We start from the raw sequence: 55,515 nt of genomic DNA, 5'->3' as shown, positions 1-55,515 counted from the left end.
GGCCCAACATATCCCAGACTTCATAGCGCGACGGTGGGTGTGGTTAATTTTGCCGAAAAAAAAAAACGGCGGACGGCTGAAGCGGAGCAGCGAAAGAGTAAACTCTTAAAAGTAAGTCCTGAATATTATGTCACTTATTTATGTGCGAATGTTTAATAATAAGAAACAAGAAAACATTACTGTTGGCCACATGTCGGCAAAGTTATGTGACATTAGTGATGTTTGTACTTTCAGCTTTTATTTGGTTTTAAAGCCTTTACTTTGAAATATACGCCATTCAGTAGTTGACCTTAACCCTACAGAGAATGTAGGGCTGCCACAAACGATTATTTTGATAGTCGACTAGTCACCGATTATTTTTTGATTAGTCGACTAATTAAATCATGTCCATTGGACGTAAAACTTACAGCTTATTGCATCAACACGCATCTGCGCTTATATAACTATCATTAGCTTACAGCTTGAAGTGTTTAAGGTATATGCTAGCTAAAAATAAAGACAAGATGATAGTTTGTTAAACTTTTAATGAATTTTGCAGATTATCTCAGTAGAGTTTACTAAACTCAGCCATCTGCTCCTTGCCATCTAAAACATAACAGGACACTGGAGTAAATTCTCTACCATCTCAAACTTCTGTTTAATCGGTTTTCTGTTTGACGTTTATTCACCTGTGTGAAAACTGAAACTTTAATCTCAGCCAAACCAATTTACTCAGGAACAAATAAAACACTGAAAAAAGCCAAACAATAACAGTTTTAAGTTATCTAAGTGACTAATATATCATGTTTAACCTGAGTAGCGAAAGACCGCGGGGGTTTGAAAACGATGTGCCGGCAGTCCGCTGTTCTCGCCAGCTCTAGTGAGCCATGAACCCCAGCTAGCTATTGAGCTGGTGGGTAACTATTGTCTCCAAAAACGTTGGAGCACTTTTGAAAATGTGGTGTCTTGATAAACCAAGCAGATATTTGAGGTTTATACAGTTACATTCTCGCCTGAAAACATGTTAAACGTTTATTTTGTGACCCAGAAAGAATAATAAGAGTAATATTAAAACTAAAAAACTGCGCTATGAATTCTGGGACAGAGCTTCTTCTTCTTCAGGGTTTAACGACAGCTGGCATCCTTGTACATGCAGTGCTGCCATCTTCTGTTTCAGTCCGTTATTACACTCTTAAATCCTACTACTTATTCCTGCGTCTTTTGTGATCTTACAAAGCTTCAAACGACGCGTCGACTATTAAATCAGTCGTCGACGATTTTGATAGTTGACGTAATCGTGAATAGTCGACTAATCATGGCAGCCCTACCTCAGATACTCATTAAATCACACAAAGCTCAATATGAACAAAATATGTTCTCCTTCATTTCTGTCAAACAAAGCTGTATATTGTTTTATGTATTTTAATAATAAGGGCCTGTATAAAGGAGGGTCAGCTTTGACTCACAAACCAAATGCTCAGCCAGACTAAAAATACAGGAAGTACAGAGCTGCAGAGGCATATTAATAAAAAACAGGAAACCAGGAACAGGAAACTCGCCGAGAATGCGAGTCCGTAATTGCGTACTTGAGAATTGAAAAAGGGCCGGAGGCTAGACCGTCCCATTTCACAAGCCTTGCAGTTCCGCCATTAGCTGTCTTTGAGTGCGTGGCCCTTGTGGGCTGTTAAGGCTGCCTACTTTAAGGCTGCAGACCCTGAATTGAGATGCACACCGCTCAATGCGAAGCGAATGTGGGGGCGGGCAGTTTGTCCCAATAAGTGATTGTTTGTCCCCACAAGTATACTAGCATGCCAACTTTCTGTACTCACAAAGACGTGTAAGCATGCGCACACACACACACTATGCACACAAAAGAGAGCACTGTTCTTACAGGAAATATGTTTCCTATTGAAATGCATTACTTTCAAACAAACAAACAAACAAACACATGAACGAATAAAACTAACTAAAAACCCAAACAATTAATTTGGCATTATTTCACCTACTTACCTAGCACTTCTTCGTGTGCAGTTTCGTAGTTTATCTATACGGGGCCAATGCCCCCTTAAACAAACGTCCTGTTAAGTCAAACTTTTAGAAGTTTAGAAAGAAAATAATAGATTACCCACAAACTGAATATGGACAAGATTTACTACAGAAACTAAAAAATCTGCTAGAAAAGGCACAAATTAAATGATAGGTTTCACGTCTCATCCGCTCCTTGCCTCCGCTCCGTGCACTGTTTGCGCGCAGGCTCACACAGCACTCGGCAGAGAATTCCCCCTCCCCCCAGCTAAACATCCATGCGACGTATTGAGTTTTGCTTCCCTTTGGTCATTTCCTCATATTTTAGGCTTTCTGTGGTAATCTTATAGCTTTCACACTATATACTGCAAGGTATACACTGTATCACTGTTTAAGTGTGTACTGCAGATTTGGAGGGTTTTTTAAATAGTGTATATAATATCTAAATATATGTTTTCCTACAAATAAAACTCGTCAGATGAGTCTTTACTTAGTTTAAAGAATGTTTAGTTACTTTGCTGTTGATACAAAGTGTTCATCACTTTTGATTTGTTTTGTAATGTAAAAGCTTTAAAAATAAACAAATAAAATGTCACGGTCCTGGGTCATTGGCACAGTGTTTCGTGTTATTTGTGATCATTTCCAGTGTTTAGTATTCTCTGTGCCTCCCTTATGTTTGGTCTCTGTGTTTCTTAGTTGCTCTGTCTCCCCTGTCAGCTGTATCCCCTAGTCAAGTCTGCGTCTCAGTGTTACGTTTCCTGTTTTACTTTGAAGGTCTGTGTCCTAGGTGAATGTATTGAGTTTTGCTTTCCTTTGGTCTCGTCATGTCTGATTTCTCCCAGCTGTGCTCTCCTTCTGTGTCTCATTCTCATTCTCTGTGTCAGTGTTGTGTCCTCCCTCATGCTGTGTGGTTCCTTGTGTGCCTCGTTAGATTGTATTTCCCAGTTTATTTTAGTCCTGTATCCTTTCTGTGTGTCAGCAATAAAGCTGCATTTTGAGTTATTCCTGTGTGTTTTGAGTTCTGCAGTTTGGGTTCTCTTCCTGCCTGCACACAGCCAAATCTCGACATAAAAGCTACAAAAGCATTTCTTTAAGTTTAGTTTCTTAGTTTTAGTGATGTTTTGATATGCTAATTTTAGGGCTATCGTCTTGTTTAAATAATGCCTAATCTACAGTGTCTTTCTTTTCTAGACGTACTATGTTACTATCGTTGTTCAGATGGTAAGTTTGCCTGGAAAGAGATCCTGGTGCAAAATTGGCTAACTCTATTTTTATTAAGATTCTTCAAAAATGCTATTTCCTAATTATTATTTTATTTATTTATTATTATTTATTATTATTATTAATATTTATTATTATTTATTATTTATTATTATTTATTATTTATTATTTATTATTATTTATTATATATATTGTATATTTATTATTATTTATTATTTATTATTTATTTATTTATTATTTAGCATTATTTAACAATGCTATCCGTTGTTCTGATTAAAGTCTGAATTTAATGAGGAATTTCTAACCTAAACAACTAGCAGAAGAGGATGGATGGACTTTTACATAAATATATGATATTCAGTCCTGTAGAAAGTTATATATTTAAAAATATGTGATCCTCTCTGGTTACTCTGGTATGAATAACTCTGAATCACTTTATGGTAAATAACACACTATGTGTAAAAAACTGTGAAAGAATTCCAGATGACAAGTTTGTAGTTCAACATACAAGTGACGACCTTTGACCTTCATCAGGTTTTATTTAATTGTGTTAGAGAAAATCTCATGTGCTCTTCATGCAGCTGAGTACATCAAGTGTTTAAAACGGAAGCTGTGCAGGTCTGAGATCAGCAGCTTTGTGAAACACCAAACTGAGGTCCTGTTAATGCTGATATATAGTGACACAGTTACATGAGTGTTTAATCCTTTTGTTTTTTTGTCTTTAACTTTATCAATAAAGCTGCAGCTTTCACTACAGCACGTGTGGTACTTTAACCTTTGTACTGTTTTCATCAGTTCATTTTGCAGTTAACATGTGAACATGTTGGATGATCTGTCTGCTGTCACTCGATGGGGCTGAGGTCTGAATCTGAGGGCAGCTCCTGTAATCACAAAGACAACAGAACCATCAAACTCAGATATAAATTTTATCCCTCAAAATTGAAACAAAGCTGATTCTTCTGACCTCACAGACTCAGGATCTGAAGTTCTTCTCTTACATTTTTTTCAGTATTACAGTACACTACAGTACTTTAATCCATAGTTCCTGATTAATGAGGAGTTACTGAAGTACAATTTTAAAAAATTGTTACGGGTCGGGTAGTCCAGTTTACTGAAGAACACCTCAGGCTGTCAGATTAAAACACTCGGTCGTGTTTTCGTAGAGTAAACGCTGGGCGTCCTCTCAGAGCCCCAGAGGGGGCGGGGTTTATGGCCTATACTGCAACCAGACACCAGGGGGCGATAGAGATATTTTGGCTTCATTTTTGGGGAGCTGTTGCGTCGTCCACGTTTTCTACAGTCAATGGTTGAAAGGCTCGATAAATGCACGGCGTTTCGCCGGGTACACCGGCTTCTGCGAGTGTGACGCTTATTTTGAGTGATGAAAAAATAACAAAATATAATTTTATTTGTATATTGCAAAATCACAATAATCTTCCAATTTAGAACTACAAGTAAAAAAAAAAGAACTAACATAAATAAAATACACTTCAGCTAAATACTAATTTATTTTCTCAAACTACGCGGAGCCGCACTATAAGGACTAAAGAGCCACATGTGGCTCCGGAGCCGCAGGTTGCCGACCCCTGATTTAAAGGGTTTAACAAAAAGGGGGAGCTTCCTGCTGGAAAATGAAATGTCCCCACTGGAAGATCGTGGCTCAAGAGTTGGGAGTTTGCCTTGTAATCGGAAGGTGGCCGGTTCGAGCCCTGGCTTGGACAGTCTCGGTCGTTGTATCCTTGGGCAAGGCACTTCACCCGTTGCCTACTGGTGGTGGTCATAGGGCCTGGTAGCACCAGTATCTGGCAGCCTCGCCTCTGTCAGTGTGCCCCAGGGTGGCTGTAGCTACATCACTGGTGTGTGACTGTGTGCGTGAATGGGTGGATGACTGAACGTGTAAAGTGCTTTGGGGGTCTTAGGGACTTAGTAAAGCGCTATACAAATACAGGCCATTTACCATTTTTCTAGGCGTGGGTGCTCAACTAGTTAAAAAAAAAAACAAAAAACATCTGTCTCCACAGTAAAGAAGCTTCAATATCTGATGAGAAGACATTAATTTGTTGGTGTTTGGTGCAGTTTTCTTCTTTTCTGGCTTGTTGTTTATTTACAGTGGAGATGAAGATCTCTAACAAGTTGATTTGTTCACATTTGCACATTTTTAAGAGGAATGTGTTTTTGAGTTTGTACTAGAGATGGCACGATACCACTTTTTTATGTCCGATACCGATATCATAAATTTGGATATCTGCCGATACCGATATGAATCCGATATAGTGTATTTTTTAATCAATAAAACTGTTTTTTAATATCTTGCTTTTGTATAAGTTCATACTCAAGTTAAAAAACAACAACAACACTAAAGCTATTCTGTTATACCTGTATGTAAAAAAAACACACTGCACCCAAAATATTTCATAGTTCAGCAACACTGATCAATCTAATAAGGTTAAACCTACTCCATCCTCCCTATTCTGGTATTTTAAAGAGTACTTAGCAGAAATATTAAGCAACCTAACTAATAGGGTTGCAAACTCCCAGCAAAAGAAAATAGGGAACCACCCCCCACCCTCTTCCTCATGATGCTTAATCAATGTAATCAACTTTAATTTGATGCAGGGTGAAAAAAAATTCACAGAAATAAATTATTTTTCAAGAATAATTAAATAGATTCAACATCTTTCTTCAACAGAATTGCAGACTGCACAGATGGTACTTTCCCAAAGGAAAAAGTACTATAGCTTACTAGGGTATATTAGACTTAACAGTTACTATATACAGTAATGGACTTCTATACATTTTACATCAGATTAAAACTTTGGGTGTAGGGGTCAGATAATTATTTATTAAAAGCTAGACATTTTAAATGAGAATAAGAAAGAAAAGTATATCTTTGTGCCCCCTTTTCCCTGTTCAGGCCCTATCGGCCCCCCTGGCTAAACTTTGCTAGATCCGCCCCTGCACAGTTATCAGCTGTCAGCTGCTTAGAAAAGGATCCTGGTGTAGAAAGTAATATTAAATAAATTCTAACAACAGCTGATCAAGTTTAAACGTGCTGCTGTTGTTCAGCCGCTGGTTTCCTCTTTCTGGTGCAAAGTGGGCCAAAAACAAAGAAGAGAGACAGACTCGCGACAGAAAAGCCGATCAGCTGATCATTGATCAGTTTCACGATTGAAGTAGCAGCAGGAGAGAGAGAGAGAAGAGGCAGTTGCTCCATATATAGGTTGTTAAGCTTAACGCGGGAATGCTTTACAAACATTCAGAGATGAACTTACACACTTGCTTTACTTCTCTCTGAGATAACTTCCTCAGAGATGAAATGTTTGCTAGCAGGCTACAAATACACGCAGCCGCTCTATCACGTGACCACACTGCTCCAACGTGCTACGGTTATGAGCCGAGTTACGCCGTGTCTCAAGTTTTGTGAGGTGCTTTTTTGATATTTAATGGATCGGATTACATTTTTTATTTCTCTCCGATATCCGATCCAGTAATTTAGGTCAGTATCGGACCGATACCGATACGTAATATCGGATCGGTCCATCTCTAGTTTGTACACTATGTGCATGTAAGGCAACCGTTTCCTTTTTCACTATCTTTGTGTGCTGCATTTTTCTCTTTTAACAAAAGGGGAACAAAAGACATTTAAATTGACCTAAGATGATTTGTTTACATTTTTACAAGGTCTTACTGAGGTGATGCAAAGTGAAACATGCTTTCTTCTTTTTTGGTAATGTGCTGGAAAAGCTTGAAAATTGACCTTGAATGTGCTTAAAAAGTGCTTGAATTTGACCCTACATAAATGTGTATGAACCCTGCATATATTGCAGTATTTACAGTTTATAGTAGGAATTTCATGGCAGCAGCGATTCTTTATTTTGTTTACTGGGAAATGAAATGCTGCCAATTCACAAAGCTGTTTCAGCTGCACTTCCTGTTATTGACTTGTGATGCACACAGGCTCTGTTCCAGCACTCAGCATGTTCTTCCTTATTTTCTCCACCAGGGGGAGGTCCTAAACTATGACATCCTGATAGGAGTGAACCAGGGAGAGGGGCTGAAGTTTGTGGACGACAGTGAGGACAACGACGGCATCTCAGCTGCGGCATTCGACTACACCATCTCCAACTTTGTTGACAACCTCTACGGATACCCAGAGGGTGAGGACGCCACCTCTGTACACTGCCACTTTTTCAGTTATTCCATTTTACAGCCTCCTCTCACTTAACTGCATTTTGCAGCAGCATCAGGTTTTGTCTTATTAGGAGCCGCGTTTGTTGATTTGTTAGTTTTTTTCTGTTTGCTGTATTCATTAAAATAAACGGATAATCATCAAAATGACAAATGTGGACAATTATCAAAGCTTACATCACAATTCTGACAGCTTGAGTTCAGATGAATTTTCAAAAGAATATAAAAACCTGTGAAAGTGTTTTAAGCGTTTAAAACATGCGAGTAAAGAATGGAATCAGTAAAATGTGAGCCCAGTGAAGTGCATCAAACAAGACATGCGTGCTAAAGAGAGCCACTCATCCACATCACGGCGTGTCTGCGCCTTTGAGGCTCTGTGGGCAGTAATGCTATCATCCCCCAGGTAGTCGGCTCCCAATCTCAGTGTCGTTGTTTCTGACAGATCGGCCTGATAACTCCTCACAGCCGGACCAAAGTCACAGTACAGACATGTTTAGATAATGCAGTCATAGTTTCTTGTCCTCTCTAGATGTTTCACTCGCTTCCTGGCTCTTGGTTCATCTCACCAACATTTGCTTTGTTTCATATCTTTTGATCAGACCGATCTCTTAAAGAAATGTCTTTCACTGCTGTTACTTTACTCTTAGCAGTTTTTCACTTTTATCTTTCTTCCCCGCTCCTTTTGTCCCCTCCTGTGCTTCTTCACCAGGCAAAGACATCCTGAGGGAGACCATTAAGTTCATGTACACAGACTGGGCGACATGCGGCGGAAGACTCTGTTGGCCCTGTTTACGGACCACCAGTGGGTGGCACCAGCTGTGGCCACTGCCAAACTCCATGCTGAGTTTCAGTCCCCAGTTTACTTTTACACGTTCTACCACCATTGCCAGACCGAGACGTGGCCCGAGTGGGCCGACGCCGCGCACGGAGACGAGATACCTTATGTGTTCGGCGTACCGATGATCTGTGCCACGGACCTGTTCCCGTGCAACTTCTCCAAGAACGATGTGATGCTGAGCGCTGTGGTCATGACTTACTGGACTAACTTCGCAAAGACTGGGTAGGCCTCATGTCATAGTAGTGTAAACTGTACACGTTACTGTATGTTGTCTGATAGCCTTCTAGTCATCTTGAATACTTGAATCTGGGTTGCTAGTTTAATTCCCGTGTGGCTTTGAAGAATTGAACATACTGGTTCACCAAAAGCATCCAGATCCCAGAGCAGCTGGTTGGTCTTAGATAGTTTAAAGGTTGCACAGAGAATCGGCCTCCTGTCTGTATTCAGTGTATTGATGCCACATGTTATTTATAATGGAGACTGAATATAACTTTGAACTGAAACGTTTAACCTTTATGCTCCACCAGGGACCCCAACCTGCCCGTCCCTCAGGACACCAAGTTCATTCATACCAAGCCCAACCGCTTCGAGGAGGTCATCTGGACCAAGTTCAACTCGAAGGACAAGCAGTACCTTCACATCGGTTTGAAACCTCGTGTCAGAGACAACTACAGAGCTAACAAAGTGGCCTTTTGGCTGGAATTAGTCCCTCATCTTCACAGCCTGCACGACGTGCTCTTTCCCACCACTACGCGCTCCCCTGCAGGCCGTGACCCCGGCACCATGAGGCCCATGAGGCCCAACAACGTTCCTCGAACCACTCGTCATCCTTACCCTACCTTCCCGTCAGATCCTGAGCCCGAGGGCTCAGAGCGCCCGCCCCAGGACCTCTTTCCCGGAGACACCCGCGACTACTCCACCGAACTGAGCGTGACAGTTGCAGTTGGAGCGTCGCTCCTCTTCCTCAACATCCTGGCCTTCGCCGCCCTTTACTACAAGCGTGACAAGCGACACGAGATGCGCCGGCACCGGCTGTCCCCTCAGCGGGGCGGCCCCGCCAACGACCTGGCTCACAGCCAGGAGGAGGAGATCATGTCCCTGCAGATGAAGCACTCGGAGCACGACGCTCACCACGACATGGAGCCCCTGCGACCCCACGACATCCTGCGGCCCGCCTGCCCTCCCGACTACACCCTGGCGCTGCGCCGCGCCCCCGACGACGTGCCGCTGATGACGCCAAACACCATCACCATGATCCCCAGCACCATCACCAGCATGCAGCCTCTTCACGCCTTCAACACATTCCCCTCCACCGGCCACAACAACACCCTGCCCCACCCCCACTCCACCACCAGGGTATAGTAGGGACAGGCCCGACACAGCGCCACCTAGGGACCAGGAACACTGGCTCTGCTACCGCTCTGGAAGGGAGGCCTCTAGACGTGGGCCTTCGTTCTGTCCTCTTATTCTCTTCTTTCTCCAAAAGCAACTACACCTGCTGCGTCATGTGCTGTAAAACTTGGCAGCTCCCTCCACTGGTGGCATGTGGAGGTGCAACTGAAGTGTACAGCAGCAGATGAGCAGTTTGGGGTGGGGGTGGGGTGGGTGACTCAGATCTTTCAAAGATACTGTTTTCAAAGACGGTCTGCTGTTTCCAGGCTTAACACCTCCAACATTTGTCAAAGGGACGAATGCTCTCTCGCTCCTCGCTGTTTTCTCTTTTTTACGTTGGCGTCATCTCTTTTTCCATCTCCTGTGTGTTATGTGCACATTATGCTTCTCTTTTCTACATCCGTGTTTTATTACTGCTCTCTTCCTCTCATTTGACACGCCTCCCTCCTGCTCTTCTCTAAAAATTCCCGATCTGCTGAGCAGTTTGGAGGGGGGAGGCGTACACTAAACATATAACTATGAAAACACTGATATCTTTCATTCTACCAGCATTTTTAGGTGCCAAGTAAGTACTGCTGTGTTTCATTTCTCATCGAGGGAGAAGAAAAACGAAAGAAAAACAGAGTATCGCTATTTACCGTCAACTAACAGAGTTCTGTCATGTTCTCATGACAAAGTGCCAAACTGGCCTCAGTCGTGATTTTCTTTCTTTCATCTTCTCTTTTTTTGTTGTTTTGTTTGAAGCATTTGTTTAATTGTTGTTTTTTATTGTGTGGAAAGAATTTTTCTGAAAATATAGATATAGAGAAATGATATTATATATAGTTCTATATAAAAATGTGTACAAAGGAGAAAGTATATAAAAGGGTTTTCTCAGTGGGGGATCTATGCATGAATTATTTTTAAAGACGCGGGGAAAAGGACACTGTACCTGTCGATGCACGTTTCCCAAAATCTAAACGAGTCATATCGCTCCATGTTTGCTACTTTTGGTTTTTGGTTTTCTCCCGCAGAGTAAGAGCATCGCAGGAGCTCCTGAAGTCAAACGACGCCTCCCAGCACTCATTTATTAAAACGGAGTCGATGCCAAAAGTCTTAAACGTTAGAATCAAAGCAACAGCTGTGAACTCTGTCATGGTATCATGTGCAGCCTTCATCTTACTGTCACTACTTTTTCATTTTAGGGTACGTGAGGTAAAGCGTCCGTCGATGTAGCTTGATTGTACAAAATTATTTTTCTACGTTATTAACAAAACAGAGCAGAGACTGATGCTGCTCCTGTCTGACCCCCTTATGTCTGGCACGTGTGTGTGTGTGTGTGTGTGTGTGTGTGTGTGTGTGTGTGTGTGTAGGAGCGGCTGTCGCTGTGTGAGTGTGATATCACATCTGCATCACTCAAGCGTAGACGGGCCCGCGTCAGACAACAATAAACAAAAAAGCAGAAAAAGGCCAACAGTAAAAACTCAGACTCCAGCATGAGCTCCTTCCTGCTGCTTAACCAATCACCTTCCTCCATATCATCACCGCTCTCTCCCTCCTCCACTCTCCATCCTACACCACCTTGGTTATTTAACACCGACCCCCCCAAACTGATAATCAGACAAATTCCCAAACACCTGACTTCACTGTGTCGACACCGTTCCTGACTATTTCTGACCTCAGTTCAGCTCTGCTATTATCCTCACATTAAGGGTTCATTCACCTGCCTGCAGATGATCTGTGAGCTCGTCGGTTGTAAATTAAACTCTAAGCACACTGAGGGTAACCGGGAGGCGTTCAGGGCCTGCAGTGCAGAGCTGCAACATGAAAAAAAGGGATGGGGGCTCAGATCTCCTGAACAGGGTAGAAACCACACGGTGGGTTTGTGCTGTTTGTGATTCCTGCTCCGTCACTCTGGTGGAGACGACTGCAGCTCAGCAGCGCTCCCTGCTGATCCTCTGATGAAGATGTCAACAGTATGTAAACTGAGCTGATGTGCTTCTGTTTGAGCCCACATGGTAGCGTACGTCCAGTATGGGAGAACTTAGTCACCGGTGCTGTCTTTGCTTGTGCTCTAGCTTTAGCCTGTTTGATTGTTTGTTTTCTATTTTATTACTGCCTAAAAGGGGAGGTGGGGGAAACACATGCCTGACTTCTCCTGTCAGAGGTTTTGTAAGCTCACTGGAAGGGAAACGTGCACAATGTAAATCATAAAACAACTGACTGGGGCTGTGCTGCAGGTGGATCAGTGCTGTGGACAGTAGCTGTGGAAAAGAGACTGGACAAAGACTCTCAGCCTTAAATACAGGACAGAGGATGATCCGATCATCTTTCAGCTAACAGTGTCGAGCAGAAGGACGGCCGGCTGATGCGTCCATACGAACCCTTTTGTACTCACTCCTGTGTATAAGGAGGTGGCGAGGGGTTGTGTAGTTAACCTCAGCACCACACAGCTACAGCAGAGGAGAGGACACAAACGAGTCCTTTCATTCGGCTCTGTTCTTTCTCCTTGTCTGTTTTATAAGCTAACACTAGAGGGCGCCATTGTGGCACATTCAGCGCTCACTCTGAGGTCACTGGACAGAGAAGAAAATACCAAACTGGGAGACGGATGGAGACGAAACATCTGGAAGATCAGAACTGTACATTTTTAAGTGTAAGAAAAAAAACAGACAAAATATTTGTAAATATTAAGTTCTTGTTTATTTTATGTTTTGTTTTTTGTTTTTGTTTTGGAGTGAATGAATGATATGCTTATTTTGTGATGACAAAAGACAACAGGTGCAGTTTGTAATGAGAAAAAAAAAATTGACATTTGAGGTTTCAAATGAGTTCATCCTTTCCACCAATCAGTTTTGTCTTTGTTTTTTCAACATTTATTTGATTTTTGTCATAACGTTGATCGTTATCATGTGACCATCCTGTAGCAGGAAGGTCGCTGTAGCAGAAGTCATCTCCACTGAAGCCCCCTCACAGCAGAGGGCCAGTCATGCTGTTTATTAGGATTTGCTAGTTTTCAGTGAGAAAAAACATTTTCATCAAGTTTTAAATCCTTTCGTTGCTCTTTTCTCTGCCATTGTCATAAAATCGCCGTCCTCTTTTCAAGCCTTAGCTCGCTTTTATTTTGAAATATGAGTCTTGTGATCAGAGATGAATCTGTGCTGCATGATGTGCGTAACATCAGAGCGATAAAAGCCAGCTTTGCCTTTCAGTGATTCGCAGTAAGGACATAAATGACCTAAACTGAGACTGAAAAAAAGTGCAGTCAGTTAAATGTTAGCTCACCTAACATGTAGCAGTGTTTACATGTAGCCATGTTTGACAGACTCCAGGGCTTTGATACCATAAGATGCCTCATATCCTCACAGACTCATGAGATCACACAGGTGGTCTGACCTGCTCGTGCCACACTGTGCTGTCTGTCTGTCCGTTGTTTTTCTCGTGCAGTGATGTTATGTAGCAGAAAAACAGTTGGATGCTCGAAAAGTGCAGAGCGATGGGTGACGTGTGGAGTACATCACAGTCTGTGTGTGTTCAACAGCTGTTAGAGCCACACTTTGTCCTTTCTGTGGTATAACTGCTGGATTTATTTTATTTCAACATTCAAAAACTGTCAGCAAGGCAAAACTTCATGATTGGATGATCCCGTGTCACGTCCACAGTGTCAAACGTGCACAGAGACAGTGACACCCACAGAGAAACCCTCAGCTTGGTGTCCATTACAAATCTGCACCTGTTGTCTTGTTTCTACTTTCTTTGTTGAACTCAGAAACTCGAGACTTGAGATGAAGAAAAATGTTAAATAATGGAATAAAAAAAAGATGATTATTAAAAAAAGTAAAGTAAAATCATATAAATAAATGAGGTGATGATATTTCTGTTTACTTTAGAAGTTATTATACACTGTATGCTGTGATTCTGATCTGGGAAACATTAAAGACATTCATAGCCAGACTGCTGACTTATTTTTATTCAGTCGCCTAACAGAAGTGCAGTGAGAAGCGATTTACCCCATCCTGATTTCTTAGCTATTTGCATATTTGCCACACTTACGTGTTTCAGATCGTGAAGCAAATTTTTATGATAGATAAAGTTGACCAGAGTCACTATATAATAAAGCTTTTACATGTATTTCTGGGAGTTCAGCAGCTCCCTCCACTGCTTGGCCCTCTGTGAAAAACAACTGGGATCCAACTTCCCTGTGATGCTGAATTATATAAGCGGACGAAAATAAATAGATAGAAGGATGGATGATTGTATTTTGTGTACAATCGTTGAAGTGTCAAAAGGGTTGGCCCTCCGTGGTGCCCTAAGCAAAGTTTGATTTTTGGTTGCCTTTAATAGTGCCAATAATACTGATTAATGATCACCTACTATAAATGTATTTCATTTTCTAATGTTGATGTTGTTGTAATCCACAGTGAAAAATGTCATAAAAACAGATAACAAATTTGCAATTTTCGTGAAAAATGTTTTCATTAATATTAAAGAAAAACAAACAAAGCAAAGTACCTCCCCCTGCTGGCCAGACAGAGTAACAATAGATAAAACCTGAGAGCTGCACAGTTGCAGCAGTGTGGTTTACGTCATTCTGTTGTCAGCCTGTTTTACACATCGGGTGGTTTCTTATTGACGTGTAAAAAGATCTGAAATCGTAGTAAATTCAGCTGCTATTGTGGGCTGGGGATGATTTACACTTAACATTTTAATAACTGGGTACTGAATGTCATAGGCCCAATGTTCCCTCTAATTTTTCACGTGTCTGAGCGCACACGTGAACACACAAACTCCCTGAGCGGTCCCTTGGACCACTGTGAGCGACATCAGACGTGTGCACTGTGGTCACGCCGGCATCGAATCCATCCAAGTTTCATGGTTTATTAAAATAATCAAATTACAGCGTTTACATTTATGTTAGACTATTTTAATTAACTGCTTTAGCCCATTTACAATGAAAATGTAAAAAAAAATCTTGTTCATGACCTGTGTAGTATGTTAACACTATTGGAAGTAAAAATAACTTGAACTCCAATTTTGAAAACACAACTTTTTCTTTTTTTTTTTTATAAAGATCTGACTTGTATTATGAGTCTGTGGTCTGGGAGAGATTCCTGTAACTGTCTGTCTCCAAAATACAGTATATAATGACCAATGCTGGGCAATTAATTATGTAGTTACTTCTTCAAAAAAGTAACTCAGTTTGGCAAACAACGTTTTTTGCAGATATTTTTTAAATGCAGCCAAGGCATTTTTAAATAAACATTTCAAACTATTTACAGAACAATCAGCTGTTCTGCATCAAATCTGATGCCACACAAATTATTTGTGTCACTCCAAAATATTATTTCTGTCCACTATGAGATAAAGGAGAACAACAGCCTGATACCTGCAGGCCTGACAACAGCAGATGTGTCACTGCTGTAACACCTGTAACATTCAGCAGTCGCCTCATTGTTCTGACACACACAACAAAACTATTGACTACACTACACACTAACTACAAAGATTTGCGCTAAACGTCGCAAATCGCTCACATCTCAAAACACTGCCGTTACTCCTAAAACTTCCCCCGTTTCTTAACAACTAGATGCCACGTTGCCATATCATTTTTTGATTGGTCGACATGGTACTTTTTTGGACGAATAGGAAAGGCAGAGGGTGGTGGGGTTTTTTTTTTTGCTCACAGGTGGAGAGCGCTTTCGAGCCTTTTTTCTTATAAAACGCCGATTTAACCGTTTCTTCCCGCAGTAAATATAAACAATGATAGTATTCAGGAAGAAAACCAAACATTGCATTTTTTTTTTTTTTTAATCACAATTCTGGTCTTATGTGGCCGATCAACACAATTTAAAAACTGGTATAAAGTCCCCAATTTTTCCGTCAATTGTTCCGTCTGTCCTGCTCACATCTCCAATGGTTGTACACGTCATTAACGTGGCTTCACTCCACATCAGCCACGCCGCTTTGCCAGCTAAGACACCGATGTCGGCACATAAGGACGCTGTCATAGCATGTCAACAACGTTGATTGGCTGCGTATATACGCATTATTGGCTGGACTATGGGATAAGGTGGCATCGTTCCCATATGGGAGCAGCCAGTCACTCACTGACTAACACTGCAAAACAGAATTGTTAAAGTATTCATTTTAATTTCAATTCAGGTTAGATTTTTTTTGTGGGCAACGCAGAATTTCTGTGAGCAGAGACTGTGCCAGCAGTGCGCAATTGCGCACGTGCGCAGCTTAGAGGGAACATTGCATAGGCCCACTAAAAGTTACAAAATAAGCTAATATCAAATACATTTTCTGTAAACACATCAGAAGGTTATTTATGTGGCAAAAAGTTAGATCTATACAAAATGTTGCAGGGAAACAGAGAAGGAGCTCATACAGTGGGGCAAAAAAGTATTTAGTCAGCCACCGATTGTGCAAGTTCCCCCACTTAAAATGATGACAGAGGTCAGTAATTTGCACCAGAGGTACACTTCAACTGTGAGAGACAGAATGTGAAAAGAAAATCCATGAATTCACATGGTAGGATTTGTAAAGAATTTATTCGTAAATCAGGGTGGAAAATAAGTATTTGGTCACCTCAAACAAGGAAAATCCCTGGCTCTCACAGACCTGTAACGTCTTCTGTAAGAAGCTTTTCTGTCCCCCACTCGTTACCTGTATGAATGGCACCTGTTTGACCTCATCATCTGTATAAAAGACACCTGTCCACAGCCTCAACCAGTCAGACTCCAAACTCCGCCATGGCCAAGACCAAAGAGCTTTCGAAGGACACCAGGAAAAGAATTGTAGACCTGCACCAGACTGGGAAGAGTGAATCTACAATAGGGAAGCAGCTTGGTGTGAAAAAATCAACTGTGGGAGCAATCATCAGAAAATGGAAGACATACAAGACCACTGATAATCTCCCTCGATCTGGGGCTCCACGCAAGATCTCATCCCGTGGGGTCAAAATGATCATGAGAACGGTGAGCAAAGATCCCAGAACCACACGGGGGGACCTGGTGAATGACCTGCAGAGAGCTGGGACCAAAGTAACAAAGGTCACCATCAGTAACACACTACAACGGCAGGGAATCAAATCCCGCAGTGCCAGACGTGTTCCGCTGCTGAAGCCAGTGCATGTCCAGGCCCGTCTGAAGTTTGCCAGAGAGCACATGGATGATACAGCAGAGGATTGGGAGAATGTCATGTGGTCAGATGAAACCAAAGTAGAACTTTTTGGTATAAACTCAACTCGTCGTGTTTGGAGGAAGAAGAATACTGAGTTGCATCCCAAGAACACCATACCTACTGTGAAGCATGGGGGTGGAAACATCATGCTATGGGGCTGTTTTTCTGCCAAGGGGACAGGACGACTGATCCGTGTTAAGGACAGAATGAATGGGGCCAAGTATCGTGAGATTTTGAGCCAAAACCTCCTTCCATCAGTGAGAACTTTGAAGATGAAACGAGGCTGGGTCTTCCAACATGACAATGATCCAAAACACACCGCCCGGGCAACAAAGGAGTGGCTCCGTAAGAAGCATTTGAAAGTCCTGGAGTGGCCTAGCCAGTCTCCAGACCTCAACCCCATAGAAAATCTGTGGCGGGAGTTGAAAGTCCGTGTTGCTCGGCGACAGGCCCAAAACATCACTGCTCTTGAGAAGATCTGCATGGAGGAATGGGCCAAAATACCAGCTACTGTGTGTGCAAACCTGGTAAAGACCTATAGTAAACGTTTGACCTCTGTTATTGCCAACAAAGGTTATGTTACAAAGTATTGAGTTGTATTTTTGTTATTGACCAAATACTTATTTTCCACCCTGATTTACGAATAAATTCTTTACAAATCCTACCATGTGAATTCATGGATTTTTTTTTCACATTCTGTCTCTCACAGTTGAAGTGTACCTCTGGTGCAAATTACTGACCTCTGTCATCATTTTAAGTGGGGGAACTTGCACAATCGGTGGCTGACTAAATACTTTTTTGCCCCACTGTATAGGTTTGAGTTTTATTCACATCTATTGTGCAGGTACAAATAGCAGAGTGGAAAACTATATTATGTGTTTGCAAACATTAATTTATGAAGATTAATTAACATGAGTGTAGCACAAAGTAAAGGTGAAAGCAGTATTCTGACATGACAGCTCAATCAAAACACATTTTGCCACTACAATCTGTGAATAATTGTGACAAACAACTGTCATTTTAATATTGGACAAAATAGTTGTGCAGCTCTTACCTGAAATATGCTGTTTGTTCTGAATGGAAAACGTTAGTCTTTGGTAAACATTTTAATCACATTTATAGATGCAATATGTTATTTCAGTTAAGACTAAATGTTACCACACGTTCCCATCATTAGAGCGCATTTAAAGCGTGGAGAAGTCTGTGAAGGTTCTCAGTCATCCAAAGAAAAGCGTCTGGACTTCTTTGAGTTACTTGAAGACGTTTCACCTCTCATCCGAGAAGCTTCTTCAGTTCTAAGGGTCAAATGGTGGAGAGTCCAAGCTGTATTGAAGAATTTCTAACTTCATGTAGACTAAACAGCGGCCTAGAATTAGACTCAAAACCCTGCAGTTGCCCAAAATAAAGGGGGCATTAATGTACCAGATTCTACAGAACACCAGAAATAACTGCTAAGATGGGTCCAACACATCTGAGTTCATGCTGGAGGAACTGTGGGACACACTCTGCCAAACACACTCATATATTGTGGCTCTGCCCTAAACTCTGTGTATTCTGGAGGCAGATATTTGGTGCTCTCAAAGACATTTTCCAAGGTAAATATTCCACTAAGTCCTACAGTAGCAGTGTTGGGAAGGATTGCAGAACATATTGACTGCAAAGCCAAAACTTACCTGCTAAACATATTACTCACTGCAGCCCTAAAATGCATAAATATCAGATGATTAAAACCAGATATAATTTATGGATCCAGAGAGTGTATGATGTCTGTCTGATGGAACAAATTACATACTCAGACTACAGAAACAAGTCTTTGAGAAATGGTGGGGACCCATGTTACCTTTACTATTACAATGAAGAACACTACCTAATTTTGTGAGCTCTCTCTCTCTCCACACACACACACAAACACACACACGTGTGTGCTGGACATTCATGGCTGCTTTGTGTAGTTGCAGTTGAATAGAGGAAGTGTAGGATGTATCACTGCTGATTCAAAATAACATGTAAGAGTTTGTTTAATGTTCTTTGTCTGTGTGTCTGTATATAAGATGTAAGGGCGGTGGCCACAATTCAGAGATGTCCTGGTGTTTCACTGGGATGCTCTCTCCACATTGCAATGTGTTTATTAAACCCACTTTAAATGAAGCTCACTGTGTCTGTTGCAGGTTATTGTTAAATTTTCCTCAACAATTTGGCGTTGTCAGGCAGGATTCCTCCAGTGAGTTTTGCTGAATGACGGGCATGCGGTGACTGGCCATCCTGAGGTAAAATTGCCTCAGTCCCACCGTTCCTTTGTTTTCAAAAAGGGGGGACGGCGGGGTGCGCTTCAGCAACTCACACATGCAGGAATTTTTAAAAGAACCAAGAGAGGCACTGCAAAGGATCTGCATCAGTGAGCTGTTTTGATTTGGGAGGATTTTATACGGGTGTAATTCATGGTTTGTATCACTGCAGTGAAAACTGATGTTACTGATCACGAGAGAGGAACATATGTTAGTGACAAGTTTTTGTGTTGTGTCCCACCTGTATCTACCCAGACCCTGTAGTCTATATCATGAGCACCTACACATTAAACAACTGTAACATTATAATGGCTTTAAGCTCACACTGAGGCCTGTGGGGCACTATCAGCCACTGAGACAACAGACAAATTTCAGTGTTTTAACATATGAATATTAAATACTTAAGGGCTACTTGTTTAAATAATGCAGGTGAACGATACACCATAATTTTACATGATGATATCACAGATGATTTTAGGTAGATGCTTGTGCATTCTTAAAGTCTGATATGTTGAACTGAACTGAGTGTGTCAGCTGTTCAAAGCCTCTCCCAGTCAGTGCTGTTCTCCATGCCTGTCTTACTGTACATGGTGTTATTAGCACAAACACTTTAAAGGTGAACATTTAGGACTTACTCCAAATGTTACTATGTCAAAGTTACTGTGACTCAAACAGAGGAAATTTTGATTTTTTTTTATTTCCACACCTAATTTATTTAAAAGTATTTAATAGCATATAACACCCAAAATATGCTTCGGTTCACATTTAACTCCAGAAAATCATCAATCAAAATATGGATATTACCTGACCACAGATTTGTTGTGACGTCACTGCTCTTTTAACTATTCGGTGTCTTTGCTTTGTTTGCTGGTTGTAGAAATGGTTTATTTGAGCTTTGAGCTGAGATTCAGAGGTTTCTGTGGACACTGCTCATGTTGGCACTTATATTTCTGACCTTTTCTTATAACCGATTAAACATGATCTCCTCCCTTTTGCCCCCATTTTTGGTGGTGTAGGTACAAATGATCAGTCATGACATTCTAATAATAAATAAGATACTGCAAATAATTATTTCTGCATTTGTGTGATTGGAGTGAATTGAAAATGTGTATGAAATGATACTGTTTTAAAGATTTGGCCTAAATAATTTTGGAGTGAATGAGCCTAAACATGATGACCTAACTAGTGATACCCTGACACACACACACACACACACACACACACACACACACACACACACACACACTCTCACTCAAGCATGTTGTGCCGGTTTCAGCTGAAACAATGTTTCAAACCATATTCCGGGGTTTTAGTTCACCATTTATGAGGTTTCAAGAAGTAAATAAAAGACAGATCTGAATGTTTGAAATGTTTTGGAAAGATTCTGTAAAGATGAGATGAAAAATACTCAAAGGATAAATTTAATTGGTTTATTATTTAGATAAGTTGAAAGAAAAGTTAAACAAGCAAGTAAATGAAGAAAAAAGGTAAAATGAAGTAACAATGAAAGAAGTTAAACAAGTAAATGAAGAAAAAAGGTAAAATGAAGTAATAATGAAAGAAAAGTTAAACAAGCAAGTAAATGAAGAAAAAAGGTAAAATGAAGTAATAATGAAAGAAGTTAAACAAGTAAATGAAGAAAAAAGGTAAAATGAAGTAATAATGAAAAAAGTTAAACAAGTAAATGAAGAAAAAAGGTAAAATGAAGTAATAATGAAAGAAGTTAAACAAGTAAATGAAGAAAAAAGGTAAAATGAAGTAATAATGAAAAAAATTAAACAAGTACATGAAGAAAAAAGGCAGAGGAGAGAAATCCCCAACAATCCCCTCTGAGCAAGCACTTGGCGACAGTGGGGAGGAAAAACTGCCTTTAAACGGGCAGAAACCTCTGGCAGAACCAGGCTCAGGAGGGGACAGTCAACTGCCGGGACTGGTTGGGGGGGTTAACGGAGGTGGAGCAAGACGAGGCTACATCAGGTGAGGAAGCAGTAGCGTGTCTCCTCTGGAACAAGCGGAACCATTTTTTCTTTTTTTTCATGCACTTTTCCACGAGCGCTTTTTTCTCCAGGATGAGATTTCTCAGCTCATCGATTGTTTCTGTGTTTTGCTTTTCAAGTTTCTCACATCTTTGTTCCACCTCTTCCAATGTTGCTTGTTGTTCTTCAAGCTTGTCTTTGAGTTGTTTGGCTGTTGCCTCCTGTATCAGCTTGTCCTTGTGCATGTCTGCATTTCTCTGTTGGACCTCTTTGTGCTTGTCTTCTAACTGCTCGTTTCTTTTCTGGATTTCTTGGAGCGTGAGCTGCAGGTCTTCATGTATTTTGTCTTCTTGTTGTTTTTGCGCCTGCATTTGAGTGTTTTCACGCTTCAAGTTATTGAATTCCACCAAAATCCCCTTAACGAGCTCGGAGTTGTTTCTCGCTATCTGATCGATCCTTTTCTGCATCTGTGAGCACCGTTTCTCCAGTTTGTCCTTTTCTTCTTCCACTTTAGTTACTTTGTCCACCAGCTGATTACAAAACTCTTGCAGTTTTAGATTTTTAGACTCAAAGTCCTGGACGATACGTTTTCCTTCTTTCAGTCTTTCTTGTTGTTGCTCTTTCTGTTGAAGAAGGTCTTTATTTTGGCGCAGTGTTTCATCCAGGCTTTTTTTCAGCATTTGGTATTTTTTCTGCATGCTCTTCAGTTCGTGCTGCATGTCTTGTTGGTTTTTGTCCTGCTCTTCCTTCTGTTGTAGGAATTCTTTCTTTTCTTCCACAGCTTCATGGAGCTGTCTTTGGAGGAGCCGATTTTTTCGGTCCATGTATTGGAGATTCCATTGTATCTTATCAGTCATCGTTTTCTTGTCTTGGAGCTGGTTGGTCATTTCTTTTAGTTCTGCACTCTTTTGCCTGTTTTCTTTAATGAGGTGCACAATCTGCTCTCGGGTCTGAGCAAACTTGATTCCCCAACCCTCATTAATAATTTTTATGTCCGGCTGACGCTGTTGTCTTTCTTCCATTTCTTTACTTTTGGCTTCCATTCGTCTACACTTGTCCTCCAGTTGAAGTTTCTCTTCTTCAATTTGTTGCATTTTTTTCTGGAGAAGGTAGTTTTCCTTCCTACTCTCCTCTAATGCCCTTTGGAAGGATGTTACACCATTTGGGGAAATTGTCCGGCCACGCCAGGAAGGAGAGGCGGCGTAATCTTTTTGAATTGGTTGTTTTTTTCTTAGAAACATGTTGGAGTTTCTATACGATGACTTTGAAGAGCTTTCCAAATGTTTCTGTGGTGAACGTTTTGTAGGCTGCAAACACAGATGCTGCTGAAACGAACTAAAACTTGCTGTTTCTCACCCCTACTTAAGGAAAAAGATCAAAGGACTTAAGATTCTTAAGATCTATGACATCATCACTCCCTAAGCCAATGAGATTGTCACAAGACATTTTGGAATGCGGTATTTTTTTTTAAACTGTTTTCAAACTTAACTTAAAATTTCAGTGTTTCCTGGTTGTGGACTATTGGTTAGTCCAGCCGATTAAGAAATTAATTGTCACAAACATCCCTAATATTATATAACAGACAACAGAAAACAAGACAGTTTTTTTTCTTCACAATAGAGGTATAATAAAGGTTTTTTTTAATTATCCTACTTTTTATAAAAGAGAACATTTATTAAAGAATATGTATTTAATTAAAAAACTCTGTTCATCTAAAGCAGGGGTCAGCAACCTTTAAGACCCAAAGAGCCAAAGAGCCATAATTGGCCTATCTGGGGTTGAAAGGCTCGATAAATGCACGGCGTTTCACCGGGTACACCGGCCTCCGTGAGTGTGACGCTTATTTATATCATGTATATATATATATATGTACATATATATTAGGGGTGCAACGATACACAAAATTCACGGTTCGGTTCGGTTCGATACTTTGGTGTCACGGTTCGATATTTTTTCGATACACAAAAAAATGTTGATGCCTTTTTATTAATTTGTCATTTATTAAATTTTCACGGCACATTCTGCACCACCTCTCTGTGCGTTCATCATTTGTTTAAAGCCAGCTCACCTCCTGCAACCACTTTTCCGAGAATACGCGCTTCTTTTGTGGTTCGGACTCCTGACATTTCTTTGGAGGTGGAGGAACACCAAAGTAATTGCTTAAAGGAGCTTCTTCGACATCTTTATGAGTTCTAAACAAATGTCTGTCCTCCTGCTGAAAATCTTATGTATGCAAACACGCGTTGCAACTTCTTATCTTGTGCGCGTTTTTTATTTTGACAGCGAATGCGCACCCGCGGACCACTTATGTGCAGCCCTGGTTATTTAGCTCGTCATATTGCAGCCACAGAAATTCTTTTGTCCATGAAACCATAAAGCTGCACTTTCTTTTTGCCTTATAGTCTGATTTGTCATAACTTTTCCGTTTTGTGGCAAGCTTTTCTTTGGCTGTCACGTCTTCACCCTGACCTGTCTTATTTGGCTCAGCAGAACTAAAATATATATCCTGCTGCTTTTACACACGCACTCACATAAGCTCAGCGATTCTCTGAGCGATCAACCTCTCACATGTTTAAGCTGCGGGAGATTTCACTTGTCATGTTTGCATAGTAAGCTAACGATTGATAAGACGATGTCAGAGGAATTGGTGCGCAAATTATCATCACTCACCAATCAGTACTGTCGCTCTCTATACACAGTTCGCGCGATTGCAAAGTGAAAGCAAAAAACAAGCGCAAATTCAAACGCGATTTCAATATGTCACATATTGACAGTAGCTCACCGATGCCAATGACATAATTACCCAGCTACATTTCCGAAAGAATGCAAAAGCATTGACATATATTTTTCCTTCCTACGATAGGCCGACGAGCAGAGCAGGGCAGCCCGACTGGAAAAATCGCTAGCCCCGGGACGTCGGGCTAGCGATTTTGCGAGCCCTGTATCTGATTGAGGAATCACTCATCTTTGGAAAAGAGAGTTTATTACAGAGAAATGTCTCTTTCCAAAATAAAAGCTATACTATACGCTTCTTCTGGGCTATATTCTCAGCAGCATATTAAACATATCAGGTCCCCATAAGGAGAATCATGTGCTAACGGCTGTCTAAATGACTCGGGTAAAGTTTGTATGCGTGCTTGTTGTTTTTGTCTGCTTCCACTTGTCTTTGCACTAGGATGCTATCGGGTAAATGTGCAGTCATATTCGTTGTGTTCCCACTAGTGCTGTCAGCCTTAATCTGAAATAAGGTTAACGCCACAACACGGCAAATCTCCGTTAACGAGCTACCGCGGATTGCCCCGTGTGTGGGGCTGGACAGCGTCAACACATTAACGAGCTAACTGCGCAAACACACTAGTTCCCACTCATGTAATTGAGCATTGCGTGGCACATCTGACATACTGTTTTACTTTAGTCCATGACACCCTTACCTTCAGGGTCATACATCACATGAAGACCAAAATAGTTCCAGACGCCAGATCTGAATGAGGGTGGGGGAGGTTCAATTTGCCATGTTGCAACGAGCTTAACTTCTGTCTAGCTAGCTTGCCCTGCGCTCAGTGAATCTGTGTTCGACTACTCCGCCTAGGCTGCACTGTCGAGCGCAGATCCACTGAGCGCTCAACACAGACAGCACCGTCAGAAGGAAAGTTGATAAAATAAATTAAAAATGTTGTATCGTTCGATACATATGCGTACCGAACCGAAAGCACTGTATCGAACGGTTCGATATCGATACGAGTATCGTTGCACCCCTAATATATATATATATCATGTATATCATATTATATCACTTCAAACAGAGATGATCCAGTAATGCTGCACTAATGAATTAGACTAACTATTCACTTTAGCTAAACTTATTAAGTTAGCTAAAGAGTTGGGATGCTGTGTAAGACATAAATAAAGCTAAAATACAAAGGTTTGGACACCGTTTTGCATGTTTCCCTACTGTAGGGGTCTCTGCAAGCATACAGGGCTCTGAGAGGGTACAAGATGACAACTTTGGAATTCTACTAGAAACAGTATATTTGTTTGTCGAAGCTGAATCCAGGGCAAACTACGCTAAATTAGCATTTTGTTTTTTTAGCTAACAGCTACAATAAGCATAAAAGTTACTGTACGGCTATCATTTGTTAACATGACGCTTGTTCTTATACATGTGACACATTTATTACCAACCTCAGAGTTTATCCGCTGGTCATTCGACATGACGAATGACTTCTGAAGTCTTAATTCAGCTCAAGATGCTGTAGATTCCCGTCAGTAACACTTTCGGTCCGCTAGTAAAACGTAGTTCTATTAATCTGCGCTATAGCCGGAACCGGATGTAAGTCCCAAAAAACTGAATTTTGGAACTGAAATTGAATTGTAGAACTGAAACTGAATGGTGAGAAGTGAATCTGAAATTATTAGAGAGCTAAATTTTTAAAGAACAAAATATGGCTTCAAAGCAAATGAATTCATTTTCAAAATATAAAATTCAATTCCAATTTAGTGATGATAATTTTCAAACCAATGCATTGAATTTCAAATTAGACTTTAGTTTTTAAAAGCATTTATTCAAGTTACAATTCAGATTCAGTCCGAGCAATTCAAATTCAAATTTAACTTATTCAAATTCAGTTTCTGATGGCACAGATAGAGGGGCTGTACAAAAAAAAGAGAAATGTACACACACACACACACACACACACACATATAGACAAATACTGTTATCCTTCCCCTTATTAAAAAAGTACAATGCTGACCCCATCCCTCCTTTCAGAATTTTAAGGCAAATTCAATTTTGCCTTTTACCAGCAAAATTTTAGAAAAATTGGTGTCCAACCACCTTTGAGAAGTTTTCACCAGTAACAACATTTTAAATAAATTTCAGTCTTGGTTTCACCGGATGGACTCTACCAAAACAGCTCTTCTTATAGTTTAAAATGTTTTTTTAATGCATAGAGATGCAAGTGAATATTCAGTCTTTGTACTCTTGGAACTCTCAGCTGCTCACTTTGTGTTTAACTGAACAAAACACTGAGATTTCTTTTATATCCAATTACATGTAACTTAACACTCGACAATAAAATACATATGACAAATACACAGTCCGATCTTTTGCATATACTTTATTTTCCTCAATTCAGAAACTCAAAGCTTGAGATGAAAGAAAGTAACATCTTGCATTTACAAACAATGGACAATGATGAAAAAAGTGGCAAAGTAAAAGAAAATTAAATTTAAAAAAAACCCAGACAAAGAAAGTGAATCTAAATTCTGAATATGATTACTTAATCAGATAAGAAAACTTTCTTCAGAGGTGAAAACTGAATATGTGAATACTTCGGAAATAAAAACAACTTTAAATTCTAATGATTTCTTTAGTCTTACTAGAAAAATACCACATACAGACTCAGGCATCCATGACAAACATGAATATACATAACAAAAAATAACAACAACAAACCAAAACAAGGCACGTTTTGAGCAGATTATTTTTCAATTTAGGTGTTAACTGCAAACTCAGGTAAAACTGAGCAATAATAAAATAAATGTTCTTGTATTGTAAGCCATAGTAGCTAATGTATATTAATCTACATCATAACAACAAACTGATATCACAATATTTGAGGATATGTACTCTGCACTTAAAGAATAGGAGGAAGAATGTAACTCCTCTTACTTATTGTGAAACGACTCTTTGAGACTTTTTTCTGCCTGATCTCTTGTGATTTGTTTCCAAGCTGAAGGGATATCAGCAGGCATTGCATTAAATGTTTCAGCAAAATCATTATTGTACTGTACCATTACGAATTTCCAGTAGTCTGATGCTTCAAGGCTCACGTCTGGAGGGATTTTCCAGTCTGGAAAAATTTCCTTGTAGCGCTTATAAGGGTGCCATTCATGGTTTGTAGCACTGCATCTAAAGCTGTTGTCACTGATCACAGAAGATGAGCATATGTCAGTGACAAGTTTTTCTGTTGTGTACCACGCGTATCTACCCAGACCCTCTGGCCGATGCAGTGAAGCAAAGTGCTCAGTATGAGCTCCTCCTCCTGCGTCACAGGGAGCTTTACAGAATGGACACTGTTTGCCACAACCAACCAGTTTGTTGAAAAGCTCATTCTGAGGATTCATTTTGAGGTGTTTTAGTTTCATTTCAAAGTTCAACGTTTGGAATTCTGTTCTGAGATCTTTTGCCATGTTATTCACAGACACTGTGAGCCAGTGAGCAAACTGTTCCTTGTCAGCATTGTTCAGGATCATGAAAGCACCGAGAGCATCCTGGGAAATGACCAGTTTATCACCAAGTTCTTTGTGAATATCTTCAACAAATGTCTTCAAATCATCACTCTTTCCTGTTTTTGCCTTGTTGATGGCATCATTTATGCTTCTGATACATGACTGCAGATGTTGGTCCTCAAACTCAGATATTGTTGTCACAGTTGAGAAATGCTCCACTATTTGGTTTAGTATCCATGTCTTGACATAATTCTCATATGAGTCAATATAGCTCACATAATTTTCAAAATCATCCTTTGAATGTAAATCCAGTAAAAGTGAATATTGGAAGGACATTCGTGTGCTGAACTGCTCACATGTCAACATTTCACCAGTGATATCAGGTCCCAGGAACAAACTGATAAAGTCTTCAACAGCAGGCTTCAAACATTGGTTGGTGAATTCTTCTGCCTTCTTCTGACACTGGTCTCTTTCATGGAACACATCAATGAAATCATCACGAAACTTTTCCTTGTTTTTCATCAGACATCTGTAGGGATCATTTTCTTGGATGAAATCTTCGTGCATTTTCTGAAACTCTCTGGCTGCAAATCCACAGATGTGCTGTTTGAGAGAAACTTCAAACTTAATGTCTGTCTTAACATCTTGATTGTTTTGTAGTTTCTCATCAATCATGTGTAGGATCTCCTGGATGTAAGTGTCAGTGTAATTGTTTTTTCTTTTTACTGTGTCACCCACAAACTGAGTGCAGGCATCTATGATGCTGTCAGCCAGTTTTTGTACAGCCATTATGTGATCTTGAATGTTGAACAATTTAGCCAATCTGGACATTGCATGTGTAGCTCTGTGAAGTATGTTCTCACTTGTATAATTGAAAGGCTCTTTTCCACAATCCTGCAGACTTTTTTTACATAATAATTCACATGCATGACTCCCCCTGTATGACAGATTGATTCTCAGGTAGTGAGATACGTTGGTGAAGACATTTGTGATCTTTTGTTCAGAAAAAGAAAGTTTCTTCAGAGTTTCACTCCACATCTTGTGAAATTCATTTTCCAGTTCTGTTTTTCCCATTTGGATATTCTTTTTCCGACATTCATCAATTAGTGCACAAACTGCCTTTTCAATCTCTTTTGTATGATTCTTCTTAATTTTATCAAGTTTTATCATTCCCTGTCTGATTTCTGCTGCTGCTGTGAGCTGATTAAAAACACTCCTTTCCATTTCTTTTCGAAGGCACTTTGCACTATTTGAGAATTCCTCTTTGTATCCTTCAACCAGATAAACATGACCCTCTGTTTGCTTGAAATACTTTGTCAGATTTTCTAGAAGTTTTGTCTCCCATGTGGACAGCACTGTGGAGGCTTCACTTTTCAAACATGTGAGAAATTCTCTCATGTCAGAAGATTCAGATTTTACAGCAACTTTACCAAAATTGGAAATTTTTCTTTCTGCGTTTGTTACCCAGGTGTACATTTCTTTTTTGAATTCCCACTCCCATTTGTTGAATTCTGTGCAGAGTCTCATGTATGCATCAGCTACGAGGCTGTTTCTGAAGCTGAAGATGAAGTTTTCGTGCTTTACTGCAGTCCACAAACTTGTCATCCACTCTTTAAACTCTGTGACATCATTAGCAGATGACTCACAGTTTCCCAGCAGTTGGATTATGTTTCTCTTGAGCTCATATACAGCCTCACTGTAGCCTGCATTGACTGGTGCCATTGGTGGGTTTCCATTCCAGAGTCCAGGAATGTACCAGTTCCCAGTGTCTGGACTGTACTCCATCACATCAGTGAAGCTCTTGTTCTCCTCTTTCTTTTCCATTTTGGCTGCTGCCTGGGTCATCTCATTCAACTGTTCCAGGAGCAGTTTCCTGTCTCGTAAGTTCTTCTCATGGGCTGAAACATCGGACACATTCTGGTGAACGAACACACATTTCGGCTTTTTGCCCACCTCCTTCATCCTGAGAAAAGCATGCACAACTATTTGTAGGATGTCCTTCATTTCAGTTGAATTCTCCATTGCAATATTAACAATGGTGACATCACTCAGCCCCACAACAAGTGTAGCAAGCTCATTGTCGTGCTCAAAGCTGTTGTCCAGTTGTGCAAGTTCTGGTGACTTTAAGCCCTCAGTGTCAATGATCACCATGAAGTCACAGTTTAGGACTTTTTTCATGTCTTCATTGATTTTGATGAGCAACATAAAGGCACCTCGAGTACATCGACCACTGCTGACTGCAAACTGCACTCCAAACATGGTGTTAAGGAGAGTGGACTTTCCTGTGCTCTGAACTCCAAGAACTGTGACTACACGTATCTTTCTGTTTGGAGACACCAAGTCACTGAGCTGAGAGAGAACATCACTCACCCATCTGAGAGGGATGTTGGATGCATCTCCATCTACAAGCTCAAGAGGAAATCCATCAAGCAACAACTCTGCACACAGTTTGGGCAGATGCTGCAGCTGTTGACGTGCTGGATGTTTTTTTGGAAGGGACAGTGAAGCTTCATAGATCTGACCCATTTCACGGAAGAAGTGTTCAGTCCCCAGTGAGCTGTTGGAAATTTGTCTGTCAATTTCTTTGATCTCCTCTTTGTTCTCAGAGTTCTTGCATTTTTCTTTATATTTTTCCCGAAGTTCAGACAGTTTTATGCGAGACAGGTTATCGAGGTTCATTCGCATCCATTTCAAGAAATAAAACCTCTCTGTTCCTGGGCTTGATATTGCATTGATGAAACATGTCATAGCTGTCGACATGTCATAAGAATTCTGCCTTTTCCTCAGTTGTTCTTTCTGCAGCTGAAGTTCACTTTTGTAATCTTCTATATTTTTGGAGCCAACTTTTTTAAGCCGAAATTCTTCCTTCTCTAAGCAGGTCAGTTCTTTCCATATTTCACCTTGCCGTGGAAGCTGATCTTCTTTGAATCTATGGATGTCTTGAATTTCAGCAGTGATGGCTTCTGCATTTGTCTTTGCAGTCTGGCACTCTGGAGAGTCTTCATCAACCAGGATTCCCAGTTCATGGGCAATTTCTGCCATCTGCTCTATTGTCATCTTCATCTTTGAGTTCTTCACCACATCACTGATTGTTTTCCTCAAGCCTTTGACAAAATCGGCAGCATTTTTTTGTTTTGTCTTAATAATGATGTTGTTGTTAGTCAAGCCCAACATTGTTGCTACTGTTTCTAAAGTATCTAAACTGAAGCTCTGGCTCTCATAGTTACCAACCAAGAAAATCTGTGCCTTGTGGTGTTGGTTGGTAAGTAGACTGCACTCAGAGTCCAAATGATCAAAGAACACAAAAACTGCTGCAGATGTCTGGCACAGAAAGGAGTATTGTGTTTCAAATGAAGCAATGTCCCCACGAAGGTTAGCTACAGCCACTGGCTGGCTGAAAATATCAATGTTTGTGTTTCCACAAGGAAGATACCAAGTAATTTCAGTCAGTCCGTTGGATATTCTTCTTGGACTGTCACCACACTCCATGTTGCAATGAACAAAGGTGTCATGGTACTGCTGAGAATTGCTCAGAAGCTTATTGAGAATCTCTGACTTGGACAAGGAGCACTCACCCAGTCTGACAAAAGAGATCATTGGAAGTTCAGAGAGAACGATTCTTTCTTCAATGAAGCCCTTGGATTCTGACAGAGACTGAGGTCTGTACTTTTTAACAATGTCTCTCATGGCCCACAGCATGAGTGTGCACTGTTTCATGTCATGATTAGAAAGCAGCAGAGGAACAGAGAACTGACACATGGACATTTTTAGTGCCATTTCCTGCTGTAGAAAACCATCAGAACACAGAAAGAGAGCAGTGATTATATCGAGTGGATTTAACATAACACCTGTCTTTGGGCTATGGACTATATTTTTAAGATTTAACTTTGTACTCCCTGATTGATCGTCACAGTTTGAGTCACAAACAGGTATATATTTCACATTCCTAGCTGTCACATTACCCATCATCAGTTTCTTTAAAAAGTACCATGGAAGGTCTGTTTCACACTTGGCAGGTTGATCAGTGATGGTCTTCTCATCAATTTCAAGTATTTTGCTGAGTGACAACTTCACGGTGTAGTGCTGGTCCAAGCCAAGATCCTTCAATAAGCTCTCCAACTGTGTTTCTGTGGATTAAGACAGTGATTATTAAACATATTGTATGGTTAGTTAATTTTCTCAATATGCTTGGATCCAAACTTAAGTCATCCGGTATAACAAATATATTTGTAGTGTTGACTCAGTAAAACAAGAGTCATGTGACTGTTCTCTGGCATGAAGGAATAGGACCCTAGTGCAAGACTTGTGAGACAGACCGAACTTAAACTTTTATTAGCTTATAGCTGACACAGTAGCAAAAAATGATAACACGGCAGAACAGGAGTAGACCGATTACAGGCAAGAGACAAACAGACTTAGAGACGCACATACAACATGAGAGAGGACACAACAAAGAACAGACACAAACTGAGGGTTTAAATACACAGAAGGAGATTAGGACAGAGTAGGCACATCTGGGAAACACAACAGATTACAGTCTAATTAACAGGACAGGGGAAGCAAAACTGAACACAGACAAGGGACTGTCAAAATAAAACAGGAAGTAACAAAACAGGAACGGCAACATGGAGAGGTAAACAAATACAGAGATGGGAACAGGACACATAGAGACCAGACCAAATAGTGTCCCTGTGTTTTTGGCTTGGCTTTGTTGCTAGCTCTTCAGCACTTCCATGTTTACCTGGGGTCCAGCACATTACCCATTGTGGTATATACTGATCACAACCCTCTTGTATTCCTTGCTCAAATGTTTAACCACAATCAACGCCTCATGCGATGGGCCCTATCTGCAAGAATACAACTTAGAGATTCGGCATGAAAAAGGATCGGAAAATATACTAGCTGATGGCCTGTCCAGGTTGTGAGTAGGGACGGGTACCGGTATCCGGTGCCATGATGGCACCGGTTCTGACATAAACTGTAGTAACCAGACCGAAAAGCAGCGCACATTTCGGTGCTTTTTTTCCTGAGATGTCACACACTTTGAATTCTAGCCAATCACTTTACGTTTCCGAGGATAGTAGGCGGGTCCAGGTACGTACGTTCTTTTAGAGCAGAGCTACAGATTAAAAATGCCCAAGGCGAAGCGGTCAAAAGTCTGGCTCTACTTCACAGCAAAATATGCAAACTCAGCAGCCTGCAACAAGTACTTTAAGGTGTTACTGTGATACTGTCAAAGGAGGTAACACCTCAAATCTGATGAAGCACCTGGCGACGCATAGCGTTTTTTTTTAAAGCCGAAAAATGCGCCGTATTTGATAGACTGCTGCGAGACCTCACACTGAGCGCATCTACTGCGGGTGTGGTGCCTGTTATCGGACCTGGAGTTAGCAACATCCCCCAAAAACCCGAAGAGTAGAGTCCTGGCCCCTAGCCCTGCCAGTGTAGCAGAAATGATGACGGATGATGATGGCAGCAGCAGCCGTTCTTCTCTGCGTGAGTAGCTTAATGTTGTTTGTGTATATACTTTACGTTGAGTAGGCTAACCACGTTATTACATTAATGCAGTAAGGTGAACTAGCAAACATCATCATAGCTACATGCAGCTGTCTTCTTGTTTGATGGCAGATACTCCCTTCACCCTGGCCAAAAAGGCTAAAATGACCAAAGAAAAAGTTGGAAACAGCTAAACATGAGAGGTTTTTGGACAAAGTTTGTGTTTTTTCCATTGTTTAAGCACTGCTTCCAGCCAAGAGTGATACCATATATGCCCTATAGCTGCAGAAAAGGCTAACATTGTAATCTTTTTACAAAAAAAACAGCTGAACATGAGAGGTTTTTGGACAAAGTGTGTGTTCTCCATTCTTTAAGCACCGGTTTGAGCACTGTTTAAGCACCAGCACCGTTTCAAAAGTACCGGTTTGGCATATATCGGATAAAACCTAAACGATACCCATCCCTAGTTGTGAGTATGACTTGTTTTATTTTCTGCTGTGAACTGTGAAGTCTGTGTATACAAAACCTAGTTTTGTTATTTATTGGGAAGGGTGTTACGGCCCTGAGCCTCGGAGGAAGTGGGACAGCCTTTTTCTCTTCAAGGAAATCTAAGAGTGTCAGGACTCGCTGACCATTGGTTAGCTGGAGTCCCATGCCAGCCTTCCTGTATGCAGAGGTGAAGTATGTCAACCGACGAATGGCTGCCTAGGGATCCTGTGGTGCTCCATTGTGCTCACCTATGGCTACAAAAGGCTGAAGATCCTTCACTCTGGGGGCTGCTGCTTAGGACTGCCTCCCTCTCTTTGAACTTTGCTCGCTAAAGTCTGCTGACTGAGACTGTTTGAGTCTCTTTTTTAAAATATTTAATAAAGTCTTCATCTTTAAGTAGTGATGTATTAAATCTCCAGTTTTTACTTAGCGTAGTATTATTCTTGTGCATTAGTGTTAAAGATACAGGAGCATGATCGCTGACAGCTATAGGGTGAATCTCAGTGTCTGAAAGTGCTAGCTCTTGCATAGTTCAGTGGCATCATTGCCAGACCTGGCCCATATCTGGATGACATACGTCTTATCATGCCAGAAGTCAGTCAGCAGTGCCGGGTTATTGTGTCTGTTCCTTGATGAGTATAGACACTACAAACTTTATGAACTTCTGACATGATACTTTCAGAAATAAAAAAATTTTTTTGTATCAGATTGAATATATGGCTTTCTAAAATACATTAGATGTTATATTAAAACAGAAATTCTGGTTCTTTTAAACCGTTCCTCATTTGATACCAAATTTGACTGATCTGAGGAACAAAGGAATTAGTTATGATTAGTATTTTTTTCACAGTGTTATAGTATAAAGAAATGGCAAATGCCACAAGATCCCATCTATGCCCGATAAGGGCACAGATAATAATATGATTTGTTAAAAATTGAAACATAAAGGACCTCAATTTAGCATCCCTATAACGCATCCCCTACAGATATAAGTTTGGACATTAGACCTCTCCGTGATAAAGAGGGAAAATTTAACAGCCACAAACAAATCCTGGCTTCTCTACTTTTCTATATGAAACCAGCAATTACTGAAACAGGAAGATGTTTCAGTAAATACCCCAAATATATTTTTAATCAAAAGTAATATTGATGGAACCATATGTCATTTTATAATGAATGTAATGATCATTCGCATATGATAATAATTTAGGTCAGTCTGTCCACATAATATTCCATAGATTGATAGATGTGATTGTATGGTTACTGAATATAGTTTTCTTACTGATATAATTAAATTTTTTTCACAATCATATTTTAAATCATGTCATATCATAATCATATTTTCACTTACTTGTTTTAACAGATGTTACTGTTTGCTTGGTTTGCGTTCCATTTTCAAGTTGTGCAGATACATGGAAGGAGTAACACACCCCTGGCTTCAGGCAGCTGAAGGTCAGACTGTTTGAGTCTGTTGCTAGCTCTTGCACAGTTTTCCCCTCGCTGCAACAAGTCACAGTGTAGCTCACTACTACACCATCAGGAGTGTCCCACTGCAGAGACACCGAATCACTGCATACCTCATTTGCAATAATCTGGATAGGAGGGCTGGGCTCTGTGAAAATTACAAAATTAATTTGACAAAATTTGACATTTAAAAAAATTGGTTTGACATGCTAAGTTTTACATTTATGAGTATTTAAAATTCCTGGTTGCTTTCACATTGGTTTGACAAATCTTTTATAAATTAAACTCACAGCACACCTGAAGAAGTCTGCTAGAAGTAAGAAGTAGACTAACATACTATAGCATGTTAAGAGCACAGAAAAATGCTGAACTTAAAGGACATATTATGCATATTATACAACTGCTTTATACATTAGAGCAATAAAACTGATATCAAGATTTACCTGTAAAGACAGAAGCTGCTGGGACTTCCTCTCCGTTCTCTGCTACCCTTACATGCACTGTCCCCAGATTTAGTTGCTGAATGTCTACAGTCAAACAGTCTTCTCCGATAGGTGTCATGCCTAGAGGAACAGCCTCACTGCCAGCATGGAGAGCAGTTAATTTTCCTCTTGGAGGATTATCTGTCAGAAAATAAAAAAGCTGCTCAGTATCTCCACACTACCAAGTTTAAATGAAGCATTTTTTCTATAGTCAAAACCCCCAGAAAACCCCTGACCAAGAAAGAAGCTTCTACTCCTAAATCAACATTTTCAAGTTTGACTGAAATTACAGCTGCAGCTTGTGCATGATGAACACCATGTTTGATCATAAGGGTATCTATAAGTGCATGTGACACCAGGACAGGTCTCAGGTCAATGATCAATTTTGGCTAGGCAGAACATGGCTCTGGTGGTGGCTGAAACAAAAACTCAGGGTGTGGGAGGAGTTCAAAGAGTAAACCAACTCAAAAAATCTGTTGGTCTGCCTTCAAGCAATTCTGGCGAACTGTCAGAGAACTCAGGATGGGAAAGTGGTGCTCTACTACCACCTGGATTCCTTTGGATTTCCACATAGATGATTGAACTACTTTTTAACAAATGCATTGTCTTCAAAGGACAGTTAACTAATGGCCAATCAATGAAAGATTTTTTTTTTTTTTTTTTTGCCTGTCCCGTTTGGTTCTTTTGCCATCAGAATTATTGTCTAAAAGCGGCGAAAGATGCCCAACGGATTTACTTTACCAAATTGACCATCCCAGCCTTGCCGTAATGGTCTATTTGATTCACCTTTTATTGTTTATTTTATTTTATTTTTTTATTTTCACTTGCCAGATACGGGACAGACTTGAATGAGGAAAAGAAAAGGGAGAAAGGAAGAGGGGGAAAAACAGCGGAGAAGAGGGACAGGATAAAGGGCACATGAAGTTTTTTCACTTACGGTTAGAGTGTGATGATATCAGAGAATCTTCTTCCGGCTCAACGAAGGTATCCACTGCATCATGGAACTCCTTTAAATGAGTTCATGAGTTATTCAGTTATTATGCTGTTATATTCTAATACAGTTCTATCCCCATATCATACATTTGTTTACCTCTTCCTCCTCTGAATCGTTCATTGTGAATCGACTGTCAGTCATCCCACATGTGATCCAGTTTGTTCAATGGTAGTCTCACTAAAAGCAGCAGGAAAAAGGCTTGAAAGGTTAACTTTAGAAAACATGCACCTAAAAGGAAACAGAATAAATCTACAGTATGAGTACTATTGTATATTCATTCTGCAGTTTATCCTGGTAAACCACAATAGAAGTAGGCTGTTGTTTAGCAGTTTTAGATTTATTCTTATTAAAAATAAATTATTTAAAAAGTTAAAACCAAAAATAATAATGAATTGAAGAACTTATAAAGTCACCCATTACACCATTTTCATCACCTCTTACATGTTATTTTCAGCACTCTCTTGTGTCTTCTCATTTATTCTTTCTTGTGAAATAGTTGTCCACTCCCTCTCTATCTTTGAGGCTGTCTCTCTCACTCACTTACTCTCTGATGTACTTTGAATTAAAGAGTTAAAGACACAGCTACATAGAATTCATTCAGATAAATCATTTATGACAAACTACTCCACATTGTAATCCTCTGTTATATCAGTGTTATAGTTGAACTGTACAGTATACAGAAGAAACATTTACTGTCAGATTCTCCACCTATTAAAGTTTAAAATGTACACATCATCATTGTCTTTTCCTGTTTGCCATCTAATGCTTAGTATTTATTCAAGTCAGTAGTTTGTGAAAGATTTGGACCTATTAAGTCTTTTCTTGTTTTTGGGACTTCATAAGAGACCATGTTGTTGTAGTGATATGTGACTTGCTAGACTGGAGAACAAATTACCTACAGCATAGGTGGGGCAATTGGAGTAAAGCTTCTGAGCAAACCAGTCTAGTTTGCTTGGAAGCTTTCACGTTTGCAGTTTTGTCTTATTATACGATATTTTAAATAAAACAAACAAACAAACAAAACACTACGTTTTAGGAAATATTAGTGAGTGCTACTTGAACACTAAAGTGGCCCTCCAATGAAATGACAATGCCAGCAGTGGCCCGCGGCTCATTTGACACCCCTGATCTACAGTGTATTATTTCCTGTATTTAAGGTTCTCAGGTGTTTACTAATGTGCCACGTGTGGCAATAGATATCATTCTTATTCTGTTCTATTCTGACTGAGTTTATAGACAGGAAACATGTTAATTAACCATGACTTAGCTTACTATGACCTTGTCCTTGACATCATTAACTATTTTGTAGTTTGTTTAGGCATAAGGTAGTAGTATTATAGCATACTCTTTATCAGTTCACAATGGCAAGCAAAAGAAATTGTGCTCTACTTACTGTGCAGTTTGTTATTTTGTTAATGCCATATGTTTTTGTGTGTACAGTGATCCCTCATGTATTGGGGGAGTTACATTATAAAAATAACCTGCAATAGGTGAAATTCATGAAGTAGCTAACTTTATTTTTTTACAATTATTATAGATGTTTTAAGGCACTCGCCGATGTTTTAGAATGAAACAAAAGGGTCCCGCAGGTGCCTTTGAGGGTGCCGAAAAATACGGTAACTTCTACCTTCCTTTAGCATGTCCAGAAGTCCAACTTTTTGTGCGATGGTTAGCATCTTCCTCTGCCTTTTGGGTGCCTTTGATGGTGCAAAACGTTGTTGTTGTGTTTGTTGGGGAGAGAACTTACAAACATGCAGTACAGCACTTCAGAGTCAGACTGCTAGCGATCGAAGATTTACGTAAATTTGACAAGCTGAACGCAATCTGTACTGTACAGGAGGCACGGCACGATTGATTGACAAAGGTCTACAGCCAATCAGGACGGACATATGCTCTTCTCTCATGATCAGGCGCTCTACCCCCCCCCCCCCCCCCCCCCCCAAAAAAAAAAAAAACAGAACAAAAACAAAAAAACAGCGAGGCTGCGAAAGGTGAATAGCGAGGGACTTTTTTAGGACTTTCCTTTTCACAGAGCAAAACTTTGGGAGGAGAGTATTAATTATTAATATAGTAGCAATACCAGTATTTTATTGAAATTGAGCAGACCTCAGCTGAACTCTTCTTTTCTTTCTTTAATGGTTTTGATAATTTCGGAGTACAAGAAGATAAATGAAGAATTTTAAGAATAGTGACTTACCTTTGACAGAAAAATTTTCATGTCCAAAAATCAGAAAAGTGCAGTTCTTTCGTCTTGGAGTTGATCCCTGTCAAACATCACCAGTAGCACTGGGCAGGAATGCAGCCTAACTATTATCCCTTAGCAAATTCAGCCCTCCCTTTTATTCTGCTGGATGTAGTCATGCTAACTTTCGTTTCCTGGGAAATCATACACCCTGGTGTTGGAATGATGTGGGTGTGGTTTAAGTGAAATCTCTTTATTTTTCTTTGCCTGTTTCTTATTAGATAGACTGGGGATTTGTCCAAAGCCTGAGAGAGAGAATCTTTATGGCTTTATTCTTATCTATGCCTGTGTCACTCTATGACAGATGGGTTAGGCTCCAGCACCCTGGCAACTCAAAGTTTGGATCCAAAAATGGATGAATGGGGGGAAAGAAGAAAAAACATCTATGAGTTGCTGTTTGCATTTACACATGGAGATCGGTAAATAAAATGACATGCATGCAGAGTGACGTTCACATAGTTTCTTTTTACAACTTCTGTCTGTCAAAATTTGGCGTTATTAGTGTGTCAGACTTTAAGAAGTACCTGCAGCCTCAAATAGCCTGGAGAAAAAAACAGAGCAATGATGGCACTGTAACAGTATTTGTATTTAGACGGAGATGGCTTGGGAGTAGATGGTAAATAATTTTTCATGTTTGTCTATACATCATACAGGTCAGCTGTTACACACAGGTTTATATGGTGTAATAGTTTCTGATAATGCAGCTCTACTCTGGATAAGTCTCCTCATGATCTTTCACATCACACCAACAACTAACAGACACATTGACCTTTATATAAAACCATATTGATTTTCTTCTCCAGCTTTTGTTAATTTATCTGAACTGTCTTGCTGTTTTCAGAGAGAAACACATGTAAAACCTGCGTTTACACTTTATTATTTTTGTTAAGACAAAACTCCCCGCCTCACACTCTTTCATTGGCTGCATTCATTTCTGAGCTGGGTTTTTGCGCTGGTGCATACCATTTTTAAATCTGGCTTTGAATCTCATGATGATGGCTTTGGCCATTAATTTTGACTTGTTGGGTCTTGCATGAAGTACTCCCTAAAGTGGTAAATTAATTTTAACCAATTAAGCTAACATATGTTATGTTTTTTCTGTGCATTTGGAGCAATCATCTCTGAGGATAGTTACTTTAACTTTTTTCCCCTAGGAACAGTGCATGATTAATAAGCTTGCACGAAAACAAAACCAAAACTACTGCAAATTTTCATTGTTTTATCTCAATAAGGTTAGGTTGTAGTTTCACTTTCATTTCCAAGGAAATCACACACCCTACTATTGGAAGGATCTGAATGGGGGTACCAATACAGAGTTATTGGTAATGATATATAGAGCCAACATAAAGATAAAATCTATCATTCACAATGGTTGTATGGCATATGGACCAGCTGCCCCTTCAAGAAGCTTGTAGAGCTTTCAGTCAAAAGGTCTACAAGTAGCATTTTTTATCACCCAAATTAAAAATTCTGTAAGGGCCAGTCCCTTTTACTAGATATGGGTGAAATTGCAAAAAAAAAAAAAAGAAGAAGAAGAAGAAAATAAATTAACTTAAACTGAAGTACTTAATACAAATAAAAGGACAGAATGAAATTATTCAAATTTAAACCCTGTTTAGCCAACACTGAAAATATGTGGGATCAGCAAGGAATTTCAAAACATATGTGAGCAGTTGTGAACTTTAATGTGTGGCCAGTCTGCTGGTTAATTGCACATCATGGCTGATGTGCATTCCAAAGTTAACTTATGCAAGCAAGAGAAAGAAATCAGAATATATGGGTTCCATCACACGCAGGATTTGAAGGCAATAAAGGAGCTGATTATTTAGTCAAAAATTCAGTACATGAGCACAGAAGAGGATTTTATTTGCAGTATGGGCCAGCAGAATGCATGGAATTTATAAATAAATTACAAAATGAAAATGGCAAAATCTATGGGAAAATTATAAAAAGGTACCTTGAGGTAACCAAGGTTACAATTCAGTGATTTAACATAAGAGAAAATGTAACTCTGTGGACCATACAGATATAAAACATTTAAAAAGGGAAAATATGTAAGATCACATATGCAAGTGAAAGAAAAGTAAATTCTAAATACTGAGTAAGAAAGTCACATACTTTAAAAAAAAAAAACCCATATATGATTGTTTAAAATGCTAAAGATGTAAATACTTGCCATCAGATCCCTCAGCAACAGAAAATTTGCATGGACTTCTTTTTAATTAACTGTCCCATTAAAACAAATAACAAATAAATCAGTCATCTATAACAAACATAATTATTATCTGACAAAGCAAAAATAAGCTCATGTACATCTGTCAATAAGCTTGTGAATAGCCCTATATATTTTCGTCAATTTTATTATAATTACTTGAATCAGTTACTAAAAAATTCTTGAGTAAAAGCAAACACACATAAAAGAAACCTGAATAACTGCACTTTTAAAGCTTATTTTAAATGATAGTCATTAAAGTGCATGAGAAATGTATTAAAGTTTATCTGTGAAATATTAATTTTTCTTCTATATGACAAAAACTAAAACTAAATGATATGACATGATATCTGGAATATGTTCTTTTGTACATAAGAAGAAGGTGAGGAGGAATATAAGTTGTTACTTGATGTTTTTTGAGGCTTTTTTCTGCCTGCTCTTTTGTGGTGACATTCAAAGTTTCAGGAATATCAGCAGGTTCTGCCTTATATTCTTTGGCAAAGTCTTTGTTTTACTTTGCCATTACATATTTCCAGTAGTCTGATGCCTCAAGGCTCGAATCTGGAGGGATTTTACAGTCCAGATAAATTTCTTTGTAACACTTGTAAGGGTGCTTTTTGTAGCACTGCATCTAAAACGGCCGTTACTGATCATGAGAGAAAAGCATATGTCAGTACCAGTTTCTTTGTTTTGTTCCAGGTGTATACCCTCATTCCTATAATAGACCCATTTTTGTAATATATCTATATTATTGCCAAAGCACTTTCTGGATGGATGGAGACTACATTTCGTTTCCTTGTACTTGTAACATGTGCAATGACAATAAAGTTGAATTCTATTCTATTCTATATATATATATATATGTCGATTCTCACTGCCTCTGCTTGTGATTGGTGTTAGGGTTATTACTCAGAAAAAGTAATTACTAAACATATTACACAGAACACATTTCATAAAAGGAATGGAGTTTTAATTATAATAAAATTGCATTACTATTTAAATTGTAATAGTAATAGGGTGCTTAATTATTCCATGAAGAAAGTAAGTCATCATACTGATCATTACATTACTTTCATATTACTCTGTAAAAAAGCTGAAACACACTGTCTCATAATTACAGTTAAACAAAATTAACCTATAAGTTACAGCCCTACACACCAACACAAATCCCTATCCTAATGAGGACTCAAACGTATCGTTCACAAAACTGAAAACACAAACCAAAAAGGAAAATAAGCACAAAAAGACAAAAAGCGATCATCACTGTGATTCTACTGTAGACACATGAACAGGTAGAAATGAAGGCTGCAGCCTGACTGCTTATCAGTTTGCTACCTGATTCAGGATGTGGCTGCGGTGCTGAAGTCATTCAGCTTCCACGCTGAGTTCTTTCTTGGCTAGCTTAGTGTTAACATGCTGTCTGTGCAGGTTCTTGTGAAGAGCCAAACTTTTGTTAGCAGCATAATGCAGCTGTTTCTGTACTGGATGAAGTTTGCACTTTACCATTGTGCTTTCTCCCTTTTCTTCCAATAGAATTGGACTACTGAGAACCAGTTTTAAATTCCCATCCTTAGTGTATACATACCTCACGTTAAAGGCTTGCAGAGATCATGTCATTCTTTAGAGCAGAGTTGATCACAGTTGGGTTGGTGGGTTGAAGACCAATAGCAAAATCATTCAAAAAATACTGTTAGCAATTAAGGAATAGAATTTCAAATCCAGACCTGACCTGCTATCAGAGACATATGAAACATTATACAGAATAGACAGAGCGGGGTGGAAGTGGGAAATGGATTTATCTGGGTTCAATCTGACTCATGGATTGGAAGGCAATAAAGGAGTGGATTGTTTGGCCAAAAATGCAGTAGGGAACAGGATAGGACTTTATTTACTGTATGGTACACCCGAATGCATAAAAAGTCAAAAATAAATCAATCAATGAAAAATGGCAAAGCTTGTGGGAAATAATTAAAAAAGGGCATACTTGTTAATACAGTGAGAAGATTAGATTAGATTAGATTAGAAAAATGTCCAGATGACAAATTTGACTGTGAGAGCATTGAAACAGTCAGGCAGTCAGGAAGTATTTCCATCACAGAGGATAGAAAGAGAAACTATCTTCAATATGTACACACTTCCAAACCTGGATTTCTGGACTAAAACAGAGAAACTGTAGCTAATGGTCCCAAAAGGTTTATTCTGTTCATCTGGAAGTAGTATTTTCAATGGGACAAACGTCTCGTCACTCATCCAAGTGACTTCTTCAGTCTCAGCTAACTGCAGGTTTCACCAACCTTATAAACACTACATTTGCACAAAAACTGAAAGCAGCCCACTGATTGAACAGCGGGCTATGAGGTCAGTTCCTCAATTGTTAATATGCAAATGATCATGACCATTGATCAACAACCACTGATCAATGGCCATGAGTACCATTCACAGAGAGTTGGAGTGGCTTTCGCTATCTTATAATCACAGCATTGTAAGATGGCGTAAGATGTACCCTTAGACCATTCAGATATGGTCTTTTGCTTTTCATGTAATATAGAGATCTGAAACTGATATTATACATCAAGTTTAATCAGAAGCCTGACTTAGGAAATAACAAGCGCTAGATGGCAGCAAATCGCCACCACATGGTGGACATCGGGAGAGAAGACCTGATCCGAGAGCGGACCCGGTCTACCAGGAAGAAACCTGCTGCGAGAGCCAAGAAGGCAACAAAGAAGGTAACAACGAAGGCAACAACGAAGGCTTATTTCGGTTTGGCATCTTGCTTGCCAAACCGAAATAAGAAATAGTCAACAGACTTTTGCACTGAATGGTGGTAGTGTAGCTTAGCTCATCATGTGTGGTGGTTGTTATTTTGTGAAGAACCCCGTTTTGTGCTTTTTGACTTACCCTTGTCTCACCTGGACAGACTGTCCCTGTGAAGAAATAAGTGGAGAAAAGATGTGTCTGGAAACACACCCTCTCCCTTGTTTGTCCAAACTCCAAGAAGACTTGTCTATTGTCTATGCAATCTTTATTGGCTGTTTAACCATCTGTGGGTGCAATAAATCTGTTAAATTTTCATTCCTGTGGCCAGATCAATTTATGGCACATCTTCTGTTAGTATACTGTTCCAGTTACCTATCATTTCTTCATTGTCTGTCTTATTTATATATTTTTTTTCAAACTCTGCCCACTTTGCTGTCTTTAACTTAAATACTGAAGTAGATAATCACTACTACACACACTACTACTACTACAAACAGTTTGTACTAAAGCATAGGTGTCAAACTCTGGCCCGTGGGCCAAATTTGGCCCGCAACCTAATTACATTTGGCCCGCGAAGCCATACCAAATTACTATTAGAGCTGGCCTACTGGTATTATAAAGTTAATATATATATTGTTTAGTATTAAGCTTTGCTTGTTCCACATTCAGTTTTTCAGCAAAACTTCTTTGAGTCCATAAGAAAAGATTCATTCTTATATCTAGAGGAAGATTTTTTTTGTCAATAAATATTAATGTTAGCCCGCGACTTTGTTCCAGTTTTGAATTTTGGCCCACTGTGTATTTGAGTTTGACACCCCTGTACTAAAGGATACTGAAGTCCGTGTTTTGTGCAATCAGTTTTTGTCTGAACTCTGATCTTGTTTTTACATTTTCGTGGTTGCAAAATGATTTTTTTTACTCTTAATAACTCCTCTTGGCCTTCTAAACTCATTTTGCCTCTTGGTCTGTTCAACCAAGCCTATATTCAGACCCATCTCACTGGACTGGATCAGATAAATGTGGAAACACTAATGAGTCTTTGGCCACACAGTTTGTCTGAATTAATTAATTTAATTCTCCCAACACATTAAAAATGAAGGCAATAATACATCACTAACATAATTTCGAGATCTGTTGATTAACATTCTATGGACAGAAAGACAATTTTAAATCCACATCACTGAGGTCATTTTAACTTAACACTGACCGAAGTTTAACTCTGCAGATCATGCCAGATATACAATGAATGTTCCATTAAAACATTAAAAAAAATACATATAGATACATATAAGATTACATATGTCAGAGAAGGAAAAGATCATTTTAAATACAGAATAACAAAGTCAAATACTTAGCATATACTCAGATCTGTTTCAAAAACCTCAAACATGTAAATATTTTACATCAGATCCCCCAGATACAGATCTGTTAGCAGTTTCATTTTGACTGTCCTATTAAAAGAATGGAGACTGAGTCATCTATAACACACATAGTGATTATCTGAAACAAAGCAAAAGGATGTTCATATGCATGTGTGAATGTACATGAGCTAGTGATTAGCTTGAGATTTTTTTTAGTTTTAATATAATTACTTGAATTAATTACTTAAAAGTGCAAAAAACCTGTGAGCAGATTATTTTTCAAACAGAGGTAAAAGTAACCAAAAACTTCTTTAAAAAAAAAACTTGCTTTAAATCATATTGTTTAATATGTATGTGGGTGTTAAAATATTTTAAGGTTTGTCTTATGAAATACTAGTTTTTCTTTCTATCTCACAAAAACAAAAATTACAATATCTGGGATGTGTTCTTCTGTACACAAGAACAAAAATGAGAAGGTATGTAAGTTGTTACTTGATGTTAAATGATTTCTTGAGGCTTTTTTCTGCCTGTTCTTTTGTGATGTCATTCCAACTTTCAGGAATATCAGCAGGGTTTGCATTATATTCTTTGGCAAGGTCCATGTTGTACTTTGCCATTACATATTTCCAGTAGTCCGATGCCTCAAGGCTCGAATCTGGAGGGATTTTCCAGTCTGGGTAAATTTCCTTGTATTTCTTGTAAGGGTGCCATCTACCATTTGTATCAATGCAGCTAAAACACTGCTCACTGATCACAGAGGAAGAGCATATGTTAGTGACAAGTTTCTTTGTTACATGCCAAGTGTATTTACCCAGACCCTGAGGTCGATGCAGTAGAGCAAAGTGCTCAGTATGGGCTCCTCCTCCTGCATCACAGGGAGCTTTGCAGAATGGACACTGTTTGCCACAACCAACCAGTTTGTTGAAAAGTTCATTCTCAGGATGCACATGGAGCTGCTGTAGTTTCACTTCAAAGTTCAATGTTTGAAACTCTTTTCTCAGATCTTGGTACATTTCGTTCACAAACACTGTGAGCCAGTCAGCAAACTGTTTCTTGTCAGCATTGTTCAAAAACATGAAAGCACCAAGAGCATCTTTGGAAATGACCAGTTTATCACCAAGTTCTTTACAAATATCTTCAACAAATGTCTTCACATTATCACTCTTTCCTGTTTTTGCCTTGTTGATGGCATCATTTATGCTTCTGATACATGACTGGAGATGTCTGTCCTCAAACTCAGATATTGTTGAGAAGTGCTCCACTATTTGGTTGAGTATCCATGTCTTTACATAATCCTGATATGAGAAAATATATCTCTGGTAGTTTTTAAAATCCTCCTTCGAAAGCAGATCCAGTAAGATTGAACACTGGAAGGACATTCGTGTGCTAAACTGCTCACATGTCAGCATTTCATCAATGATTTTAGGACCCAGGGACTGATTGATAAAGTCTTGAACAGCAGGCTTCAAGCACTGGTTGGTGAATTCTTCTGCCTTCTTTTGGCATTGGTCTTCTTTATTAACCACATGTTTGAAATCATCACAAAACCTGTCCTTGTTCTTAATCAAACATCTGTAGGGATCATTTTCTTCATGCACTTTCTTAAACTCTCTGGCTGCAATTCCACAGACGTGCTGTTTTAGAAAAACTTCAAACATAATGTCTGCCTTGACCTCTTGGTTTTTCTCAAGGTTCTCATCAGTGATGTGTAGGATCTCCTTGATGTATGTGTCACAGTACATTTTTTTCCTTCTCACTTTTTCTCTCACAAATTGAGTGCAAACATCTATGATGCTGTCAGCCAGTTTTTGTGCAGCCATTATGTAATCTTGAATGTCAAAAAACATATCTACTTCCTCAACTCTATTTGAGTATCTTTCAGCTGTATATCTGAAAGGTACCAAACCACAATCTTCCAGCTTTTTTTCTAAGAGTTCAAGTGAAACGTCCCCTTTATGTTTCAGGCTTTCTCTCAGATAAGATGCTGCATTGGTAAAGATTTGCTTAGCTTGCTTTTCAGAACAAGGAAGTTTCTTCAGTGTTTCACACCACATCTTGAGAAACTTATTTTCAAGTTCTGTCTCTCCCATCGGAGCATTATTTTTCCAACACTCATTAATCAGTCCCCAAACTGCATTTTCAATCTCTTTTATGTGATTCTCTTTGATTCTATCAATTTCTATCATTTCCTGTGTGATTTCTGCTGCTGCTGTGAGCTGATTAAAAACAGTCCTTTCCATTTCACGCCGAAGGCTCTTTGCATTGCTTGAGAATTCCTCTTTATATCCTTCGACAAGATATCCATGACCGTCTGTTTTCTTAAAATATTGTCTCAGATTTTCTAGAAGTCTTGTCTCCCATGTGGACAGCACTGTGGAGGCTTCAATTTTCAAACGTTTGAGAAATTCATTGATGTCAGAAGATTCAGATTTTACAGCAACTTTACCAAAATTGGAAATTCTTCTTTCTGCGTTTGTTACAAAGGTGTACATCTCTTTTTTGAATTCCCACTCCCATTTGTTGAATTCTGTGCAGAGTCTCATGTATAAATCAGCTACGAGATTGTTTCTGAAGCTGAAGATGAAGCTTTCGTGCTTTACTGCATTCCATAGGTTTGACATCCACTCTTTAAAATCCAAGATATCCTTGGCCGATGACTCACAGTTTCCCAGCAGTTGGATGATGTGTTTCTTGAGCTCATATACAGCCTCACTGTACCCTACACTGACTGGTGCCATTGGTGGGTTTCCATTCCAGAGTCCAGGAATGTACCAGTTCCCAGTGTCTGGACTGTACTCCATCACATCAGTGAAGCTCTTGTTCTCCTCTTTCTTTTCCATTTTGGCTGCTGCCTGGGTCATCTCATTTAACTGTTCCAGGAGCAGTTTCCTGTCTCGTAAGTTCTTCTCATGGGCTGAAACATCGGACACATTCTGGTGAACAAACACACATTTCGGCTTTTTGCCCACCTCCTTCATCCTGAGAAAAGCATGCACAACTGTTTGTAGGATGTCCTTCATTTCAGTTGAATTCTCCATTGCAATATTAACAATGGTGACATCACTCAGCCCCACAACAAGTGTAGCAAGCTCATTGTCATGCTCATAGCTGTTGTCCAGTTGTGCAAGTTCTGGTGACTTCAACCCCTCAGTGTCAATGATCAGCATGAAGTCACAGTTTAAGACTTTTTTCATGTCTTCATCGATTTTGATGAGCGACATAAAAGCACCTCGAGTACATCGACCACTGCTGACTGCAAACTGCACTCCAAACATGGTGTTAAGGAGAGTGGACTTTCCTGTGCTCTGAACTCCAAGAACTGTGACTACCAGGATCTTTCTGTTTGGAGACACCAAGTCACTGAGCTGAGAGAGAACATCACTCACCCATCTGAGAGGGATGTTGGATGCATCTCCATCTACAAGCTCAAGAGGAAATCCATCAAGCAACAACTCTGCACACAGTTTAGGCAGATGCTGCAGCTGTTGACGTGCTGGATCTGTTTGTGGAAGGGACAGTGAGGCTTCATAGATCTGACCCATTTCACGGAAGAAGTGTTCAGTCCCCAGTGAGCTGTTGGAAATTTGTCTGTCAATTTCCCTGATCTCTTCTTTGTTCTCAGAGTTCTTGCATTTTTCTTTATATTTCTCCCGAAGTTCAGACAGTTTTACATGAGACAGGTTATCGAGGTTCATTTGCATCAACTTCAGGAAATAAAACCTCTCTGTTCCTGGGCTTGATATTGCATTGATGAAACATGTCATAGCTGTTGACATGTTATAAGAGTTCTGCTTTTTCCGCAGTTCTTTTTTCTGTAACAGAAGTTCGCTTCTGTAATCTTCAATATTTCTAGACCCGATATGGTGAAGTCGAAATTCTTCCTTCTCTAAGCAGGTCAGTTCTTTCCATATTTCACCTTGTCGTGGAAGCTGATCTTCTTTGAATCTATGGATGTCTTGAATTTCAGCAGTGATGGCGTCTGCATTTGTCTTTGCAGTCTGGCACTCTGGAGAGTCTTCATCAACCAGGATTCCCAGTTTATAGGCAATGTCTGCCATCTGCTCTATTGTCATCTTAATCTTTGAGTTCTTCACCACATCTCTGACTTTTTTTCTCAAAGTTTGTACAAAATCTGCATCATTTTTCTGTTTCTTCTTAGTTATGATGTTGTTGTTACTCAAGCCCAATTTGTTTGCTACTGTTCTTAAAACCTCGTTATTACTTTCACCATTACCAACCAAGAAGATCTGTGTCTTTTGGTTTATGTTAGTGGGTAGACTGCGCTCAGACTCATCCAAATCGCCGAAGAACACGAAAACTGCTGCAGATGTCTGACACAGAAAGGAGTATTGTGTTTCAAAAGATTCAATGTCCCCATGAAGGTTGGCTACAGCCACTGGCTGGCTGAAAATATCAATGTTTGTGTTTCCACAAGGAAGATACCAAGTAATTTCAGTCAGTCCGTTGGATATTGCTCTTGGACTGTCACCACACTCCATGTTGCGGTGAACAAAGGTGTCATGGTACTGCTGAGAATTGCTCAAAAGCTTATTGAGAATCTCTGACTTGGATAAAGTGCACTCACCCAGTCTGACAAAAGAGATCATTGGAAGTTCAGAGAGAACGATTCTGTCTTCAATGAAGCCCTTGGACTCTGACAGAGACTGAGGTCTGTACTTTTTAACAATGTCTCTCATGGCCCACAGCATGAGTGTGCACTGATTGGTGTCACAATTGGGAAGCAGCAGAGGAACAGAGAACTGACACATGGACATTTTGAGTGCCATTTCCTGCTGTACAAAACCATCAGAACACAGAAAGAGAGCAGTGATTATGTCGAGTGGGTTTAGCATGTCTGTGATCAATGATTGATCATTAAGTTTTATCCTATTTCTAGCTGTGACATTAACCATCATCAGTTCCTTTAGAAAATACCATGGGAGGTCTGATTTATACTTGGCAGGTTCATCATTAATCATCTGCTCATCAATCTCAAGTAATTTGCTACGTGATTGTTTCTCCCTGTAGTACCGCTCCAAGTTCAAGTCCTCCAATACACTCACCAGGTGCCTCCCTGTTGATATAAAAATTTTTGTTATTTCTGTAACCATCTTAATGACTATGTTTCTTACACATACAAATCTAATAACATCGTTCGCATAAAACGACCACTTCCTGTGGTAGTCTTATAGCTTTCATATATATACATAGGTATACTGCAAGGTATACCATATCATTGTTTAAGTGTGTACTACACATTTGGAGGGTTTTTTTAATCGTGTATATAAATATAAATATTTGTTTTGAAACAAAATTAAAATCATCGAATTAGTCTTTCATACTTAGTTTAAACAATGTCTAGTTACTTTGTTGTTTATGCAAAGTATTCACCACTGTGATTTGTTCTGTATTATAAAAGCTTTAAAAAGCAAAACAAATAAAAGCTATAAAAGTATTTCTTTAAGTTTAGTTTCTTAGTTTTAGTGATGTGTTGATAGGTTCATTTTAGGGGTATCGTCTTCTTTAAATATTGCTAATCTACAGTGTCTTTCTTTTCTAGTCATACTATGTCGCTGATCTCCAAATACTAAAGTTAGATTCCACTATGTTGTTCAGATAGTAAACTTGCCTGGAAAGAGATCCTGTTCAAAATTGGCTAACTCTATTTTTAAGATTCTTCAAAAACGCTATCCACTGTACAGATTAAACTCAACAACTAGCTGAGGAGAATGGATAGATGGATGGATAGGTAATAGTAATTTTATCATTATCTGTACCATGAATGTAAATTTCTAAAATTTAGATTTGACAATTTATACAAAACAGCATTAAATATAACTAAATTCACACTGATAACTGTTATATTTGGGATAACCTTACAGTGGAACTTTAAAATATTACTTCCAACCTACAAGTTTGTTTTTCAACTATTTTGACTGTGCAGTATTATCACACAACTTTTCAAATAAAAAAAAAGTATAATGAAATTACTTTATAAAGACATTTCCATGTTTACACTGAGACTTAGCAAGTCCATGCACCCGTTCCCTGTGTAACATATTTTTGTTTGTTTTTTGTATTTTAAATAGCTATGACTTAAATTTACTTACTTGTGTGTGTGTGTCTGCTGCAGCTGGTCACAATGTAGGTCTTAGCTTCACCAGCAGGAGTCTCCAAATGCTGAGACACTAACTCACTGTCGATATTAAACAGTGTTTTTTTCACATGACAACAAGGAGCTGTGGGAAAAATAATAGTAATAGCAATTGATAGTGTTTTTACTTAAACGACTTTAGAGATTTCATCATGCAGCTTTTTGCTGAAACATGAAATTGCATAAAAATGTATTTTACCTCCTGCATCAGTCTGTTGGTGGGGATATTTGCAGATACTGCATGGAGTTGGAGGGGTCTCTACTTCCTCGCAGTAAAGCTCAACAAACAAGTCTTCGGCACTGATTTTCTTTTGATAAATGATTAATTCTATATTAAAAAACAAATACATAATAATCTCCTAATTTTTTATTCAAGTACAAAGTAGCTGCTTACCTTCATTGTGGGTGCAGTCCCTAACATCCCACTGTTGCTTTAGGTTAATCCAGCAGTGTCTCTCTGATTACTATAATGAAAGTAAAGTGATTATTCTTCAAAGATTATTTTCTAAATGGAAGTTTAGCTGTCAAATTGAAACTCAAATGTCAAACTAGACAACCAACTCCCCGACTCTCCGTGGAGTCGGTTTTCTAGTTTGCAGGGGTGAAAAAATGAGTAGTGGTCTAATTTGGATATGTAAAACATATATAAATATATATATTTCAAAAACAAGGCAAGAAGAGAAAATTTGAAAACTGGATCTGAAAACACTAATCATGATTTTCCGGAATAGATGGAAGGACATATTTAGGAATGGAGAGATTCAAGGATTCAGGAAAAACAAAAGGCTGCTTTCATGATGAGCCATATTAAGCCTATAATGCCCTTTGTATCATATTTGATACATGAGTTTCTGAGACCTCTAGCTCATTAACATGATCAATACTTGCTATAATTTCAAATTGTTATGGACATAACTCTTTTTTTGTCTAAAATTAACATTGTTGTTAACAAAATGTTGCCAAAGACGTCCAATGTATCAAATGCAATATATATATATAAGGTTATAAGGGTTAATAAACATCTCAGTTCCATAAAATCTGAATTTTCTGGCTATGTTTTGATGGGTTGGGTCTTACAGGGTTAATACCTAAAGTGTAGCTGTTAATTGATACATTGGTACATACTGCAGTAGAGTGTACGACTGTACTAACCTGATTAAAAGCTGTTTTAATATCTATTAATAAACAAAATTAAATATATACATAGTATGTGTATGCATATGGTGGGGCTTGTGGACCAAAAATGCCGGAGCCAATGTTTTGTCCCAGTCCAGCCCTGGTGAAAACCCAGCCCATTTCAATCATATGTATTATATTACTGGATCATAATAAACAAGATAGATTGAGTTGAACTTTAATTAATTAACAGTATGTAAATTAAAGTAATTTAATTAATAATTAAAAAGTATTTGTTTTACAATAATTTACACAAATTACTGCACTGTAGCACTAATTTACATACAAAAATAATTATTATGACTTTGGAAAGAGAATACTAAAGCTCATAAGACGTAAGTTTAACTAATGGCTAATTATAGGAACATGGCACCTGTAGCACATTGAGCAACATATATAAAGTTGGAATGGGCTGAAAGCATTAACAAAAATCCACTTCTTAGCATTTTTGCATTCATAGCATTTATACTTGTGCAACAGTATTTGCTGGCACATCACCAAGAGGTGCATTTCAGATTATGTGTTGGTAATGCAGAAGCATAAATTCCCTAGGTTCTCTCCCAGTGGTCACTGTGCCAAAGGTGGCTTCACAATGGCCTGGAAAAGCAGTTTTGATGGTTCACTAGCTAGTTTTTTTGTTTGTTTGTTTGTTTGTCTTCCTAATCGTATACATAATGAAAGCATCACTGATGAAAAAAAGACTATAAAACAACCTACCTTTATAGCAGATATCTGATCACGGCAAAAATGCTTTTCTGATCCAGTGTTTGTTTGTTCTTTTTCTTTCTTCTTTCCTGTTTTCTACAATATTCACAGTAAAATTGCTGTTCTGTTTCTATCCCTGAAGCAGTCTACTGCTACTGTCCCTATAGCAGTGCACTGATGGTGATTCTGAGCTCTCCTTTTATATTGTTAGGCGAATACTTTCACTTTCACTCAGGTGAGGCAGCAATTTTTTCACAATCAACCAGTCAAGCTTCAGTTAATGATTGAGGCGTTTTAAGAAAAAGAAATGGTATGAAAAAAAAAAGCTTGTATTGGAATGAGATCAGCAAATCTTTTCCTCATATTTGACTCATGGTTTTGTATATGCAATTTTATTTTCATTGAAACTGTAGTTAGTTTTAAAAGTGCTTCAAAATGATTGCCCAAATAGACCACATTTGACAAAAGTACTCAGTCACCCATCGAAATCATTGAGTTCAGCTGTTTCAATCACTTTCATGGCCACAGATACAGTGGGGCAAAAAAGTATTTAGTCAGCCACCGATTGTGCAAGTTCCCCCACTTAAAATGATGACAGAGGTCAGTAATTTGCACCAGAGGTACACTTCAACTGTGAGAGACAGAATGTGAAAAAAAAATCCATGAATTCACATGGTAGGATTTGTAAAGAATTTATTCGTAAATCAGGGTGGAAAATAAGTATTTGGTCAATAACAAAAATACAACTCAATACTTTGTAACATAATCTTTGTTGGCAATAACAGAGGTCAAACGTTTACTATAGGTCTTTACCAGGTTTGCACACACAGTAGCTGGTATTTTGGCCCATTCCTCCATGCAGATCTTCTCAAGAGCAGTGATGTTTTGGGGCTGTCGCCGAGCAACACGGACTTTCAACTCCCGCCACAGATTTTCTATGGGGTTGAGGTCTGGAGACTGGCTAGGCCACTCCAGGACTTTCAAATGCTTCTTACGGAGCCACTCCTTTGTTGCCCGGGCGGTGTGTTTTGGATCATTGTCATGTTGGAAGACCCAGCCTCGTTTCATCTTCAAAGTTCTCACTGATGGAAGGAGGTTTTGGCTCAAAATCTCACGATACTTGGCCCCATTCATTCTGTCCTTAACACGGATCAGTCGTCCTGTCCCCTTGGCAGAAAAACAGCCCCACAGCATGATGTTTCCACCCCCATGCTTCACAGTAGGTATGGTGTTCTTGGGATGCAACTCAGTATTCTTCTTCCTCCAAACACGACGAGTTGAGTTTATACCAAAAAGTTCTACTTTGGTTTCATCTGACCACATGACATTCTCCCAATCCTCTGCTGTATCATCCATGTGCTCTCTGGCAAACTTCAGACGGGCCTGGACATGCACTGGCTTCAGCAGCGGAACACGTCTGGCACTGCGGGATTTGATTCCCTGCCGTTGTAGTGTGTTACTGATGGTGACCTTTGTTACTTTGGTCCCAGCTCTCTGCAGGTCATTCACCAGGTCCCCCCGTGTGGTTCTGGGATCTTTGCTCACCGTTCTCATGATCATTTTGACCCCACGGGATGAGATCTTGCGTGGAGCCCCAGATCGAGGGAGATTAGCAGTGGTCTTGTATGTCTTCCATTTTCTGATGATTGCTGCCACAGTTGATTTTTTCACACCAAGCTGCTTGCCTATTGTAGATTCACTCTTCCCAGTCTGGTGCAGGTCTACAATTCTTTTCCTGGTGTCCTTCGAAAGCTCTTTGGTCTTGGCCATGGCGGAGTTTGGAGTCTGACTGGTTGAGGCTGTGGACAGGTGTCTTTTATACAGATGATGAGGTCAAACAGGTGCCATTCATACAGGTAACGAGTGGGGGACAGAAAAGCTTCTTACAGAAGACGTTACAGGTCTGTGAGAGCCAGGGATTTTCCTTGTTTGAGGTGACCAAATACTTATTTTCCACCCTGATTTACGAATAAATTCTTTACAAATCCTACCATGTGAATTCATGGATTTTTTTTTCACATTCTGTCTCTCACAGTTGAAGTGTACCTCTGGTGCAAATTACTGACCTCTGTCATCATTTTAAGTGGGGGAACTTGCACAATCGGTGGCTGACTAAATACTTTTTTGCCCCACTGTATATAACAACCAGCAGCCAGGCATGCAGGCTGTAAACATTTGTAAAACAATGGGTCACTCTCAGGAGCTCACTGAATTCTAGCGTGGTACCATGGTAGGATGCCACAAGTCCATTTGTGAAATTTACTTGGTACTAAATATTCCACAGTTATCTGTGGTATATTACCTCCAATCCCTAACCCAAACTGGAAACAAATGGGAATGACAGCAATATAGGCATGAAGTGGTAGGCCATATAAAGTAGCAGAGAGATTAGATTAGTTTTGTATTAGATTAAATGCTGTGATTAAAAGTTAAAACCAGATGTACATAACTGATCGCAGGAATAACCTCAGGAGAACAAAGCATCACTAAATGTTTAAGTCAGCTGGTTTTCACCAACTTCACAGTCAGAGGTTCTGATATGTTAGTCTCTCACATGAAATAATTAGTTCAGACACTGACAAAAATAAAAAACATAACATGCTTAGCAGGGTAGGACTCACAGATGTGAAAGAGCTGATAAAGTTGGTCTGCATTCCAGCAAACAATTAGCTGGGGCTTGT

The 55,515-nt window shown here is 39.3% G+C and overlaps 3 protein-coding genes and 1 pseudogene across 5 annotated transcripts; 1 reads left to right on the top strand and 3 right to left on the bottom strand.

Annotated features, from left to right (window-relative positions):
- Positions 1–7,307: 7,307 nt before the first annotated feature.
- On the top strand, positions 7,308–10,288 carry LOC148104337 (neuroligin-2-like; annotated as a pseudogene). Its single transcript, XR_015718480.1, has 3 exons — positions 7,308–7,382; positions 8,123–8,473; positions 8,779–10,288. The product of XR_015718480.1 is annotated as a neuroligin-2-like (transcript).
- A 10,238-nt stretch (positions 10,289–20,526) lies between these two features.
- LOC148104336 (uncharacterized) lies at positions 20,527–22,380 on the bottom strand. The gene has a single exon (XM_087837707.1). The coding sequence runs from the start codon at positions 22,307–22,309 to the stop codon at positions 20,996–20,998; it is 1,314 nt and encodes a 437-aa protein (XP_087693833.1). The 5' UTR covers positions 22,310–22,380; the 3' UTR covers positions 20,527–20,995.
- A 3,797-nt stretch (positions 22,381–26,177) lies between these two features.
- On the bottom strand, positions 26,178–38,523 carry LOC102799565 (interferon-induced very large GTPase 1-like). Of its 2 annotated transcripts, XM_087837701.1 has the most exons (6): positions 38,422–38,523; positions 36,321–36,401; positions 36,168–36,237; positions 35,192–35,371; positions 34,636–34,896; positions 26,178–31,426 (listed from the first exon to the last, which is right to left on the bottom strand). In XM_087837701.1, exons 2-6 carry the CDS (start codon positions 36,363–36,365, stop codon positions 26,736–26,738), a joined length of 5,247 nt encoding a protein of 1,748 aa, XP_087693827.1. In that variant the 5' UTR covers positions 36,366–36,401; positions 38,422–38,523; the 3' UTR covers positions 26,178–26,735. The 2 variants fall into 2 exon arrangements, with proteins under 2 accessions (XP_087693827.1, XP_087693828.1); XM_087837702.1 differs by lacking the exon at positions 38,422–38,523 and having other exon boundaries at positions 36,321–36,800.
- A 6,764-nt stretch (positions 38,524–45,287) lies between these two features.
- LOC102779038 (interferon-induced very large GTPase 1-like) lies at positions 45,288–49,643 on the bottom strand. The gene has a single exon (XM_087839379.1). The coding sequence runs from the start codon at positions 49,584–49,586 to the stop codon at positions 45,288–45,290; it is 4,299 nt and encodes a 1,432-aa protein (XP_087695505.1). The 5' UTR covers positions 49,587–49,643.
- Positions 49,644–55,515: the final 5,872 nt, after the last annotated feature.

This window comes from Neolamprologus brichardi, chromosome 3 (assembly GCF_056152115.1).
Source record: "Neolamprologus brichardi isolate AB-2024 chromosome 3, ASM5615211v1, whole genome shotgun sequence".
In the NCBI taxonomy this organism is placed as follows: domain Eukaryota; kingdom Metazoa; phylum Chordata; class Actinopteri; order Cichliformes; family Cichlidae; genus Neolamprologus; species Neolamprologus brichardi.
Note: the sequence above shows the minus strand (reverse complement) of the source record. Positions and strands in the feature narration are given on the sequence as shown.

What these genes read in the sequence shown, in the direction of transcription:
- LOC148104336 (XM_087837707.1), bottom strand. Translation starts at nt 22,309, where the DNA reads ATGTTTCTAAGAAAAAAACAACCAATTCAAAAAGATTACGCCGCCTCT.
- LOC102799565 (XM_087837701.1), bottom strand. Translation starts at nt 36,365, where the DNA reads ATGACTGACAGTCGATTCACAATGAACGATTCAGAGGAGGAAGAG. An exon ending in ACGATTCAGAGGAGGAAGAG is followed by an intron (nt 36,238 to 36,320) that starts GTAAACAAATGT and finishes ACTCATTTAAAG; the next exon opens with GAGTTCCATGATGCAGTGGA. An exon ending in AGTAACATCTGTTAAAACAA is followed by an intron (nt 31,427 to 34,635) that starts GTAAGTGAAAAT and finishes CTTAATCCACAG; the next exon opens with AAACACAGTTGGAGAGCTTA.
- LOC102779038 (XM_087839379.1), bottom strand. Translation starts at nt 49,586, where the DNA reads ATGGCACTCAAAATGTCCATGTGTCAGTTCTCTGTTCCTCTGCTGCTT.